This window comes from Micrasema longulum, unplaced genomic scaffold, assembly GCF_059751315.1.
Source record: "Micrasema longulum isolate JH-2025_06_02 unplaced genomic scaffold, ASM5975131v1 h1tg000517l, whole genome shotgun sequence".
NCBI lineage: Eukaryota > Metazoa > Arthropoda > Insecta > Trichoptera > Brachycentridae > Micrasema > Micrasema longulum.
Window position 1 is genome coordinate 38847 of NW_028277714.1, and position 64038 is coordinate 102884.

The window sequence follows — 64038 nt, forward strand, 5'->3', positions numbered from 1 at the left end:
TACATATTTATTTGGCTAATTATTATTATCTCACTTTCCAAAACTTCGTTAAATTCACTTATACAAATTAAGATACATTTTACTCAAGTGAAAGAGAAAGTTGCATTTAAAAAAATTGCATTAAAGTTGAAATGTTGTTACGTTTTCACTAAAATAGAAAATTACTCACAAAAAATTCACAGTTATTTAACTTAACTTTTGTTACTAACAGTTATCTGGCTGTTAGCAATATTCCTTACAAAATTGAAGCATTTTTCAACCGTATTTAAAATTACAAATTGACTGTCATTTATCGATCAAATACAAAGTTGAGTTCTCCCACAATAGATATTCGGAGATGTTAGATACACTTTTTCGGTATAGACTTCTCATATTCAGACTCCACTCTGTGCCGTCATTTCACTACAGTTTTGTAAGAGAGGTATGATATTGTTAACAATATCATTTCAAAGATGTAACTGGCAGCATTAGTTCTGCAATAGTCTCTCCTAGAGTCAACAGTTACACAACACAAAGTTCATTAATGACATTGGCGTAAATAAACTTAGTAATAGAATTCACATTCTGAAAGCGTCATTAAAACATTTAAAAAATGGGACAAGAAAGAAAAATACACAAAAAAGGGCTGATAGTTTCGTGATTTTAAATTTAAATATAGTAAAAATAAAATCTGATTACACCCTATTAAATAATTACCTATTCCCTACCTACTGACTAGGCTGTCCAACAAATGATTAAACATTCATTTCAAAATACTTACATCATTTTCCAGATATTTCGATACAAATTTTACTTACAAACTGTCGAGGTTTTTATGTACATACATATAATTATTTACATGGATAAATAAACGTACTTATATTGTTTTAAAATAAATCACTGCGTTTAGAATTTGGCTTCGTAAGCCGATTTGAAACTTGCGTTCCAATAATAAAAGTGACAGAATGCACAATCAAAGAATTAAACATTATTCATGCGCAAAATGAATCACAAATTAATATAAAACAAATGAAAAAATATTTGGAATGCATAATTTGAATATATTTTTCAGTACTCAACTAAAATGACACTAGAGCAACGGTGAGTTTTTAAAACAATTCAACATTTAGAATTTTAAAAAATAAAAATTGAAGCATTCATATTTTTAATTTTTATATAAAACAATCACAGATCCAATTTTGTCACTTTTATTCCCAGAGTGCAAAGTGTGAAATGTGTTTTACTAGAAAATGAGTTGTTTATAGAGAACAAAATCCACCCTATTTTTATGTTTTTTTATATAATAGGCATAGCAAAAGGAAGTCCTTGCCTGTTTTAACCAGACAGGATTTAAAGGGGTTTTACATTATAATATTAAATTAAAACATATTTAATTATCAATAACCAGACCATTTCTAAATTTAATATCAATCCATTTTTATATGTCAAAAAACGGATTCAATAAACTGTATATAACTGAAATTTACTAATAGCCAAGATAAATAATTTGCAATTTGGAATCAAAAGAGCTGAAATCTTAATTGCTGTAGGTAAAATTCTTAATATTTGGTAAGGTATCCAAAATAAAACACATTTATTGAATTTAATTCTACTTTTTTTTTTTTTTAATATATATGACGTGTTTAGTCTTATTAGGACATTATCAAACTGTTTATATTATTTGCAGTTTTCTGAATTTATAAAAACTCATTAGGGTGGGTTTTGATCCTCTATAATTAGAATACATTTATTTACAGTCATACGCTTGTGACCTCCGCGCAACACGACCTTACAATTAAATTAATAAGAAATTTAAATATCCAACAACATTAACGACGCAAAACAAAGTTAAAAGAATGAGATTCGAGAAAATGTAAATAGGTTTGACTAAAATAATAAAACTAATCTAAATTAAATCAGCTTAATGACACTCAAAACACTTGAAAGAATTTCAACATTACAGATGTTATTGAATAAATTAATGTCACATGTTTCGAATGTCCAATGCATATATATTATTATTTCATTTTTATTCCCTCAATTTTCTGAGACCTGCCTTTTGCAATTTGTCCTTATCAGACCTAGAGGTGCATAGGGTACACAGGGTACAAACTGGTTAACCATACACTTTGGTTAATTGTTACATGAATGCAAACTTAAGCTGTATGTCTAGGAACCATGTACATATTTATGTACTGACAGACTAATACCCGTATGCAGAGACAAAACTTAAGGTGAGGAAAGTACATTCTATTGTTTTCACCTTCGGGTTATTTTCCGCGTTTGAGATTAGAATGTACTTTCTTCGCCTTAAGTTTTGTCTCTGCATACGGGTATTAGTCCAATTAAAAAGGAGAAACATTTTATAATAGAAACCATAATTTATTTATCCGCACCTAATGGTGCAGAAGGCATTGCATTGGTAATCCACTGCGGCATATCTTGTTTAAATAAAAATAAAGGAACAAAACTAAATACAGGACAAAAAATACAATTTAATATCTGTGTCCGTCACGATAAAAAATACAGTTTTCCGTGTGAAACAGAAAAAAATCCTGGTCAGGAGTTTTTAACCAAACAGCCTACTCAGGTAAAAATCCTGAAAAAGAAAATCGTGTGAAGATAAGTCCACCTCGTTAGTGTTGTGGTTCGAGGACCTGGACATCGATTATAATGGGAAATTAACAGAGTTATCGAGTTATCCTATTGCCTGTAAAGTAAAATCGCATTTTCTGCACGAAAATGTGTACTTTTAAGATTCTTTTATTTAAAACATTTTACCAACAAAGATATTTAAAAAGATTATAAAAATATTCACATTTTTGCTTAAAAAAAACTATTTTACTTTGTAGACAATTGAAGATAACTCAGTGAACTTCGTAATCAGGGTCCTGGATTTGATTTCAGAGTGGACGTGAAATATTTGTTTTAAAGGTAGTTCTACGCTGCAACATTTCACTGCCCCCGGACTGGAACCTGAAGCGTAAGATTGATCACCTTACCTCCATATAATAGACGATTTAGTGTAAGAATGCAGTGCCACGTGCGCCTTTAAGTGCGGATGACGATCAATATATTTTTTTAATATTTAGCAGTGAAAAAAAATAGTTTTCTCAAAAATAATGAACATCTATATTGCTGATTTAATAACGTTCGAAACTTGACAAGACATTCGCGCTGTTTATATTAATAAATAAATTATAAGTCAAACACTAACATACCTTTGGTAAATGGAAAAATATGATTGTGCAATTTTACCCATTGCTGAGTTGACAAATCGTCTAATTTGTAGACTGACTTGCATCTTAAACTATCCGCTGTACAGTCGTTAGACCACATATTTTACATAGCGATGGCGGATATTGGAAACAGATGACTCAAATAGATGTCTGTACAACATTTTAAAATTGGAATATCAGACATCAGAAAAACCAATAACGATGGATCATACTTTTAGAGGTTAATGCCATTTTTATAATAAGTCCATTTCTTTCAAACTGCAGAATTTCTCAACAAAAACGTACATAGCAAATGGACCCACCGAGTTAAATCGTTTTCTTTGGCTGTTTAATCAGAATTTTATTTAACAAACATCCAAATTCGCTGACCCTGTTCAGAAATTTAATCAAACCTTCGTTAATTGGAGTATTTTTTAATGAACCCTGCTTTTACGGACTTTTACGTATAATTTCAATTACGTGTATAATTTATTCTTGAATCAATTTCCTTTCTCAATAAGAGTTGTTTTCAAACAACTTGAACATTGAAAACTACTCGCAAACTAAGTACTGGCCCTATTTACTTGCGCCTTTTGAAGAATTGATTCGGTGAATCTTTTCTGGCAGCACTATTTTTTTGGGTTCACTGCGAGCAAACTTTAAACTCTTTCGAAATTCTATCATCCGAGGGAGCTGTTTTACAAAACAGAAAAGGTATTTTTCATAATATTTTTTGTAAATGTGTTTAAATGCGATACTTGTTTATTTCTGATTTTTTTATGTATTATGTAAATACAAAATATATTTATATGGTTACAAAAATTTTTCATTTATCTTCGTACTAATTTTTCTTCAATAAGTTACTCATCGCAACCACAGCTGTTTTAAAACAAACAACGCTAAATAACTTCTAAATTATTTGTAAAAAATATTAGGAAAATTTATAAAATAATACCAGTACACATACATAATCAAAAGTTAGGTAAGTATTTTTTAAGTTAAAAGATAATAATAATTTGAATGAGAAAGGGTTAATATAAATTTACAGTCGATGAAGAAGTTCAGTGCTATGGGAAATTGGATATAAAAATGTTTTCTTACGCGCGGTAGAAATTGACGTATTGTATGGCTAAATTTCTCAAAAATGTATAAAAATTAACTAATTTGAACTACGTCACAAATTAAGTCTTAAGAATCAACCGACGATAAGAGAGTTGTGATAGATTGTTAGATAGTTTCCGGGAATCCAACTCACCAATCAGCAGAACTCACCGACGAGTACTTGTGACGTCACAGTAATTTAAAAATTACAAAGCTTTAAATAAATCATAGCGCTGATAATACGATACATAAAAATATTTTTTTTAAATCACTGAACTTCTCATTAGATCTTGAAATTACTGCATGCATTGAAAACCAAATTAATTGATTTTCTTACGAATTCGGACCTAATTTGCCGTACATACATATTATTTCAAAACATACACATTTTAAAACACAAAGTTTGACTTATTTACACTGCAATACAAAAATCAACAATAATCTCAAAAATTAGGTGAGAATTTAGAACACTTATCCCCACATTTATACAGATAAATAACTTAAATTTAAGGATATAAAATATTTTTACAATGCCTAATTTTAATTTAAATTGAATGACTTTGGTCGTGGTTAAACCACATTATGAATAGTATAAAACTGCAACATGTTTCCGGATTTTAAAAGAACACAAAAAATATTATTATTAAATTTCACACGGTGAATCAAAATATAATTAAAAATTACAACAAGGATTTTCATATCAAATTCAGACAGATTATACATTTTTACTTCTTATACAAACCCGCAGGGAACGAAATCATACATGTTATATTAAAATTGGTTTATAAAAATTCATTTAAAAACATCATTGACAATCTAGGTATTCAAAATATTGTACGCTTATCTTTTAAAATAAATATTTGCCTAGTTGTAATTACGCAGATGTTGAAATTTTGAGGCCATTTTAAACTAGTCACGTCGCAAATCTGTGTTTAAAAATGGGAATTCGGTTGTAGAACAGTGTTTGATCTACGGACTTCGGATGCGGGAGTCTGCGAGACTACCACGGAACCTCAACCCAATTCAGATTGCATTTTACGTTTCTTACCATAGATTGATGGATTTTCTGGTTTTATTTTAAGACCAAATTCATAATCAACAGTATACTGGAACCTCTTTACACAGGGGATACGTTCCACATAGCACCGTGTAAAAAATAATAAAAAAGAACAATTCTGTAAGGGTATTTCTGTATAAATTAATTCAGGATTTAAAAAAAATTTAATTGTTGATCATTCATTGTATTTTCATTTTTTTCATAAATACAACATGACATCAAAATTAAAATTTAAAAAAAAAGTTTGTTCAATTTCATTCTAATATATTATAAGCAAAGAGCGATGCGGGGCATTCCAGTAAAAAGTAGTATAATTATTATATTACTATTACGCATTGATAAATTAATGTTTAAAAATTTTTGGACCTTGTTATTTGGAATCCGTGTAAAACGAGGTTCCAGCGTATTCATTAAAATATAAGTATTTCTCTCTAATTGACGGTGGTTTTGTAGTTCCTCCGCTACAAAGTTCTAGGACTAAAATACGTACACGTGGTGAGCAGATCGAGACATCTATTAAATGCACTTGGATAGTTAGGAGATTTTTGTTTAGCTGTCGCCGTGCGGAGTGACGGCGGGTGCCGGGTAGAGCCTGCGAGGGCCGACAGTCGGACGGGAGGGCAGTATTCAACTGTTCGCCGACTGGTTCTGGCTGGACGCGGGGTCCGGTTGCTTGGTGGGTTGAGTGGCACCGGCTCCCGAAGAGCCGGGCTGCGGATCCTCGGGGTCTAAATAATTCAGAAATAAAACATATTTAGAAAATGAAAAATATTTCTCACGTCGTTTCAGACTTCATTGCAACATCGAACATCGGCAGTTCGATCTGATACATGAGAAAAGGCGCAAATGACACACGGCACAATAATCCAGAAAAAACTCAATGCACCTCAGAACGGCTTGATAATCTAGTGTGTACATGTTGGACCCTGACATAAAGAAGTCATGTCAGGTTCTATGCGATGGTGAGCAAGTGAAGGGGTGATCGAAGCGAGGTGATCTACATATCCGTTTGACAAAATTTGACACGAAGGCTCTACTTTTTAAGATAATTGAACATGAAAAAAAAAAGCATACGGGGATAAAGGGTGGATGCCAGTAAAATACGGGAAAAAAAGACACATTTCAATATGAATAAAATAATAAAACAACTTTGTTTTTAACCACTATTTTTTTTTTACAAATTACAACAGGGATGGAGAATACCTTAAATAAGGGAATATGGAAGTCTAGGCATTTACAGGGTTTATGACCTGTCATTGGCTGGTTTAAGTGTCCACTTTACACACTGTGTAACATTCACCATTTTGCCTATGTTTAACCATCCATATTTCATCAATTCTTCCATTTGTTGATTTTAGTGAAGTTAAAGAGCTGAAACCTTTATTGTTGTGAAGAGATTCATCTGACTGAATTATTTCACATACTAGGCAACGCCTGAAAACAATTTTTCAATTTTTAAACTTCTTCTTGGACCAGTTGGTTTCATTACAATATTTGAGTTTGTCCAAATGTTCATAATTTTTTTCCACTGGCCGGTTTCAAAGCGAACAAGCTTCTTTCTCAAGGTTTACGTTTACATTAGTTATGCTCGTAATAAAATGCAAATTCAATATAATATAATTAGAATATGAGTATCGGGGTAGTTCAAACTTATTTATTATTATTGCATCACTGCGTTTTTAATTTATAATGTATAGTAAATAAATAAATTTAATTATATCCATTGCTTTAACTTTTTCCCATATATACACATACATATTAAATACACAAGTAAATATTCAACTCTTCACATTCCTTAACGAGTTTAGTGAGGTCCTATCAGGAAATGCACAGTTGTAAGGGTGTATGATGTTGAATATATTTTTTTTTTGTGCGCTATTTACAAAGATATGATTTTTAAAAGTTACATTTATCAAATACCGCGCCAAATGACTGTAATCAGTGTGTCACTTTTCAGTAGTGACGTCATGAAACGGTTGACGTTCTTACTTTCACTGACCGCGGTAAGTTGTATTTCTCCAGCCAATAACAAAACTGACAAGAATCTATGGAATATTGCTTTGATTACTTCATTTAGTTGATCATAATTTGCTCATTTCTATGTTATGGTTGTTTTTATGAACGTTTCGATTTAGAAAAACCTAGAAAGTTGACATAATCTCTGGTTGAAATGTCAACAAAGTATTATTTGCCGGATTTCAGGTCGTAGATCGTAATCGAATTATTCGCCGCCAAATCACCAATCACAAATTATACTCTTTATTTTCTATGGTCAAATCATTCTTTACAAGGTGCGGGGGCTTTAAAGCGGAAACCGGAAATACTACACGTAGATATAAGGAGTGACGTCATTAGTTACGATTTAAAAATTAATACTATTTTTAACATTTTTTCTTTATTTTTGCGTGCGTTTTTGAGATATTTCATCCTACTCCAAAATTTTTAAATATTCACGTGTACACGAAAACATTAAAAAAAATTGATTCCGGGTCGGGCTGGAATTCCTCATTGTAAGTTTTTTTTTTTAATGTTAAGGCAACCCTTACAAGTATGATTTGTTCCATATTGAGAATAATATTATTTTATATAAAAAATTTACATAATTTAGAACAATAAATTTAGATAAGTGTAAAACCACTTTTGGGGATAATATTGACAGGATATGGGATGAATTTAGTGGAAGGGGAAGGTTTAGTTTCCAATACCAAGGATATGCATTCCGAATGGGGCATCCAAATAACGCGTGGTCTATGCGTTCCTCGTCAAGCCACCACTCACACCGAGGACTGTCCACAATCTTGATTTTAAACAAATGTTTATTTGCAGTACAGTGGCCAATCCTCAGTCTGATAATATTGGAGACGATTCTTTTTGACAATTTATAGGTATGATACCAGGGAGAGGTCGGATGGAATTTTGAATAACTTTATATCGAGTTCCCTTGTTTGAACTTAAATTTTGCCAAAACTGATTCCAACCGACAAAACTTTCTTTTTGATTTGACTCAGTTGATCACAATTTTGAATGTTGAAACTCAAGGGGGGTGGTGAATATGTTTCCCTGCATAAAAATCATTTCAGGATTTAAATAAAAAGAAATTGTTTTCCCTTTATTGTACCTTAATTTTATTAAAAATATATAACATAATAACCAATTGAACGTAGTTATACAGAAAGCAGCCAGCCATAGAAAAGTGAAACTGAGACGATAGCCATTTTGTGAAAAGAGTGAATCATAAAATCTACACAATAGTTTGAATGTTTTTGACTTTAACAAACGATAAACAATGAATACACAAGTTTTTTTATATATTACAAACAAGAATCTTATTGTGTATTTGACCAGTTTAAAAGATTTTTGAAGTACCATAAGATTTTTCTAGTTTTGTGGGTGTTTTCTGCAAATTGAGAAATGCCATTTTTGTGATCGACACCTTTTTCCGGAGGCGATTCATACAGTTTTTTTTGTATGAAAGCGGTCTGGCTGTTTTTAGCGGAACATAGAATCAACCTTACTGCACCCGATAACATCAATATCTAATTTTTCCAAAATTGTGGATTGGCTACTTTCTGCATAACTACGTTAAATTGTAAATTGTTGTCATGTTATATTTTTTATGCAGGAAAACATATTCACCATTGCTCTTTTTTAATATACCTTTTTACATGGTACTGTGTGGAACATATCCTCAATGTAAAAAGAGGTTTCAGTGTAGTTCAAAAACAAAACTCTTTCATTTACTAGGGTTGAAAAATTATTAATATTCGTAGATGTGTCACGGCACCCGGGTCAAGCCAGGTTTTTAAAGAATTTCAGCATGCGTAAAAAGGGATTACCCATTACTGGAAAGGAAGGAGTTGTTTTTAAATGTGGAGCATCGCCGCGAAGGGGCGGGTACCTGAGGTGGCCAGCTGCTGCAGCCTCTCCGGCAGGCCGGCAGTGGTGACCCCGGCGTGCGGCGTGTGCAGAATGTCCGGCATGGCGTTACGTCGCCCGGTGCGCCCCGTCACCAGGAACTCGGTGGGTAGCGCAGGTTCCTTGTTCTGCATCACTGCCATCATCTTCAGGGCTAGAAGGCACACTTATTTCTTAATCTCAATCACTACTTACAACACCGTACTTAAAATATTAAAGGTGTTAAATCCTAGCTCGCATCGTTCCGAGCTGAATAGGATATTTTCACGTATTAATTTTTTTAAAATTAGTTAAAAAATGTGATAATTACTTTTTTCATGCAACGTCAGATAAATTTTCTACAAAAGTGTAAAGTATGCGTATTTTTAATTATCTAAAAACCAGACGTTTGGCCCTATGGGACAGTAAATGTTACACTATGTTACGGCGCTAACTCCTATGTAATGTTTGCTGTGAGCACTTTCAGCGAGCATGACGCAAACTTTGAGCCGTTTTGTATGTACTCATTATAAACCCGAAAATTATGATTGAAAACTTTTTTTTATACATCGATAGTTATGTCATTAGAATGAGGAACTTCAGCCCTACGGGAAATTGGATACAAAAAATGTTTTCTTACGCGGGGTAAAAATTAGAGCATTTAATTGTACCGCAAAGTTTCTTGAAAATGTACAGAAAAAAGAATAAAAAATATTTTGATAAAAACGCACTACTTTAAATGACGTCACTGGTTCATGTGAATCAACCTATGATCTGAGAGCTATGGAAGATTTCCGGTCTGCTTGTCGCTTCTGGACCAATAGGAAGAACTGAATGAGAATAAGCGGAAATGAACCTCTGACGTCACACGCGGAGTTATTTCAGAAAAACAAAACTTTAAAAAATCGTAGCGCCGATAATACGATATGTAAAAATTAAAAAAAAAATTTTTTGACTTAGTTTAACAGTCTATTAACAAACAAAAAAATTGAAAAAAACCACTGAACTTCCTCATTGCAAAAAACTGCTCTAAATATTGAGTATATTTAAACGTTATTCCAGATTCGTGAAAATACCCTATTATTAGGAAAGGCTGACATAAAACATGTTATTTGTCCCTTGTCCGGATGAGATGTAGAGTTTTATGTAGACATTCTTGTGCATTACAGATAAAACCAGAACCCGGATGAGTGTTTTTGATTCAATGACTACTCGCAGGCAAAAATCATGAAAATCAAACAGTGTACTGGCATATCATCGGTATACCGATAAAACCCTCTGACAAAATTTGAGGAAACAAGTTAAAAATGTAGATATATGTAATTTTTCCGGCTTTATCTGACAAAATCTTCCTAATCCTCGGAGGTTTAGTTTCAAAGTTAGCATGTATAAAAACTAATAATGAAACGGATAGTGGTTTGATCGGATACCAAATACCGGATATCCGGCCCATTGTCTAAAGAAATAATAAAAACACCCCGGTACTCGAATTTCTCGCATAGTTAAAATCAAAAGTTCATCAAACAGAAAGCGGCAAAAATATTTTCACGTTATTTTTAATGGTCACTTATCGATTGATGAGTTGCTTATTTATATGGTTAATAAGATTAGCAATGAAATAATTCGTCGTTGCGCCTGCAAAATCCGTCAAACGTTTTTTTTGCAAATTTCGGTTTTTTCCGCCCTGCCATGTAACAAGAAGAGACGGATCGGCCTATGAAACCCTTTTTTTGATTTTAAAGCTAGTTTAGAAAAATGCAAAATAAGCTATGTGTTTTCACTTGAAAAATGGCTTTCAAAATACACTATGAAGACTCCGTTCACATATCGCATTTTTAACTAAAGGGGAAAACTTACTATTGCGCCCGTTAATGGCACATAACGGAGTTTGCACCTACTCTTCCCTCAGAACGCTCTTTTTGCCAGTCTTGTGACTCGCAACACATACAATAAAACATATTTAAGCTATTAAGAATAGTGTAATTAATTAGTTTTTACTTTAACAGCTCGGTAAGTAATATAACAGTTTTTTTTTTCGTTCAACTATCTCATATTAAAGACATTACAATAACCTTTTAGAACTTTTAAAAATGTATTTTATAATGTTTACCTAAGAATACTTGTGTTTTTATAGTATGATGTGCATTTATACATGAATAAATAACTTTTGCAGATATATTATGTGGTAATAATAACTTTAACTTTTGGCTTAAACCATGGATAGGTGCATATAAAATTGCGGATTTTATTTTTTATCATATAATTAGAAAATAATAATTGGCTGTTAGGTACAATATTTACCTTAAAAAACTGTGGAAGTTACGTTTATTGTTTGTAAATTTTGTTAAGCTATCGAATACAATTTTTCGTCTAGCTCAAACATTTTTTAAACATCAACTGAAATATTATGTACATACCAATCATTAAATGATTTTTAATAGTATTCTTAATTATTTTACATTTTCCTTGATTTTGTTTTAAATAATGTGCCTGATCATAAACTTATAAGTATTTTAATACTTTTTTGTATTTGGGGCATTTATAATTGACAATTATGTATCTATTAGTTTGAAGCTTATAAATGAACTAATAGTTTGTTGTTTTGGTTACAATAGGTAACATACCTGTCTGCACCTAAATTTAGATCCTCTAGAGCTCAGCGATTAGTGAACACGGTTCTGAACGATCATCATCATGCTGAACTCCAAGAAAATCAAGCAAACAGCATTAGTCACACCACAACTGTTGATACACAACAATCACTTATCGATATACCAATCCCCCTTAGCATTTATACTACCAATTTTACTGATTTCCATGATGTTGAAAATACGAATCCGAACGTGTCACATAATTAACACAATAATTAAATAGTTTTGGAGAAAAACTCGGAGAATTCATCTCCGATTGTACTCTCGTCTATGAATAATGATGTCGATGGTACAAAACTTATTCTCAACCCTGAAAAGGGACTGTTTAAAAGCTTCAAATTCAGATGAGAAAAGTAGTGCAGATAAACTGGGAACATGTAATTAAAGGTTTATATTGAACAACGAAACGGAACAGTTTGAATGCGCTGATTCTAACTGCAACTCCGACGATGATCTGTTGACTAAATGAACCAAACACAGAGGATAAGCGAAAAGTGAATAAAATATTAAGAGTCCTGGGAAAAAAATTAAACGGTATTAAAACAGTTAGTGGGCATACAATTTTCGTCAAAAGAGCGCAAAGAAAAATAAGAGAAACATCGTGCAATTATCATGGTTTGAATATAATATCTAATAGATATTTTCTATGCGGGTTAGTTACTGAGCAAGCTCGCCAAAATGTGTTCAAATATTTCTGGAGCTTGTCAACCTTGAGAAGCTAAAAAACCCATATTTTTGGGCTCGTGAATATCAGAAAAATAATCAAGAGGCGACAACAATCAAATGATATCAGTGCTTTGAAACGCCAAATTGGAGTCGGCTGCTTCTTACCCACGTTCAATGGTAAAAAAGTAAGAGTATGCGGAGATTTTTTTAACACTACTCTGAACATCACGAAAGATACATTTACCCAATAATATCATCTAAACAGATAGACAACGGTCTTTAGACTCAAACAGCTATAATACGAAATAGTCCCAGCACTTTTTAATCCGAGTCTGTGAAACAGTGGTTAGATCCACAGACTAAAGATATAATACTGAAAGTTAGATCTTTCAATTGCCTAAAGTTTTGAGCCATTATTGCCACTCAACTAGTTCGAGAACATAAATGGAGGATAAATTTAAATCGTAATCAGAAATGCATACAGTTTATACGTTCTGGTGTGCAGAGAAAGGCAAAACTCCCCTCCAAATCTTTTCGTGGTTTAAATATCAATATTTAAACCACGCAAAGATCAATGCGACATATTATGTGTATCCTACAAGAAAGAAGAATTAAGAAACGAAGGATATCAACTTCACTCAAGTAAGATAAATGAGGCAAGAGATGCAAAGAAGCTGGCTATTGCATCTTGCACTGACCATCATTTAGTTGCAACAATGGATCTTTAGAGCACACAGCTTTGTCCAAAACGTTTAGTTTCTGCTCAATATTATTACCTTACATAATTTTACAATGTATGAAAATAATACGAAATATGTTTTTCCGTACGTTTGGCGTGAAGGTAATAGAGGTGTTACAGCGAATGAGTTTATTTATTGCATCATAGACTTTATAGAAGGAGAAATTCATAAGGGATTTACAACAATCACTTATAGGACGGCTGCGCTCACCAAAACAAAAATAAAGTCCTCTGCAGTTCTCTGGCAGACGCAGTGCGTTGGTGCAACTTATTTTAGAAAAAGGGCACACGATGATTGAGGTAGATAGCGTCCATTCGACCTTAGAAAAACAGTGTACTCCTCTTCATATTACGTTGACCGCATAAAAGCCAGACCATCCAAACCGTACATTATTAAGCATAAAGATTATAACTTTTCATGGCTTACGACACACTCTCCACTAATTACAGTACAATTCGACCAGGCAAAAAAGTTGGAGATCCTACTGTAACACAGATTAGAGGGTTGCTGTACAACTACGAGGAAATTATTGATAACTGAACACTACTGCCCCAAAAAAGGAGGCAAGATTTATATGCAATACCGCTACCATTGTACACAGGGCCGAAAAAAATTGACAAGTCTATGTTTGAACAATTACAATCTTTAAAATTATATAGGTATGCATCGAGACTATCTATCACTTCTTTAACGATAATCTCAAATACTGATTTTTTAAATTATGGGTACTATCTTTGTATTTCAAAGATCTCAACAGTTTTAAGAAAAATTATGATTTTACTAGTAGGAAGTCGTAATTATTGTTTATTAAAATACTGCATTGAGAGGTTAATTTATTTTATCAAAATTTTAACATCATTATTACGGTATTAATTATTACGGATGTATAAGAATAATGTTTGATTTGTAGTTTCTATTTTGTTTTTTACTTTCAACATGTTCATGATTTTTTTTTTGTGGCTGCTTTTTTTTTTGGGTAATTAGTTACTTGAACATCATGTATAAAACATTTTGTTTGATTATTTATCTATCTATCTTATTCTGCAAATCTTTATTTCTCTTTTACTCTAGAACAATTTAGTTAGGTATATCATCTTCTGGCTGGTGAAGATAAAGGTTTGTTCAAAACAGACTATTGGCTTGGTTAAATATGTCTTACGCATAAGTTCAAAATATAATTTAACAATAAAAAACCAATCATTACCCATTTGTAAAACCCGCTATGTCGAAAATACGCGTTCATTAAAATCCGCTATGTGCTGCCTCTACTACAAAACGGATTTTAAGACTCAAATTAAACCAGCTATGTGCCTTTCAGCCACAAAAATGTTCACTAAGGCTTCAATATTAAAATATCATTTTATAAAACATCATTATGCTAAATCCGACGTAAGGCTCTAATTTTTTGTTTATTTGCTTTTTAAAAAATGCGAGACACCGTTGAGTAAATCAGTTTTTTCCTTCTCCTGAAAAGTTGTGTTTTTTTACATAGCGGATTTTGCAGGCGCAGCGACGAATTATAATAGTTTTGGGTAGTTTCGCCCCTTTCGATTTATTTATTCAGGCAAACATATTTAAAAAACAATAAAAAAAATTGATAAACATGATCTAGCTAGTTAAATAATTTTTCTAGGGTATACTGAACACGGTAATGTAAAAAGAAAATGTTTTAAATAATGATGGTTACTTCCTTTTTTTCAAAGCACGATCGATATCAATAAATTAATTAAGTGGCGTTGATTTTAAGAAATATTCCATCCGCTGGAGGATGTTACTCGGTCCACCGACAGGCACTAACACATTAGCACGGGCTTATTTAACATTTAAATGCTCTGTACATGTTTTTAATTATAATTGATATCAAAAGTTGATATTTTCGCACACCTTGATATTAATTCCCAAAAAATATATATATTATATACAACAGTGCTACAAATCATTTCCAGCATAGTACATCAATCGTTTCAAACATGCTTTTTATATTCAAATACATTTAATACTTCTGATCGCATGGCTATTATGTAAATATATTATATTTCTAGGTTACATACAAACTACTTCATGCTGACGTTAATTTTACTAAAAATAAACAATAATTAGTAATTCTAAATTATAATGATAAACATTTATTTTATAAGCTAGATTTGAGCAAACATTGTATCTAAATCTAAATTTATTATAATTATTATTCTACGGTAAAAAAAGCATTAGCGCTGAAAAGATAAACGGGCGACGGTTTCGGTATCCAAAAGTTCAAAAAAGTATCTATTCTGCGCTGTCCCTTGACCATTTGCTTGCTAAGCAATGAATTAATTTTCTTTCATGTTCAGTAGGCTCCTGGAAATTTGTTCACTGACAATTGTTCGCCAGACATTTGTTCCCTGACTTTTCTTTGTAATTACCATTCGATTAAATGGGTGCTCTCTTATGCAGGTTTTTCACCAAAAACGAACAAATCATCACTAGTCTGTTGTGGCGCATGACGATGCAGTCCCGATCCAACGATTTTTAAGCCTGCGCCAGAGTTATGGAGGGGGGTTATGGCGGGTCACAACATATCACAACAATGTGTTTCTAGAAATGTCTTCTTAACGCATTGAGCCACACTTCGAAGCTAAGCAAACGAGGTGAATGATCAATAAAAATAATAGAAGAGCCCTCAACACACCACTCCGCAACATGACACCATAATGCAAACATGTCTTGACTCGCCATCACAACAGATCAGACCTCAACACAACACACGAGAACAGTGTAGTCCTACCTTAAGGGCAGGCAGAGAGGATAGAATGCCATATCTCACATATCTTCTCATGCACGCGCGCCGATTATTCCGACTTTTGACATGTCCATCTTCAAGTATTTGTTGGATTTGGTAATGCAATGTCTTTCTCGGTCTTCCTTGATTTCTGCATCCGTCAACATTCGTACTGTAAATCTTTTTAGCCGTTCTTTCGCTGTCCATTCGCTCTACATGTCCAAACCAAGGCAGAGCTCCTTTCTTGATTTTGACGATAATACGTAGCCTTAAATAATGTACAGATCTCGACATTTGTGCACCTATCGTGTATAGTTTTACCACACATTCGCATGAGAGATCGCATTTTAACAGCATTCGGCCTGCTTATATCCTTATATTGGCACCAGGACCCCATTATAAACTGCTATTTTTGGCTCTTAAGACAAACATTTATTTTTCAAGGTTGATTTAAGTTCACCTATGTTACCAACGCTAATCATATCCCAATGTACAGAATTGAAGATTCTGTTACGGAATACTTAACCCAGACACATTATTAACATGACAATGAATAAATAATATTACTAAGGATTATGGAAGCGATGTATTGTGTTACTTTAAAAAACCAGCATAAATTAATTAATTTGATATTAGATCCACTACACTTGATTATATTTTTCAAGGACCTTATTATAATTAATGAAGTTTTACATTTATCAAACACAACTTCTGCAACTGTCCCATCGTCAAGACACTTATCTACTGACAAATTATACGCTTTACTTATTAATTATATAGGCGGAGAAAGAAACTAAAATTACTCGTAACGGGAAATATTCGAGGGAAGGGAATTTCATTTAAAAGAAGACAATTTTTTACCGTAATTTGTATATTGTGCGAATAGAGTTAATGAGGCAATTTACTTGTTAAATATGGCTTCTGAACAGAATATAAATGTTTTTTTTCTGTACAAAGACAATTATTACGACTTACATTTGGGAAGATGATTGTCAATAATTTGTTTTCATACTGTCTTCGGCATATTATAATGGAGCGGGGAGGAAACGCGATCTGACTTTTCTTCATACAAACATATTTCCTTCCTGGATTATGCATATAGAGCAGTGTTTTTTTTTTCCACACAACAGATATTTATTATCGACGTGTCCCTACCGTTTGATTTTTGGATAAATTGTTTATTTTATTTATTTATACTTTTACATTGTTTGTATTCTTTTTTTATACAGAATAATGTTCCCTCACTGGGGTGTCCCGTGCCGAGGGAAATATTTTACGAAATGTGAAACATGCCTAAGTTAGCTATTTAACAAAGTTAACATAATAATAACAATAAAAAGAAACGTAATTAATCCAATTAACCTAATTATAATTAGCATAATAAACAATAAAAAACAAAAATATTCATAAAAAACATAACCAATTAAAAAAAATTCATAAACAGTGCATACATTTTACCTATTTGGCTTGATCCACTCATCGATCCGTGCGCAACCCAGCTCCACTATCCATTTCTTAATAGCAATTTTATATTTTGAGAACTTACTAATTGTCCTTATGGATAATGGAAGTAGATTGTACACTTTAACCGAGTAGTAGGTCAATACTCTTTGACCGAAGGTTGTATTTATTTTTTTATTTTTTTGCAGCATTTGAGAGCTAGAACCATCCAAAAATCCTTAAAAGCGCCCAGTTTTATCTACCGTCTTCGGACGTGCGGTTTACAAATATAATAACTCATTTTGAACAGAAAAAAATAATTATTACTGAATTAACTACCTGGTAAAGGAAGAAGTAAAAAAAAAAAAATGAATTTTTTTTTTCAGACGTTGCCTAGTAGGTGATTTGGTTCAGCCGGATGAATCTCACCCGCATAATAAAGGTTTCAGCTCCTTTACTTCACAAAAGTCGACAGATGGAAGAGTTGAGGAAATGTGGATGTTTATAATGGGTAGAATGGTGAATGTTAGTGTGTAAAGTGGCCACTCAAACCAGCCAATTACAGGTCATATGCCCTGTAAATGCCTAGACTTCCATATTCCCTTCTTAATAATGTTTTCCCTCTCTGTTGCAATAAATTTAAAATTTAACAGAAAATTTTATTCCGATACTCTCTCGAAAACAAAATCAGACAATGGGACAATGGGACAATGAAACCTTGATTTTGTCGATTTTAGTTGGGCATAATCAGTCCGACGTGCAGTTGTATTTTTCGCACAGTATCGGGGAGACATCTGCGAGAGAGTGACAGAAAAACTATGCTCAAATATGTATTCATTAAATTTATCTGACGCAGCATATTCTCTTAAGACTATTATTGAAATATAAATAGATAGATGATGTGTGGTATTCATACTTGAAATTGCAAATTACAGATTTGAACAATGTAAGTCAATATTTTTATCATATAATAATGTAATTGGACACTGTTGATATGACATTACAATCCATGTCCGGGATTCAACCATGTGCAAATGTCAACTTGACGAGGATGATATAAACCACATGTTTTATTTTAGTACACGTCAATATTTAGGCAGTGCGGTTACCAAGTCGCTCGACCGAGGTATGAAGAGTAAATTCGGAATGGAATCAGCAAGTACTGCCTTCGACAAGATGAGATCATTCTTTTGTAACAATATCAATTTGAAACTACGCCGAAGAATGATCCAGTGGAATGTACGGTCGGTTCTTTTATAAACGTGGACTTCAAAAGTGAAAACCATGAATCGGTTAGAAGCATTTGAAATGTGGTTGCATCGCAGAATGCTTCGCATATCATGGACCGAGATGGTGATGGTGAAGAGCCAATACCGATGGAGAACTCCGGTTGAATGTGAAAATTCGGAACATTGCGTGGAGAGAAATACCGTCAAAAAAAACCGGTAGAAGGCAAACATCCTGGCCGCGCAATATAAGAGATTGGACTGGGATGTGTTTGAAATACTGGGCGGCTAAAGTTATTTTTTAAATCTCCTGGCAGTCATAATTATTATGACAATTCACCAATACCTAGACTACACCGGCTAGGTAAAGAGTATGGTGAAGTTGATGTATTTCGTCTGTTTTTATATAATAAGTATAGGTTAAGTATTCAAAAGGTTAAAAATTAATCTGTATAAAATTTCTTGATATTGTTCTTTATTTACTTTTTTTTTTCATGTATCTCTATAATAATGCATATACTTATGTGTATATACATGTACATATATGTTTGTGAGTGTGTGTATGTTTTTATGTGTAAATATATTAAATATCTTTCTATATACCCATATACCTATGTTGGTACATTTCCTTATTATTGTATCTTTTAGTTTTTCTAATGTTATCTTTTATTTTAACTAAATGTACATACTTATGTTTCACTGCTGCACTTGAATGTATTTCTAATAAATAAATAAATATTACGTTTAAAAGAACCGTTCTGTGATCGTGTGTGGATGAGGAAATGATGATGATAATTGGCAGAGTTTTAAAAATGCAAAATACCAAATCATTTTTATTTATCTGTTTGTACTTTAAATCAAATTAATTTCGTGTCCAAGAAAAAAACTTTAAAATAATTTCAGGAAGTAATAAATTACCTCATTGTATTTTAAAATTGAATGAGAGCTACTAGGAACTCTGCGGTTTATTAGAAAATACATTTCGCAAAGAGCAATAAAAGTGTGAGCAAATAAAAACATACCCATGTGATAGCCGTTATATTTGTGGTCCAATACAGAAAGAGAACAATGCAGCGAGACACTTGATCACCTATTGTTGATTCTAGGAAATGACGCCAAACTGGAATGCATTCTGATAACAATCCAATAAAAATGCAAAATAGAAGTAGATAAAAGTCAACTGTGCAACGAGGAAATGTGTCCAAGAAAACTTTGTCAGCTGAATAAAGTGCAGAATTACCGAGAATCGCTGACGTTAACTAGAAAATCGGGTCGAATCAATTGAAAAATAAGGATATTGAATAATAAAAACATTTTATTATTGCGAAATGCTAATTTTGGAAATTTTAGATCAAGGCCGCTACGATGATGAAGTTCAGTGCTCAGTGTTTTCTTACACGCGGTAAAACTTAAGAGCATTTAATTGTATAATCAACATAGACTAGACTACATAGAATAGACTATTTCCTAGTAACGAATTGTACATAGAGAGCGGACTCCTTAATTTTAAAAAGTTATATTTATTACAATGCTTAAAATATGTACACAAAAATAGGGAATTGTTTGGCAATAATTTAAATAGGACTAGTAGCAGATCAGAAAGTGTACTGTCGGTTGCAGGATGCAGAACTAAGTTCGCACAGAGACACTCTTTCCATGTTGGTCCAAGATCTTTTAATCTCCTACCCAAGGAAATACAAAATATAGAATCCCTTCCAAAGTTTAAAGCGGCTTTGAGGACTTGGATCAGCATGGAAAATACAGATATACACCTATTGTGAAAGAGTCGTACAACAGCATATTCTAAACTTTGATGTCTTAATTACATTGTTTATGTCATTTTCCTGTTATTTCTGTATGATTTTTAATGGCATTGTCATATTTGTGTTTGTATACCAAAAAATTCACCAAAATCAATAAAAAAGGAATGGCCCACGCTCAGACGTTTAAGTCTTTGTGGGCATTTTTTCCAAATTTAAGGCTATGTTTATTTTTAGAATATGTATTTTTTCTCTTTTTCTCTTCTAATGTTTAATAAATATAATGTATAAAATATGTAATTTAATACATGCATAATATGTAACAGTATGGAAAAATAAACAAAAAAAAAAAAATCATCATAATAATAAAAACACGCATATGATTTTATTTCACTTATTTATAATTTTTACCAGTGACTGGGTTTCGTCGTAATAGACATCGTCACAGATGAAAAAACAATATACGTAATTTTATAATTATAATGCAGTTCTATTTTGACATTAAAGAATTTTCATGACAATTTTCTCTGAAAAATAATTTCCAAAAATTTAGTCTGATTACTTATAGGGATAGAGATTCCGAATTCGAGAATTGTATGTTTTTTGAGAACACGACTATTTGACTTTTCGAAGAAGATAATTGAAGGCAATTAGAAGTAAACCAGGTATTGAGAGAAGTCAAGGCTGACGCAAGTTTATTTATAGCAGTTTTCATATCTTTATATAAAATATACAAGACCATACGTATACTGCAAGATTTTGCATTTTTCTGAGACTGTTGAATCAAGATCGAAAGTATAGATATTATACAGCAGTGGACTAAGTAAAGATCCTTGTGGAAGACTTCCAGATTTTTCCAGTAATTTTTTTTAAAACCCCATCTACAACAATAGTTCTTTCTTTTGCTATATTTAGAATCACCGGAATAATCTTAAAAGGGATGTCTAACGTGCATAGTTTGTCTTTGAGAACATTAAGATTCACATTATCGCAAGCTCCACATATATCGATAAAAGCTGCAGCGGTGCATTCGTTTTGGGAAAACGCTATTCGAATATCTGTTGCGAAAATAGAGAGATTATCGTTGGTCGATTTGTTTTTTGAAAACTAAATAGCGAAGCAGACAGTAAGGAATCGCTTTCCACAAACCATCTATTCAATTTTTAACATGTGTTCGAAAAGCTTAAGCTTACATGATGATAATGCTATTGGACGGTATGATTCTCCCTTCCGTAGATCTTTATAAAGTAGACAATGTCATACGGCGATTCTATATTTTTAATTATCTCCTTACGAGTCCACTCCAAAGGAAAACCTCTGATCAGACCCATGCGAGAGAAATGGAATAAACAATTTATACGCATGCGTTTCCAAACGATTACCATCCATAAAAGCGTTTGCCGCTAAAAAGTCAACAAATTGTACTGATACATGGTTTCGGCCAATAGATTTTATTCCCGCATGAGGAAATATTAAAGGAATGCAGGAGTTTGCCAAGTTCGGTGACATTTAATGAAAAATATGAGTTAGAAGAACATTTTTTGGACAAAAACACAGAAAGGTCCGCTGTCTCTCTCTATATGATAATATCTACTGAATCTAAAGATGAAGGCTGGTTTGATGTTGAAGGTAATTGAGAATTAGGGGTTAGGATGTTTGAGGCATTATTTTGAATATCTTTGACAGAATCATTTTTGCATAATTTTCTTACTTTATTTGGTAAAATTGGGGAAGAGGATAATGAAATGTTTGATGAAGATGTGGAGGGGATATCGGGAGGTTCCTTACCTCGCATTTTTAATCTCTTCATATTCCCACAAAATTTAATTATTTGAAGCTATAAAATTGTACAGCAAAGTGAAAAAATCAAAAAAAGTTATTGTTACAATTTACTATGAAACTAAATATTTTAGTAGTATGAAATTTAAAATACTTAAATTAAGATTAAAATAATAAAATAAATATAGATTTGGCTTATCTGGGAAGTACTCCTTTACCAGCAACCATTAAAAAACTAAAAAAAACTTTGGAAACGATCACAAAAACACACAAATATGGCAAAGTTACAGGAGCTAAACACTAAACAAACTGACAATTACAGCTGTCAAACCTCAAGTCCATATCTTTATGGTCTAATTATATTACATAGAGGATGAAGTTACTTTCTGAAGAGGGAATGTGCCAGTGTGAGGCATTCATAAGGCTTACAATCTGCCATTGGTTAGTTTAGGTGATTTATTTATTCATTCGAATGAAATGAATCCAGTAAAATCCTAAGTCACTAGTGCCATCTAGTTTTAAATATTTTCAGAAATAATAATGGCATAATGGCCATTGTGCCACTATTATTTCTTGAGTAAAAAAAATAGGGTGTAAGTAATATTGTGAGGTAATTAATTACTACAACTAGGTAACTACAAAATCTGCTGAAGTAGGTACCTACTTATCAATGAAAAGTCTTTTTCCTTTTATCCGGACAGTTTTTGCAAGTTTTCACGACAGTCGTTTTTTTTCTTTTGGTTTTGAATTAAATGTCAAGGTCACGTCAAAACCCGGTTGGCAGTTAAAGAATGACTGAATTCACATTGAGCATGAGTCGAGTGTCATAATTTTAGAACGCTCAGGGTAAAACGCGGTCTCACTTTTCTTCATTAACACATATTCCCATATTTTCTCCATGGATTATGGCACTAGAGTAGCGATTTTAGCACGATTTTGATTTGAGCACGACAAGGCCTCTTAGCCAGTCACAAAAGGAGATAAAACAAAAAACTAACCCTTATTATGAATATATAAATAGCCCAAAAAAGGCAAAAAAAAATAATATGTGTCCTTATTTACAAAGAAACGTTTGTTCAACCAGCTAATAGCAGGCAAGCCAACGTTCATGCAGGTACAACGTCACTCGGGTCCTCTAGTTCTATACATAAGGCAGCCTCTGTGGTGTAGGGGTTGAGACATTTATCTCACACACGGAAGGTTCCAGGTTCGATTCCCAGTGAGAACACAAAAATTAAATGTGAATTTTCTCAAGCCTGGGTGTTCTGTGCTGTTATTCACCACGGTAATTGGGCTTCCTGGCCTATTGTGGTGCAAAAAAAATGTATAAAGTCAAATGGTCAGCACGTTTGCCTACCATGAGAGAGGGCTCGGGTTAAATTCCTGACACGGTCGACATAAAATATTTATTTATAAAGGTGTTTTACACTGGAATATTTCATAGTCACAAGACTGGCGCCTGAAGTGTAAGACTGATCATCTTCCCTTCATGTAACAAAAATGATCATGAAACGATGCGGTTGGTGTCTTCACAGGGTGCGGAAAGGTAATAATAAAAAAGAAGAATAAAAAAAGTATCATTTAACATTCATTAACATTTTCTTGTATACCCACGAACAGGCCATGCCTTTGTGGGATTTTTTGTTTACTATTTTTACTATTAATATGTATTTCATTGCTATGTAATTATGCTTTATTTTTTTAATACTCTATTTTATCACTTATGTTTATTGTAAAAAAACAAAAAAAAAATATTTTTTTTTTTAGAAAAACAAAAAAACTACTGACAGGTCATAGACCCTATAAATGCCTAGACTTCAATATTCCCTTCTTAAAAACATTATCACTATGTGAGAGAAAAATTCCATACTTGTACTATGAAGATTTGGACACACTCGATTTAAAGTTATTTCCGTCGGACAAATTTTGTTTGAAAACAATTCTACAACACTATGACAACACAAGTTAATCTCGAGTATGGTAATTATAATTGCAAATGAACAGAGTAATAATTAAATTTAGAACAGGAAACAATATGTCAGGCACAATTTCACTCGACAAGTAAAGGCACAATGCTTATGATGACGCCATGTTGAGGAATAACAATTATTTCATACACACAAAGTAATTACTCACACCAACACAATCGTATATCAACCTAACCTCATGAGACTTACTTTTAATATTGTTTTCATTTTTTTTATTTGATTTATTATTTTATATCTTGCCTTAGTAACATTTGTGAGCATCTAGTACTTCTCTTTTGACTCTTGTGTGGCCGTGTAATTTGAGTCTACATAGGATAGGAGACTTGATATGTCTCTCTAATTTATTTAAATGATGTAGTTGTATTTTTTGTAATCTTCAAATGGACATCGGATTTGGAAAGTAAAATTTATCCTTACTATGCGAAGAATAATTATAGGAATTAAAGTGATGCTGATACATCTGATAAATCTGTTTTACCGTATATGAAAGAGCGCGAGATTACAAGACAGAAACACTGATCTGTGGCCGGTGTTTGTGTGAAAGAGACAAGAACATGAGGCGTATTTATGATTTTGAATTAATTTTGCTATAAGAGGCCTAAATTATATGGAATTATTTAACAGTATGTCTCGATGTTTTTCTTTTCAATGTCTGAACTTTAGAATATTTGTCTCTCGTCTTTTGTTTGAGGTAACACGATGTTACATCACCGCGTGCAAAGGAATTTTGTAACACAGCCTTTTAAGAGTTAAAAGCATTAACCATGATATATATTTATTTATTTTGTTCATTAACGCCCAAAAGGCATTTACAAAAAATAAAAATGAAATACATACTAAATAATAAACACAGAATATACAGAAAATATATGTGAAATTAGTTAAAAAGGATATAATAAAAAGTTTTACAAAGTAAAAAAAAAAACAATAATAATAATATGCCGCATTAGCTTGAATAAAACGTGACCTATGATCTAGATTTTGTTTACTTTTGTATATAAATTCCATGAATAAAAAATAAGAAAAAGATCCAGGACAAACATAATGAAAAAAGGAAAAAAATAAATAGTTTAAGCATGTGAAAAGTGGCTAGAAAATTCTATGGCATTTAACCTTTCCCTCACTGTCCTAAAAACATTCACACGTTGCGGTGCTGTTTAGTGCAAAAAAAATGAGATTTTATATCAGAAAAATGTAATGTTCATAGGCAATTAGTTGAATTATTTATAGTTGAAGTCAAAAGTGATAATATTTCAAATCTAATTGCTGAAAACATGAAAAAACCATTAGCTTATGCTCGCAGCTAGGGCAAAAGAACCACCCTCGACGAAAGCCGGATAGCTACTAACTGGCATCTGGGAGAAGTACTAGAAACATTGCTGTTTGCGCGTGTGACGCGTGAAATTGTCTTTCTCGCTCCCGAGTATACCTATATTATTGGGAGTGAGACGTAAAGAGCGTGTGACATAAAGAGTGTGTAATAATTATATTACAGTAGGATCTCATATATTTGATAAAATAAAATAAAATTGAGGAATAATGTTAGACCAGTTATTTTTATATATATTAATAAATAATAAAATTGATTCTCCTAACCTACTTGAAAGACTTCCATTCCGTGTGCCATCTAGACCGACAAGACAAAATCTTCTGTTTTACACAGAAAACGCGTCAGCTAACTATTTATAACAATCTACAATACCTAGAATATGCGACCAGTATAATAACAGATTTACCGAGGCTGATATTTTTTGTGACAATGTATGTAAATTTAGGTCAAAAATCATAGAAATTTTGAGAGAAGCAGATATTTAAATTTATTATTATTTACAAATTTTTTCATTTCCTATTTTTCATTGTATTAAGTGCAAACAATGTTTTTGGTGTGGACATGAGTGTCCTACACAAAGAAATTGACAATATTTGTGTACATACTGTTTGTTTACTCAATAAAATTAAATGATTTTTCTATTCCCAATAGCATTATTGAATAAAAAAAATATTTTATTTAATATGTAAATGTATGACGGAAGAATATTGAAATCATAATGTATAATATTTAAGGAGATATTAAAAAGTTATTAGATGCAATGTGTACTAACTACACATCACCGGGAAGAGAGAGTTAAAGAGGTACAAGTCACAACTCTATCATCGTCATCCCCCTTTCCACACTCAGCGGTGCATAGGGCACTGCATCAGTAAACAAAATGCAGTGTATTTCGATCATCTATTGATCAGTAATTCGCTTCAGGTACCAGCCCAAACATGCAATACTGCAGAGTAAAACCACCCTTTCATCATTTTTTAATATCGATCATCTTAGGAATCGAATCCGGGTTATTACGGCATTTTATACAAATTTATAATAAAAAACTTATAAATTGTAATACCACAAAGTGGAAAATGTTTGTGATATTAAAAATATAACATTATTATTATCGTATTTGCAAAATAGGGTATGAGCAGGTTACAAGACGTAAGCCATTGTTCGAAACAATTAGAGAAACGGAGACAGCAAAAATTAGAATAATGATTCTAAATTTCAATTAGACAAGTCTTACTTCTGTCTTAAATACATTAACATATTACGTATTCCTAACATACTAATTTATTTCTAAACACTCTTAGGCCCGTTGTTTGATGTTATAGTTAAAAATCGAAAGTGTTAGTACTAAATCTTTTTTGTATAAAAAAAAAGGGAAACACTTTCAAAACTTACTTTTACTAATGGTCAAACGACATAATCGAGGTATTTATGTAAATTTGTATCAACCCTTGCAATCCCAGCTTATTTTGTGTATATTATGGTATTTAATAGGGATGTATTGATATTATTTATTGTTTCAGCATTTACTTTGTGGAAAAAACATTTTGACTTTATTTAAAATGAAACACTTAGTAATTTTTACCACATAAGAGTTTAATATATATTATAACACAACTAGTTTCAGGTATTCTGAATTACCCATCATCAGGTGTAAATATAAACTGATTATATTTACTATTATTTATCACATTACTGTTTATATTTGCACCTGATGAAGGGTAATTCAGAATACCTGAAACTAGTTGTGTTGTAATATATTAAACTCTTATCTGGTAAAAATTACAAAGTGTTTCATTTAAATAAATTCAGAGAAGTATTGAAGCTTCGTAACAAGTAATATTCTGCGTGGTCTTTTGATCTGTGGTTCTGCCTATATTTCCACATCTCTACGATTTTTGGAAGTTCATAGTATAAATAACTGTTAAAACATAATACAGTAAAACTCCAATACCGGGTGTTATCCGGATAATTCGATTAACCATTAAATTAAGGCAATGTTTTGCAATGTTCTGCATGACCAAACCATCTCCCCTTTCTCAATCTTATCAATTATCTTGAATCTAGATTCCATCATTCATAATCCAGTCATATATAGATTTCCCCCACATTCGTCTAAGAGATCTATTATATTTATTTCGATATTTCGACCGTGTTCACTCTGCTTTCATCCTTCATCTGCCAGTTCCACGTTTCACTTCCATACATAAGTGGTGGGACTAAAACCCCGTTGTGCACTGCAAGTTTAGCTTTGCTAGCGCCTAGGGCAGATTTTTTTTTTTTTTTTACTGTGCTTTGTTCATTTTGTTGCCCACACTCTCCTTTCAACATCTTTTTCTACTCTTCCATCTCTTGAAAACATGCCTCCCAGATACACAAACACTTCTACTTGTTTAGGACATTCGTTGTTTACATTTATTAGGCAAATCACTTCCCCTTTTAAATACCATCACTTTTAACTTACTTTTGTTCATCACCAATTCACTCTCTAAGCATACATTATACATTCTAAAGACTATTTGCTGCAAATCCTCCAGGCTGCTTGCTAAAATAACTGCATCATCAACGTACAACAAACAGTTTACTGCAAAATTATCAATTGTTGTTCCAATACGCATGCATGCTATCCCTTTTATACAATTGTATATGTGTAGATAAACAAAAATGTCGAAATTACACATACTTGTTTCACGCCTTTAAACCACGATGTGGATCACCCATTAACTCTCACACACGCTGAACTCTCCTCATAGAGAGATGATACTCACTGTACAATCATTTATACACAATCCCAGACAAATACACACAAACACACCTCTACACTTACTAACATACAAATACACATAAACACACCCTTTTATTGTACCAATTTTTTTTATTTTTTTTGAGTTTGTCAAAATTTTTGTAGACAAGGACTGGATTCAACTCCCTGGGGAGCTGTTTATATTAACATATTACAACAGAGATGAAGAACATTTAAGTGAAGGTAATATGGAAGTCTAGGCACTTACAGGGCTTATGCTCTGTGATAGGCTGGTTTAAGTAGGCACTTTACACACTGTAACATTCACCATTCTGCCCATATTTGAACATCTATATTCCTTCAATTCTTTCGTCTGTTGACGTTTGTGAAAATAATGTTGATAAATCTACCTGGTCAATGAAGAAGTTTAGAAATTGAAAAAATATCATCAATTAGATAAATCTCACTCGCGTAAATAAAGGCTTCAGCTCTTTAACTTCACAAACATCAACAGATGAAAGAATTGAAGGAATATAGATGTTCAAATATGGTCAGAATGGTGAATGTTACACAGTGTGTAAAGTGGCCACTTAAACCAGCCATTGACAGGTCATAAGCCCTGTAGATGCCAAGACTTCTATATTACCTTCACTTAAATGTTCTTCATCTCTGTTGTAATATGTTAAAAGAATTTAATGTTTACTTTTTATTTAGAAACTTCGCTGGTCTGTCTTTAAACCGTATCTTTTTTATGTTGATATATCATTGTCGACTATTTGTTTCTGTAAAATAAATAAATTTATTGTTTACTCCAACACGCCCTACAATTTCATTCTATCAACTTTGTCATACGCTTTTAGAAAATTTTAACTAATGTGCAGAATAGTTTCCGACTTTTTGCCAAAAACTTCTTCGTTAGCATTCGTAGCGGAAAAATTTGATGTTCACTCATAAAGGATCCTTTTTATTTTCTGACAACGATCCTGATATTTGGCAATCCGGATGACTGGGAGTTCGGATAAATAAAGTTCTACCGTACTTGAGTTTCACAAAGTCGTCTTTTCACTACTAATGTCTTTAGGATTAATGAATCCTAAATTAGAGACACGATTTTGATGACCATAGCCATAGCCTCTTTCCAATATAACACCCACACACCCACCCTCTCACTCACTTACACTCACACAAACACACTAGTATGTATTGTACGTGTATTTAATGTATTTCTGTGGATATCTGTCATTGGTTTTATTCTCTGTATATGTTATTTGTTATATTTTTATTACATGTATTACTGTTGATATCCCCAATAAATAAAATAAAAAAATAAATAAAGTTCTACCGTACTTGAGTTTCACAAAGTCGTCTTTTCACTTCTAATGTCTTTAGGATTAATGAATCCTAAATTACGGACACGATTTTGATGACCATAGCCGGTATAACCGCAAAACTAGAAATTTTCACTAAATACACAAATTGGTTGTGAATGCTAAATTGTATGTGAATGCTAAATTTTAAAGGAAGTCATAATATTTATAAACAACATGTGAAAATTTGCTAAAAGGCAGCCTTGACACTGTTTAAAATGACAGATTCTCATTGGAATCCATTCCATTTCTGCCACAATAATCAATTCATGTTTTTATTTCAAAACTGCGGATGTGTATTGTGGGCCTAATCCATATTCATATTCATTGCGCATGCCCATAGATTAATTTCAAAAATAGAAAATTGTACAGTTTAATATAGCTAGTCAAATTTAAAGTTTTTAAAATATTTTCTTAAGGATTTATGCCATAAAGGAAAAATTATAAATTACAAAAAGAAAATATAGTGTGGAAAAATAAAGTTATAAAAACAGCTAAGCACTAAATTCAGATCATTTTGCCGCTCCCTGTACAAGTTTTTTTTTTTAATATTATAAATATACAATAAATGCACAAATACTATTTGGCATAGTAAAAAGCGCTGTTGCCAATAGACTAAATAATTGTTACAACTTTTTCATTTTGTTTCAAAAGAGAGGGAAAACATTTTTGAGAAGGGAATATGGAAGTCTACGCATTTACAGGGCTTATGACCTGGCTGGTTTATGTGGCCACTTTACACACTTATGACAGGTCATAAGCCCTGTAAATGCCTAGAACGTCATATTCCCTTCTCAAAAATGTTTTCCCTCTCTGTTGAAATAAATTTAAATATGAATAACTCCCTTGGGAGGAAATCCAGCCAGTTACAACTTTCAACTGGGTAATCTTAATGTATCTTTAACATTAACCCATTAAGAGTTTTTTTTTTAATGAATATGTATTCAAGACCATTATTTTTTACACGGCATTATTTTTTGCCTATTAAAAGGAGGAAAGAAAACATTTATGGAATTTATTAGATAGATATAGAAAACTCATAGATATTGAATGTAAAACCCTTTTGCAGAATGTTCATAAAATCGACAGATTTATTTCATAAAAAATTGGGCTTAGTTTTACGAATAATCTGTTAACAAACATTGAAATCTGTTTTTTGTATTTATTCTACATAGCCCTAAAGGTCGAACAGCACAGCACTACAGCATCGCTGCACTTCAGCGGCTCTGCAGGACAAAATTTTAAATGGAGTGTCATGCTGCGATTGGTGTACCAATTAGTTGCGGAAAGGGGATGATGATGATGATGTCGCGCTTGTAGCTCTAGCGCTGTTTAACCTTAACAGTTTTACATAATATCAAGCCCCGATTGCAATGGGAAGTTAAGAGTTATCTTCAACTGTCTATAAAGAAAAATTGATATTTATGTACGAAAATGAAAATATTTGCATGAACATATAAAGTATCTTCGTCGGTAACCTATGATTGAACATATTTAGAAGAAAAAAATGTATGCATATTCTGCTTTTTATACAAGAAACCTAATTTTACTTTGTAGATAAATGTTAACTTCCCATTGGATGCTCATTTTTCATTGATTGACTTCTGCAAAATTCAGTATATGGCGCATCACTCATTTAGATTTTCTACTGCCGATTACGACTGTACAACTTTTGTTAATTTGATTTTACGCATCCATAATACGACAAAAAACAATCACACTGGAACCTCTTTTGCATGGTGATTACGTTCAACACAGTACTGCGTAAAAAACAAAAAAGTATACTAAAGAGATAAATGGTACACACGTTGAATAGGATTTCACGGACACTGTTATCAATACGTAGTTGGATTTGTTTCGGCTACCATTGCAGGAGCCATCTTTAGGGTAAACTTACACACAGGATCACCCAAAAAAGATACATATTGGTAGACAGGTTTCCTTGCAAAAAAATCCACTCAGAATTTTTTTTTACTGTTTTTTTAAACTTTTTATTGGAGCTTAATTTTATTTTAAAAATATAAAATGACAATCAAATACAGTACCCGTTTACAGTAATTTTTACAGTAATTACAGTAATTTTTTCTTTTAAAAATGTTCAATTATAGGTTATGAACGAAGACACTTTAAATGTTCATGCAAATATACTCATTTTTGTACACAAATATCAATTAATCTTTATGGACAGTCGAAGATAACTCTGTTAACTTCCCATTGTAATCGGGGCCCAGAGCTTATGTGGCATTTCAGTCCAAATAAATAAAAAAAACCAGCATAATTAAATTAATATCACACATTGTTAAATTCATATTAAAAATTATTTAAAATATTTAATTTTTTTAATGTGTTTTCTCGAAAAAATGAGGTTCAGGTTAATGAGGAAGTTCAGTGCTAAGGAAAATTTGACATAAAAAATATTTTCTTACAAGCAGTAAAAATTAGAGCGGCGTACAGCGAAGTTTCTCTAAAATGTATGAAAAAATTCATAAAAACCAACTACTTTGAACGACGTCACTAATTCTCGTGAATCAGCCAATGATAGAGTGTTGTTATAGATTTCTGGTTTACAGGAAGCCAATTCACCAATCAGCAGAACTCACCGTAGAGAATTTGGGACATCACAGGCGGAGTAATTAAAAAAATATACCCTTACATAGGGCACTGCATTGGTACACCAATCGCAGCGTATCTTGATCATTTTTTGATACATGAAGGTAAGATGATCAGTCTTACGCTTTAGGTACCAGCCCAGGGACTATGAAATATTCTAAAGTGAAAACACCATTTTAAATCAATATTTCATATCTATGTCGGGAATCGAACTCATGACCTCATGTATGCTAGGCAAACGCGCTGACCATTACACTACGAGGCCGACAATTAAAAAAAAATTTACAAAACTTTAAAAAAATCACAGGGCTGATAATGTGATAAAGCTATTCTTAAATGTTTTTTTAATTTTTTTAAACACCACTGAACTTCCTCATTGTTATACTGTGAATAGATGAGATGCGACACTTACACAATTTTTTTTAAAAATAAAAACAACATTTTAGTGACATTAGTTTGTGAGAGGTTTACAATATTATCCCAAATGCAAATGATGCGTCATTAGCACAAATTTATATTATTTTCTAAAATATAAAGAATTCAAATCAGGAGTTGCGTACTAAGCGACATCTATAAATAAACTAATGGGTCAAAACGTAAACCTACTCATTTATGAGTAGTTGAGTCGCCTTCTGTTTGATGTGCGTATGTGGTTTCTGGACTATTCTTAATTCTATGGTTGCCATCAATTTAAAATAAAGAGATTTCAAATCACGATTTTTGATGCAGTGCAATGAAAACATTTTTTATCACACATGACGGTATATTTCTGCGGAGCATCACGTCTGATCATCATGAGAGCCCGTTATAAAATGAAGGTACGGAAGGTAATTATGAACGAAGGCGCTTGTAACGAGTCTGTTTAATTATATGTCATTGGAGAGTGGCGATATACGGGAAAAGGAGCCGGGTATGTTATAAAAACTGAGATTTTGGTTTTAACAATATGGGTGCAAAAAATAATAAAAAATGCAAACATACTAATAATTTCTAGAAGCCCTCACTATTAATATTATGAATATCCAACAACGTGCAGCGATACTAGATTACATCCGAGCCAATGTTTCAGCCACAACCACTACCTGTCAAATTGTTAGGAAAACAAGTGAATGGCACTTGAATGAGGCGGGAAAATAATCGTTCCTTAAGGCATGCCGCCCTACCTGATCGCTGCTTCAGTCGTTTGCGCGAATCCGTCGACTTGTGGATCCTGCCCGCCTTTATTTCGGAAGCTTTGGAAGACATTTTACCCTTAGACCTGCGCTAATTGGGCCAACAAGAGACAATTCACGTTTTATCAAAAACATTAAAAATAATAACAAAAAAAAAACTAAAGTAATTGACTAATTTACCATGCTGTCTGACTGGACATCGTAAAAAGGCGTGCAGTCGAAAATAAATAATATGAGAAGATTGTATAAATACAAAGTAAAACAAATATAACTTACAACACGGAAGATGAGAATTTCAGTAGCTGCGAGGCTGAAATAACCCGATATTCAACGGGGGTCTGGACATTTATCGAAAGTTTTTCGTTTAATCCACAGTATCTTGGAATAATTCACACCTCCCAAAATTCAAGCCTGCCGGCTCACATGTTAGTCACTCACTAAGTAAACATGAGCGGCGGACACAAAGAACCGTCTGGTACCTAGTGCGGTTAATTAATTTTCAGATAAAATTCTGATTCAATGCAAGAATACTATTAAAATCCAATTTGATACCGAACCTGTCACAACGCCACAAACAACGAAAAACGAAATCGCTAAGACTCGACAAATAGACCAATAGACTCGAGTCTCAAGTGAGACTCGAGATTTTACCAGAAACAAAAATCCAACAAGAAATTATAGAGCGTACCAAAGAGTCGCGGAAACATTTTGTAGATAAAATAAAAGAAACAATCGCAAGAGATCAAAACCACCTCTACAAACAGGGTTTTGAAGAGATGCGGCGAGAATCAAATTTTATATTTATTCTCAGTTTGTTTTTGCAACCGTTTATGATAAACATCACTGCGGTCTGATTCTGAGTCCGTGCTACCGCAAGGTAACGCTGAAATTAACACGGCCGCGTTTTACTATATTTACGGTATTATCTTTTGTTTTTACACACAAAATATACGAGAAAAACTGTTTTCTCGTGTCACGAGAGTGGTTTAGAATAGCACTCCCGTAAACACGAGCTCGCGTTAGATTATCGTGAACTAAGAATCACTAAAAGAGTATTTAAAAAAATAGTTATATTTTGTTTGACTAATCAAAGGATAAATTTTTAAAAAATAGTCAAGAAATAATATTTAGGCACGCTTTATTTAAACAAAATTAAGATTTTTAAATACTAGAGTTCACAATGTTATATTTTGAAATTAAAATATCTATGCTATTTTTTTATTGTCATCTTTATTATAACGAATTAATTGTTAATAAAAAAACTGTGTTGGCGTTATTACTTATTGTCCTCATTGAAGATATACAATTATTCATCTAATTATGGTTTTATGATAGAATCGTGGAGTCATAATCACACTTTCGAATTTCAAGATTTGAATCCCACTTAATCTTAATTTGATTCTAGCATAGATTTGCAAGTTTCAAAGTCGAATCCTTTGGTAAATCAGAAGTCATATATTTTTTCTTTTGACATTTTTGTAATACATATAAATCGCTGACATCATCAATAATACAAGTAATTTGTTTTTTTATTAAGACGTAGCATATCATCTTTTAACTTATAACTTCTAGCTACTGAAACGTGAAACATAATTATTGAAATGACAAATTATAATGCTTCGTAATGCACGAGTGGATTTTTTTATAATTTTTAACATAATACATATAATAACGACATTAAGATCTACAAGGAAATAACAGATGAAATCAGGTTGTGGTCCTGTGGCTAGTGTCTTGGACTCAAGGATCAAAGATCTGTGATTTGAATTCTACTCTATCCCAACTTGATTCCATTGTCTAATAGTGTTATTTATAATTCGTTGAAAATGGCTCTCAAAATTAAATGTTTTGGTAAATCTTAATAACGCAAATATTTCTTTTTACAAAAAAAAATACTGCTTTTAATCAATCAAATTTAAATAGATTCAATAACTTGTATATCACTTAAAAATTTGATTTTTAAATGTTGACAAATGTAAACTATTATCTTTTTGTAGAAATAAATCTCCAATTATATTTCGGTATTCAAAAAACAACAGTCAATTATGAAAAAATCACAGAGATTTGAGATCTTGATGCCATGATAAAAAACTTCAAAAGCCACATCAACTACATAACTTCTAAAAGTATGAAAACTTTGGGTTTCATTCTTCGAACCAATTAGAATACAATTCTACTATATGATCCCCTTATTACAAAATTTGTATAAATAATGTTGAAAGAGTGCAATGAAAATTTTTAAGATTCATTAATTTCAAACTTTCTTTTCCTATGGAATTAATTATTTACATGTCTGTTAAACTTTTTGAATTAACCTACTCTGGAGGATCACAGGAAAATAACTGACCCAATATTTTTATATAAAATCATGAATTCCAAATTCGATTTTTTCGAACTCCTGGATTTCATAAATATGAATATACCAATACGTCGAACTAGACAACATACTATATATTATTGTCACCTTTCTCAAACCAACTATCTTTGTCACTCACCTATCCGCGTATAAACAGCTAGGAAACAAATGTACCTCTCATACCGACATTTCTAACTCGAGTTTTTGTGAATTCAAATCATCTCTTTGTAAATATTTTATGATGTTCTATCAGAACGATTAACGAATTATTCGCAAAAACTACTTATGCTAATGATCTGATATTTATTCATTTTATATTTTTTATATCTTTTGTATGCTGACATACATACATATATATATGTTTATATTTTTCTTGTTATTTATTTTTTCTTTTTATAACTATGTTTTAAAATTGTTTTTTAGTTTTTAATTTTTGTGTATCTAACTAACTTATAATATTTTATATTGTAAAAGGCACTCGTGCTGAATAATAATAATAATAAAAAATAGTGCATGGGTTCTTAATCATCATTATTCTATGAAAATCTACTTGTCAGATGTCAAGCATAGACAATACGATCTTCTTAAGTTGTGCTAAGTTTTGACAGATCCGTTTAGTCACTGGTGTCGTAATAAATGTATATTTGTTTTCCGCTATTTAGTTAAATCATTAATTATTTTTAATATTATCGTGAGTTCAAATGCAAAAATTAAAATCTTAAATTTTGTTACTAAATACTGTATAAAATAAATATAGCGCAAATTGTTGATTTTTGCAGGTATTCCCAGGAAAAAAATATGATGAAATTCAAAACGAACTGATCGAAATAAAATGTGAAAATCGCGGATTGCACGAAACCCGTACTTATCCACCTTTTCCTGAATGAAAACGCTTACCTGGTTTACCACAAAAGAAAATAAATCAATCCTTAACATAAAATAACCTCGCAAAAAAGCGCATTGAACTATTTTCGAAACATAAATGTTAAGTGTATATTTATTAATAGTGTAAAATGGCACATCGAATTCTCGGCTCGGTGCACAGATTAGATCGTTTATTAAAAAACAGATTGATATTCAGTTTGTTAGATGGTAAAATCAACACAGGCCCCCCTGGAGTTCTGACTGTCGATTCGATTTTGAAACAATGGACGTGGCTGTGCGAGAAACCGCCCAAGGGATTCGAAAAGTATTTCAATCCGAAACCGAGTAAGGAAGGACAGAAGGAGGGAGAGAGTAAAGAAGCCAAAAGCGCCCCCCGCCCCCCGCCAGCGGCACCATCACCGGCCGGCAGGGGGGGCGCGCAGCGGCCCGAGGGCTGGAACCTCGGCATGTTTGGGTCGGACGCCGGCAAAGGCCGCGGTCGGCAGTTCGGAGAGGGGGGGGACAAGGAGCGCTGGATGTTCTTGGGGGCCCTCACCGCCATCGGGCTTATCGGTTCCGTGGCCTTCATGCAGATGAAATACAAAGAAATAACTTGGAAGGACTTCGCCCACTCCTACCTCCAGAAAAACGTAGTCGAAAAGCTAGAAGTAGTGAATAAGAAATGGGTTCGCGTGAAGCTGGTCCCGGGGAGCTCCATGGAACCGCAGACTCTCTGGTTCAATATCGGAAGTGTCGATTCCTTCGAAAGAAATTTAGAAAATACACAAATGGACATGAACATCGATCCTCCCAACTTTGTCCCCGTCGTCTACAGGAGCGAGATCGAGGTTTCCAGTGTCAGTGGCATCCTGCCCACTCTTCTCATAATTGGATTCCTCATCTATATGATGCGACGCTCCGCCGAGATGATGGGTGGCCGAGGGGGGCGCAAGGGGGGCGGCCTGTTTGGGGGTGTCATGGAGTCTACCGCTAAACTGATTAACTCCAGCGATATAGGAGTCAGATTCAAAGACGTCGCTGGCTGTGAAGAGGCTAAGATAGAAATAATGGAGTTTGTAAATTTTCTAAAAAATCCACAGCAGTACATAGACCTTGGTGCCAAAATTCCCAAAGGAGCCATGCTCACCGGGCCGCCAGGAACGGGTAAGACTTTACTGGCTAAAGCCACAGCGGGGGAAGCCAATGTTCCTTTCCTCACTGTATCCGGATCTGAGTTTCTGGAGATGTTTGTCGGTGTCGGTCCATCTCGTGTGCGCGACATGTTCGCTCAAGCGCGCAAGCACGCGCCGTGCATCCTGTTCATAGACGAAATAGATGCTGTGGGTAGAAAGCGAGGCGGCAGGAGCTTCGGAGGACATTCGGAACAAGAGAACACTCTTAATCAATTGCTTGTAGAAATGGACGGGTTCAACACAACCACCAACGTCGTTGTACTCGCCGCTACCAACAGAGTGGACATCTTAGACAAAGCCCTTATGCGTCCCGGACGCTTCGACAGACAAATCTTCGTATCCGCTCCTGATATCAAAGGAAGAGCTTCCATATTCAAAGTACATCTTGGACCCCTAAAAACGTCTCTCGATAAAAATGATTTGTCTAGGAAAATGGCTTCCCTTACTCCAGGGTTTACCGGAGCTGATATCGCTAATGTTTGTAATGAAGCCGCCCTCATAGCCGCTCGCGATATGCACACCGAAATTGGCCTTAAGAGTTTTGAACAAGCTATTGAAAGAGTCGTTGCTGGAATGGAGAAGAAGTCTAATGTTCTGCAGCCGGAAGAGAGACGCACTGTCGCATACCACGAGGCCGGCCACGCCGTCGCCGGGTGGTTCCTCCAACATGCTGATCCCCTATTAAAGGTTTCTATCATTCCCCGTGGAAAGGGTTTGGGGTATGCGCAATATCTCCCTAAAGAACAATATCTCTACAGTAAAGAGCAGCTGTTTGACAGGATGTGTATGACGCTCGGCGGCAGAGTGAGCGAGGAATTATTCTTCCAGCGTATAACGACCGGCGCCCAGGATGATCTTCAAAAAGTAACCAAGAGTGCATACGCGCAAATCGTGCATTATGGAATGAACGAAAAAGTAGGAAATGTGTCATTCGACATGCCTCAACCGGGGGAAATGGTCTTAGATAAACCGTACTCTGAAAAAACAGCCGAACTCATAGACTTTGAAGTGCGCGAATTAATAAAGAAAGCGCATGATGATACGAGTACTCTACTTACATCACATAAAGATGATATTGTCAAAGTAGCGGAGAGGCTACTGAAGCAAGAAGTTCTCAGTAGAGATGATATGATTGAACTGCTCGGACCGAGACCTTTCCCAGAAAAATCAACTTATGAAGAATTTGTCGAGGGCACCGGATCATTTGAAGAAGATACTTCTTTACCCGAAGGATTAAAAGATTGGAATAAAGAAAAGCCTTCTGAAAAGTCAGATACTGTCACTAAATAATTGTATTTATGGTCTTCGGCAACATCGTTTTCTATAGTCAATGCTGTCATCTGTTATGTCACATGTGCATTGTTTTGGTTTATATGTTTGCAAAAAATATAATCGAGCATTTATAAGTTTCAAATAACAAAATGTTTGTCAGTTGTGATTTGTAGCGGCATTTTCTAATTTATAAATTGTACAGAGATTTTAATAAAGTCATAATATAGAAATGAATGATTAGTGAAAGGTGCCTTTTTACTTTACTCAATAATTATTTTATACTTACTGCCATTAAATTTAAAATATCTGACGGTAAATTTAACATATTTAGGGGTTTAGGAAAAATGATTAGATAAAAAGAAAGGGCTTGGATTATTAAAAAATCTGTAGTATGGTTTCTGAAATATGTCAATTTCAATAAAACAAGGAAAATTGAGTTATATATGTATATGTTTATTGTTATAGATTGGATTATGATATACTGAAAGGTTTACATTTAAGGTATTGACATAATACTGAGCCAGATTAAAAAATATGTACTGAGAATCTAATATAATTTGAAGTTGACATAACTGGACTATAGGAAGATAAATATAATTATGTATTACTGCCATAGAATTAAGAATAGTCCAGAAGGAGCGTAGAATCATATTCGAATACATCGGACTGTGTCCAAAAATCCCCCCGCTATGCCCTACTTTCGCCGCGCGCATTCGTGAAGTCGCCAGGTAATGTTGCACGATGGGAAAAAAATATAATCATAACAAAAATGTAAGATATAAAAAAGGAATCTGTTAATTTCTCTAAAATTTTATTGTGCACGCGGAAATATTGATTTGACACAACAGAGTAGATAAGTAAAGGGTCATTTAATAAGAGTAATTGAATTAATAAACTTTGAACTTAAAATATAAAACAAATAATATTTGACAAAAAATGGATATTTTTACATCATATCAAATAATATTTGATGTTTTAAGGATAATGTCGGTCAAATGTCTACCATGGCAAACTGAAGTTCAATTTTCATCAGTTATCTCATTAGATAAGAAAAGTAGGGTAAAAAAATTTACTACTCTGGCAACACTAATGAAATGTCCATTTTGTTTTCTTTGACAATCTGACAGATGGAAAAACAATTGGATTTTTAAGTAATGCATTTGCTTCTTACTCATACATTTGCTAATTACACATGAAATGTCATCCCATCCTGTTTCTTTAAGATCCCAGCAGTATTTCTACTCTTTAAAACGACACAACACGGCATAGTTGAATTCAAATCAGGAGTTGTGTATTGAGCGACGTCTACAAAGAAACTAATGGGCCAAAACGTAAACCTACTCATTTATGAGTAGTTTAGTCGCCTTCTGTTTGATGTCCGTATGCGGTTTCTGGACTATTTTTAATTCTATGATTACTGCATTAGGTCTGTTTAATGAGCTGTCAATGTTTTATATTAAATTAATATGAAACATTTCAAATGCCTTTCTGTATTACTTCCAAGCTTAGAGGCAAATAAACATTAGAAGGAAGAACAATATTTTTGATAGAACTAATTGCAATTTTAAAATTATTAGTCTTTAAGAATCAGGTATTCGAAGAGAGGTAACTTTTAACGATTTTAAATATCTAAAACTGTATGTCAACACAATATTAAAAATACAGAATCCATCTTTCACTTTCAATTCCTGTGAATGGCTTTTTTTCTTAATTAAGAAAAAAACTATCCAAATTGATAATTGGGATATAAGGTAGTAAAAATTGGCAAAATTATTTCAGTTTAGTTTTGGGACACATTTAATTAAACGAAAAGTTAAAGAAGTATAGAATAAAGACCATTATTTTTGTTAAAACTTACTAATTTCAGTATTTTCCTGTATTTTTTTGCTAGAATTTCATTTTGAACTACAGTATAATAGTTATTTAGGTACTACAAAGGGAAATGGTTCGTAATATTACAGTTTTTTATAAGTGAAATGTCACTCTAAAATAGAATTAAAATAATAATAAATTTATTAAGATATCGAGAAAATATTATCACAATTTTGACATCACATGCAATACTTATATTATGAATCGAAAACATGGCACAACACACAGTCCGGGCCCTTTGACTGCTAACCAGGTATAACAATTTCAAAACAACTTTCATCGATAAATCTCAACAAACAATTCCAAATATTACAGACATGCTACATAACAAGATAATAAAATGATTTTTAAAGCTAAAAAATAAATTATTTCTTTCTATTTGTGGACTTCATTTTTGATAAAACTAATTTCATCTTAAATAATATTGGCACAACTTAGGATTTGGAAAGATACAGTAAAACTCCAACTATCCCGATTAATGAATGCCAGATTATATTGCTTTTGAAATAAAACAGCGAATTGGAATCACATTAAAAACTTGCTTGAATATGCCCAGCAAAATTACTTGCATAATTAAATTTAAATTGAAAACCTCTCCTTTATTTCTTTTTTTTATTTCCTAATAACGATTTGCATATTTGGCAATCTGGATGACTGGAGTTCGGATAAACGGAGTTCTACTGTACCTGTCTTTATATCTCATATTGGATCTTAAAAATTCACAATTCTTTTATTTACGATGCAAAGAACAAAACTGATAAAAGGATTTTCTTCTTAAATATAAAAGGACCTTACAGTTAGTGTTTTAATGATACCATAAAAAATATATTTATTTTAAATAAATGTAAATATATTCTTATATATGAAAACTGCTATTGCGTTTGCCTACCATGTCAGAGGTTTTGGGTTCGGCTCCCGACATGAGTGACATGAATATATATTTTGGAAAGCTGTTATTATACCTACTTAAATATTTCAGCCTCTAGACTGGCACTTGAATCAAAAGACTGAACATCGTACGTTGATCTAACAAAAGTTAACAATTTAGCGCCATAAATAATATGAGATATTATAATATTTACAAAATGAAGGTCATAAAATCGATTCCATAAAACAAATGTCAGAGTACTGGGAGTAGGTAATTAATTACCAATAATAAAGATAATTATTTAATCATTACCAAAAACATTCCAAAATTAAATTTCTCATTCTAAACAAAAGAAACAAAGCTAACCATCTTACATTTGCTTATATTTAGTGACATTTTGTTGGCTGGAAGCAGAACTATTTTAACTGCATTTTATTATAATTTTCACAAGAGCAATTTAAAGTTAAATACCATTTCTTTTTCACAAATGATGGGTACAGGATAATGTTTAAAAAGGATGTTCTGAAATATAACGTTTTTAAGTTTTCAACCTCTTGGACATTAAAATAAACCTGTAAAGGAACCTGCTTAATGTAATTAGCCTATAATGTTTTATACCATCTAAAATGGTTTTCATTCATGTTCAATTATCACTTTATTTTCTGTATTTAACCCTGGACATCTAACGTTAAACCTAACCATTCATCGATTGAACAAATGATTTTTGTGGTGGATATTTCTAATTAAAAACATAGGTTTTTGTTGTTTATTATACACATATATAAAACAAACATCGCTGGACATAACTGTCTCTTGAGAGACTGTGATAAGCGACCACATGATCATCAGCGTGCGCGGCAAAAAGATGCAGCATATTTGCTATCGCGTATTTGTCAATGCGACGAACGTTAGGTGTCTAGGGTTAACTGCCATACATCCTTTATCCCCTATATGCATTTTTTTTCTCGTTCAATTATCTTGGAAAGTAGAGCCTTTATGTCAAGTTGTATTAAACAGAAATGTAGATCATGCAAACTGCCGTCAGGTGCCTTTAAAATACATATACAATTATATCCATTCTTTATATCCTGTAACCTTCAAATAAGAATTGTTAATAAAGTGTTGTGAAGACTTCTACATAGCGTAAATGATGATGAATGAATGAAATGAATGATGGCAGACATAAATACATCAGAAACAGATTTTTCTTAAAAATGCGAGTTTTAGCTCTGCATCCTACCAATGATTTTACAATATTACCAGTCGAGTGTTTTACTAATTCAAATATTTTAGTAAATAATATTTACATTAGCAGTCTCGGGCCTTACAATAAACCACTACAACCTGATTTAAGGAACAAATTCCATGTTCACACTTTACTTTTAATTTACAATTTCCTATTTACAAAAATAATCTGTGCCGGAGAACATAAAATTGCACCCCTCGCAAAAGACTTCAAACAGATATGCTAAACATTCCACTTTTAAAGCAAGTAAAGTTAATTCACACCTATTTATTTATATTATTCTAAATTTTACACATTTCTTTGTAGTTTTAAGGGGTGCAATGCGTAGAAAACACAAGGACTCAGAAAATGTGCATAATTTGACCACACAAGTGTGTTCAGTTTTGAGCAGCAAAAACACCAACATAAAATAAATAGACACGTCATTTCCTTACAAGTCGCATCTCATATTCAGCAAATGTTGCTTTGCCCTTAACAAATCAATCAACGAAGAGATAACAAATCACGATACATTGACTGGTTACATTATGTATTGGAACACTCCCCGCTTGCTAATAATTAGTGCAACCAAACTTTTTACTTATCTATGGCACGCACACATCTAGCGTAGACCTTTGTCTAAGCTCTTTATACATATTTCTTTAGTTCTTTATCTGCGTAACTCGTTGCCATAGCTACGACACTGGTTGTCAGTGTTATTATTTTTGTGCTTTAAAAATGTACTAAATTATCAACTCATGTTTTAATTAAATTTTTTATATGAATGAAACGGTATATCTGTTTTATTTTTCACAGTTGTAGTATAATTAAAGCCTTTTCTCATCAGACACGATGGGATTCTTCTGCGTAGCGTCTTTTCTGATCATGACAAAAATCCGTCAGCAAATGAAGGCAAGGTAGACAATGACCCTCTAATTGTAACACTATCGACTTTGCGGTTGTAACGTGTCCATTTAATTATACGTCATTGAGCAAAAATAATTTAATTCGTGTGAGATTCAAAATTTACATTTCACATGTGATATTAGGCCTTAAACGTATACAATAAAGTCCTTTGACTTTGATAATGTAACGGGTACGCACAAGAGATACCCAGTCGTTGAGTCTTAGCTCGGGCTGCCCTCAAAATGAACTCAAATTGGATTGGAAATATCTAACTTTAAACAAATATTTTATTTGAAAAATCTCAGCACTTAAAAAACATCTCTCGAGACATTTCAACAGCACTAGAACCTCTTTGATATAGGAATATGAAATGATTGGCTAGTTTAAGTGAGCTGGTCCAAATGTTTTACAATTAATTTTGATAAAATCTCTAGAAAATTGAATACGAATTTGGATATAGTTACTAAAAATATTTTTGAAAAATTTATTCCAACGTCAATCGGTTAAAAATATCATTCCTATGAATTGTTGAATGAGGCTGTGGTCCAGTGGTAGTTTGAACCCCACTCCACCACAACTTGATTTCCAATTTCTAGCACAATTATTTAGGATATTTGGGTAAATAACGAATGCAAATATTTCTGTTTTAAAACAATATCCGATTATAAAATATTCCATAGTCCTTCATGTTTTATAAATCACTAACTTAAGCTCATTGTTTTTATTTGTGTGGACCATCCATACCGCTTTTGTGCGCCCTTGGTAGAATTTTGAATCTTAAAAGTAGGTCAGTGACAATTATCTCAAATGGGGCACAAGATGATTGCAAATTTGCTAAAGACTGTTAAAGTTAAGTGACTGATGAGCCGTAAATCGGAATTTGCAGAAGTTTAAAAAAATATGTATTTAAAGAGAAAAACGACCAACTTCTTTTATTTTGAACCGATTCTTAAAAAATACAGGTAAGACGGAAGTTATGTAAAAGTATTTACAAAAAACATGTTTTAATTTAAACCAAAAGAACAATCATAAAAATAGTTCTAATTTTGTGTGATATAATATTGTTCAAATTATGAACGGAGCATGAGAGGTTTTTTTGATGTAAATGCCAAAATTTACATTCGGTGTCTATTGGTGTCGGCTCATACGACGTAACTTAAAATTCGGGAAAAAGTGGTATAAATAACTTAATTTCTATGGTGGCGCGTCAGTCACTTACACTTTTTACCGTCGATGTGGTTTTTATTCTCATCTCGTTGATTGCTAGTCACACGGGGTTAGTAAAATTAGTAAGATTAGGTTGAGACACAAGTGTTCTACAACTTGGCCGAAAAAAAGACATAAAAATCAATCAAAAGACAAACCCTCGAAAATAAGAAAAATAAATGCATTAGAATAATATTATTAATTACAACATTGAAATGTAAACTAATTTGACACAATGACTTAATAACTCGTATATTACATGACACAGCCTCGTGATGACTGGTTGTGGTGACTTCGCACCATATTATAAAAACATCAATATTTGAGCTTTCAGTAAAAATCAAGGAATTCCAAAGATATTTGGAATTAAACAAGTATTCGGCACCGCACAATGCATATATTTTTTTAAAATCCAATCAGCAGGTATTTTTGTTTGTTTCTTTGGCACTTCGTTTCCGTCAAAGGAACTTTAAAATTCACATATTTACAATAGTTTTGATACATTTTACTACTAGCACATTCAGACAATATTCACCGATGATAATAATGACAATAATCATTAAATTCAAAAGAGTTTGACAAACATGAATCGGTATACTTATTAATTATTATAAATGGAGAAAATATTACATTTACCCACAGTAGGTTTTTACATATTCACATTTAAGAATTAATACACTCCGACCTATAGGTCGATGCAATACACTAATGTATTCTAAAACACTGGAATTTATAGGAAGATTGATTTAAAATGTTAATACTGACAGATATGTTATTATTTTGAAGTAAAATACACCAATCTACTAATAAAAGTATGTAAATACAACATTCTAGTTTGAAAAGTATTATGGATTTATTTTATCACACGAGTTTACTATATTTTCACAAATATATTAAATGCATTCTATTTGTTACAAGCATATCTAGTAGGTACTCTGTTATTGTAAAACTTGAACTGCTATAATAATTAATATTATATTGATTTAAAGACTTTTTGAATCGAAGAAATCTAAAAGCAATATTGTAATTCATTGAGATTCTAAGGCATCTAATTAACTAACAAATTCAACTGTAAGCTGTCTCAATTGAAAAATAAAATAATGAGTTTGATCATAATCAATTATCTAATAAAAGAGGGTTTTATTTTGATTTTAAAGGAACCATGATTTGTCGACAATTATTGATTTTATTTACTAACATCAGACAGAGAAAATACGGTAAGTACCATGCATATCCTGTTAACATGTTCTAAAGCGATATTGTATGCAGTTTGTTTACGGAATGTCTTCTTTAACTGTGTACCCATACTACAATTCATCATATTTTTCTTTTCCCTAAGACCACAGAGTTATATTCGACGTTTGCAATGCCTTCAAATTAATAAAACTAATATTGTGGCCATTGTGGCAAACATCCTTAAATGTTGATTTCACACAAATAAGACATTGATATGCCTTTGTCTAAAAGTTGTTTTATTGGGTCAAGATTTAGAGAAGGCAATACAAGCATAAAAATATGAAAGTATATCAGATTTAGTTCGGCAGTTATATTGACAACAATATTAATAAATGAAGATACTAATGTTTCCACTCGTTGGTTTAATAATTTTGTCTCTAGACTACAGAATTATTAATCACCCTTTTCTTGGTGTATGACACCTATTATTGCCACACCGGATATGGCTAACATGTAGAGATGCCATGGAAGTATTTGATGAAAATGTCGCCCTGTATATGTGCAGCTGGTTAAGCCAGGGACGAGATGGGGTTCATATTTTCATTCATGCATGTTTGTTCCTTCAACTCTTTGTCTCAGTCTAGCCATTAGTGAGGGCAGACCTCCTAGAGTAGCCTTTCCTAGTGCCCCCCGCAGCGCCCCCCGAGGCTTCGCACTCCCGCCGGACTCGCGCGATGATGTCGGCCACAAGACGCTCCTCCCTTCTCCTCTGTTTCTCCCATTCCACACCGCCAACATCACCACCGGACTCGCTACTTCCTGCTAACAACATGAACATTGTGTACTGATTGTGGTTAAACCATCGACTAATTAATACATAGACGCGCCTAAATATTTTAAAAAATAGTAACATTAAAATGTACTCATAATAACCAAGTTTGTTTATTTTACCAGGGCTGCATTCAACAATCTTGTATATGCAACCAAAACTTTTAGGATACTCATTTTTGGAATATAAACAAGTTTGTATTTTAACGTTAACAATCAACATTCATTTTTGGTGGATCCCAATCAGATTCTTTGCTTAAATTCCTTATAATTTAGACCCATTTATTTCTTTTCACAGGATTTTGGGGGATGAAAAAATAATATTAACCCACATTTATTATATTTAAAAAATGTATTCCTATCAGTGCATCATTGTAAGTAAGAAGAGCTTCGCTTTTGAGCCACTAGGCGTAGTTTGACATATAAAACAATCAGTATTTATATATGAACATTAATTATTATAAGCTTTGTTAATCACTAGTAAACAAATACTCCCGATGAAAAGTTACACCATTATTTTTAGAATGTAAGTGTAATGATACAAGCAGGCATTTTGGTTTCGATTCTAAACGTTAAGCTCACGTCACACCTGGCTGGCGGTCAAAGAACGACTAAATAAATATACATTGGTCATCACTGAGCATTTGGGCATCAGTTAAGTGTCATAATTTTATAGGGCTCAAGGAGCGTCTATATCTATTAATAGGTTGACGGGTTAAAGGTCAAACCATATATTATTTGTGAATTGAATCCTTTAGTTAAAATTACATTCTTTAGAAAGTAATCAACCATGTATAAAATAAATTAAAATTCAATTTTTGAATCCTAGAATTATTGAATTATAGATCTGAAAATTGCTGAATCTGAAAGTGTTGTTGAATTGTTCATCTGTATTTTATTTTGAATTACGTGTAAATTTTTTGTATTTTATGTGTATTTGTCAGTATAATATTATATAAATGTATCTTTATACATTACTTGAATGTTTATGTCTATAGTCCCAACTTACACGGATCTTTCTAGCAAGTCAGGACATAAACATAACGAATTATTGTGTCAGTGTAATTTTGTATACATAATAATAAAATAAACAATAAAATATCAATTACAGCAATCAATGTACCAATTCAGTTTCCTACAGACCATAGATGGGCGTTTATTTATATTCATGGTCAACCTCATTGAATACCCATACTTTAAATAGTAAAATTAAACTAAAAAGTTTAAAAAAACCTTTATAATATCTCATAATTTTGTATTGGTGATCCCCTTGGTATAACTAATGACTAAGGTGCTTGCCTCACACATGATGGTTCCAGGTTCAATTCCAATGAGATCACAATAGTATAAATGTGATTGGGTATTCCGTATTGTAATTAGGACTCTTGGTCTGTTATGGTGCAAAAAATATGAATAAATAAATTTAAAAATATATTAATATTTTGGTAATTGGTAGATTCTTCCTTGAAGGTGATGATGTTTTTAAACAATGTTTATCCAATTGACCTGATATAAATTAATAAAGTGTGTTAAAAATGGAAATACGAGTACATATTTTTAAAGTTTGATAATCTTTTTATCATAATTTGTAAAAATAAAAATATAATTTAGTCTTTTACATTATTTTAAAAAATAAGAGAGATATGGCTCGTGTGATATCATACAAGGGTTAAATAAAATAACAATGACTATACCTCTTCCCGATCTCATAGATTTCTTTCCTTCCGCCCGGATGACTCCTGCTGGGTTGACAACGATATTTGGCATGGCAGGGTTAGCTGGCATCGGGGCTCCCGTATAGTTGATATTGGCTAGCTCACAGTGTGGTAAGGTCAACTCGGCATCCAATGGTTCCCGCTTTATAGAAATGGTTGTGCCCATGTTGGATGCCTCTGTTATCACTCCAACTGGCTCTGTATCGCCATCTGGATGCCTGCTTGCTATATGACCAATATAACCTGAAAAAAAAATTAATTTACTTTATGTAGATATATATATACGGCACCGATAAGGTTGGGTTAGGATAAGTTAGGTAAGGTTGGATGTAATAAACCCAGGTAGTTTTTAACCACAATGTTTGTTTGCGATTGCTCCAACAGAAAGCACTATAGGAGCGAGTAGATGATCATAAGGATTGAATAAACAATAATAGTTATTTATTATAGTTTATTTCTGTATGTTGTTTGATGCTGGCCATGCAAGTGGGCAATTGGGTGTGTTACACCTTGCTTACCATTGGTGAAATAATATTATTGATTGGAATTTTTTATTTGTTAATAGACTATCAAACTAAGTCAAAACTTTTCGAACATATTTTTATGTATCGTATTATCATCACTGTGATTTTTTAAAATTTTGTAATTTTGCTCTGCTCGTGACATCACAAATTCTCATCGGTGAGTTCTGCCGACATTTTAAAGTAGAGCCCCAAAGCATTAAAATACACTAAATGTTGAAAAAAATATTGGCTACCTAGAAACCGGAAATCTACCTATCACATAACACAATAATTTACTGGTTATTGTTCATAAGAATTTTTTAGTTCATTTTGTAAATTTTTTTCATACATTTTTGAGAAACTTTGCCTAAATTTTTACCATCTGTAAGAAGATATTTTTCAAATCCATTTTCTCATAGCACTGAGCTTCCTCATTACAACAGCATTTTTCATAATTTTTTCGTGAGTGGGAAGTATTAGACCCATTTCACAATAAAGCAAGAATCCATAAATACATTTTCAAGAAACTTCGCTTTACAATAGGGACATACCCATCACTTTTTTTTTACCATTTTAAAGTAATAAGAGTGGGTCTATGAAATAGTGTCGAGGAAAAAAAAGATTTTTTTACTACTTATTAGTACGATAAAAAATATATTTAAATTTACAATTTTGAATTCCCGCAAAAACGGTCATTGCATTGGCCACACTTCCCATTAGGGGGACATATTAATTTCACGATTCATATTAATTTTGAACTTTGTAACCGTTTCATTTTTTAAAGAACATTGTCACAAATCTTGATGTCACAATTATCAATGCCAAACATGTCGCGTTTTTCTAGGGACATATTAAAAAAATATAAATTTTTTAAAGTTATGTATGAAAACATTTCTCCGCAGAATCCATATTGATTTTGAAAATACAATTAATTTTTCTAAATCCATTTCATATATTTTTATCGGTATTCGTAGTATGTGATTTTTTCCTTTTGAATGCTCAAAAGCAAAAGTGCAAAATATTTTGTACAAACCTTTCCTGCTTTTGAAGAAAACACTGCACTGTTCACATTTGAAAAGGGGCGCGGGATTAGAAGTAGGAGCTACGTGGAACTTGTATTTATGTCGGTACCAGTGTGTTCTACTTTGTAAAATCTCTCCACACAACTTACAGACCACACTACCATCACTCCTTGTCAGATATTCCAACAGCTCCTGTTTAGATCTCGCTGGAGATAGTGTCACATCTTCCATCTCATCACCGTCCATATTTGACGGTTCTAGTTTTGGAGAAAACAAAGAATTGGCTTGGTCTTCCGTCAGAAAGTGGACTCCGGAAGTGCTATCTAGTATTAAGGTAGGCCGGGCTGTTTCAGAATCTGGATACGGTCTTTCATCAGAAGTTTCTGGATTGTTTTCATTTTCACTTCTCGATAAAAGTTCCAAGGTAATGACAGGAGTAGCATTCGGGTGATCTTCATCGTGAAAGAAGCGGTGAAAACCTGGCAATGTAAGAAATAAAAAAATAATCAGAAAATATATAATATAGCTTTTTGGATAGGTTACTTTATTTGAAAACTCGATACCTTTGTATATTGCTGAATATATACTTGTAGATGTAAAGGTGTGTTAAATCTTTAATGCAGGTAATTAAAAAAATTAAATATGTATGTCTTCCAAATCTCGAAGATAGAACATGCATGTTTGATTCCATGACTGAATAGTTAAATGCGAATTTGGCTCAAGGAGCGGTTCTTATTGTCAAGATTTTCCACTTTTCTATTTTGCAAATTTAGAAACAATAATTTTAGTAGTTGCATATTCTCTGGTTGATATTTTCAATAAATGGTAAAGGTCACAATAAAGAAAAAAGTTTTATGACCATCACATCATTTCTTTGTAGGTGTAAGCAAAGGGGATGAACGAGTTTGCATTTTTTTTATAACAGGGAGATAAATTAATATAAAATATGATTTTGTAATACAGTCCAGTATTAATAGCTCAAGGGACACGACATACACATCACTGATATTTATTTCAGAACTTTTAAAGACTTAAGTTTGCATTTGACGGAAAAAAATATTTACTCTGTTCATTCCATACAAATTTATATGAAAATCGCGCACGGCAAAATCAATGAAAATTAAGAATGTATGACGAACACATTAATAATGTTAACTTTAGTATTGACATACTTTATGTGGGGAAGATAGTTTTACCCGCGCGCACAACTGGTACTTATCCAAGGGAAGGGTAGAAATAGCCGTTATGTCGACTCCACTTTACAGGCGGGAAAGGTAGATCTACTTGATTATTTTATCAGAGCATTTTATGGCAATGCTTTAAGATTCTTTGAATTACACACACATCTATAAAAAAGTATGATAAGCTGTCATTTTATGCACAGTTCATATAAGAAACATAACCTTGTGCGTTAGAAAATGTGTTTAGTCAGTGAGTTGATGATTACACATTTTTATTAGATGATTGGTGAGCAGAATAGTGACATTTTCGTATCGTATTTTTTATAATATGGATTGTTGTTTGTTCATCATTCTGCGAATGTGAATAAAGACAAATACCTATATATTTTTTATAACATTGTTGCTGACGCGCGCGCCTAGGCCGGAAGGCTCGTGGGTGGCCACAAGGTTAATAAAAAAAAATTAGCCACAAGGCTAATGCTAAATGCGGTTCCGTATTGTAAATCCAGAACCGCGATGGGGCGTTGCTAGCAACAGCAGGACCCTGTAATCTGTCGCGAGATGAATACAGGGACCATGCACCTGGTTCGCCCTGCGAGAGGGGTACTAGCGTTGTCGAGAGACAGGTCGCGGTCAGGGGCCGCTGCGCAGACACCGCTGTCGCTGTGAAAGTCGATCACCCGAACCCTACTGCTCGGAGCCCTGCAGTGCAGAACCTTGTTGCTCAGTCCACAGGATAACCCGTCCAGAGCCTGAAAGAATCTTCGGCCAGGCTCTAGACGTGGTTAGCTGCGACTGCAGGGCATAGCGCTTGACGATCTTCGGAGCTTGGAACGCACACCAATCTCTCAATCACCAGTACAGCTCATTTGAAATGTATGGAAAATTAAAGGTTCGAAAAGTATACAAACCGCCAACCTTCATGGATTTGAGTACTTTACCAGATTTTACACAAAAAACTTCAAAAATAGGAAAATATTTTTTTGTACAAAATACTTAAATACCGAATACCTTCCCGCGGGAAGATTCAAATGACGGGTGAATATTGAAAGTTTGGCAGAAAGTTCTGAAATAATTTACATGTGCAACAGATACTGATTCTAAAATAACCAAATTAAAATTAATAGTTGCGGAGTGCATCGGACTTTCAAATATCAAGATTAAATTCAAATATACTTTATAAAATATAGTAAAATTATGAATTTAAATAGCAATTAGATTCTAATTGAATTATATCCCAAATATAAATGGTGTTCGACACAGATGTGTTATAATTATATTTGGCTTCTACTCTTATCTCTTATTAGATTATCATAAGCAGTATATATGGTGACAGTACATAAAAAAATTTACTAAAAAATAACTGATGTTTTGTGAGATATAAAGATTTTTATAAAAGGAATAATTATTACATTTTTTACTGATTTTTGCCTGCTGCCTTAACCTGTTACATTAGCGAAGAGCGCATAATATGTGTTTATACTGCCTCAAGAAAACAATACTTTGAAGTTATACTTGGAATACTTTTAATTTATTGTGTACAGATAAGGACTTTTTGGCATTTTTGTCCATATTTATTTAGGATTGTCTGTGTCCATGTATTACATAATACACAAAGGAATAGTTTATAGTAAACTTTACTTCTTTTTCTTAGCATACACATTTTAAAACTTTATTATAGTACGCCCACAGAATACTTTGTTTACCTTTTTTGTGCCCTTTAGTCTATTGGGAAAAGTACAGAATTAACTTCGCACCTTAATAAAATATAATGATTTAATTGGTCGGGGCTTTAAGAACGAAGCCTACGCACCGTATTTAAGAATTGATTAGGCTTCGTAACATTTACGCCATATCTATAAATTTAAGCATTTTTTTATTGAATACATTGTAGAGTAATACCCTGCAGCTACTAGAAAGGTTTTTTCTAGCTAATCAGCTGACGAATCTGTTATGTCTACTCTTCCCGAATTTATATCAAAATTGAAATTATTTTCACATCCGGTGTATTCATAGCTGTGGATAAACATACTTACATAAAGTGAAAAGCTGCATTCTTTGGCCACATATATTCCGTGGGGAAAAAATATGCCCCTCTAGCCTTCTACGGCTCAAAGTGTAAGGGAAGATAGAGGGTAGACAGGGTGTGGAACGTAAAATAGTATCATGGCTCAGGAATCTTCGGCAGTGGCTTGGAATACCGGATGCAGCAATGCTCATCAGAGTGACGCAGGATCGAGACGAGTTTCGAGTGATGGTCGCCGATCTCCGATAGGAGCGGCACGAGAAGAAGAGATAAAGCTTCAAATGTTTCTTCCAGTGAAGGGTTCACAATAAAACAATGATGATATTCACTTTGATAATGGTTTTATTTTTTTAATTAACTTTATCAATACAACACTAAAATAGAAATATTCTGTGTAATAATATAAATCATTTTAGTAATTAGTTATAAACTTTATATATCTATTTTTGCATGTGCAATACATATTAAATCTACGTTCCAAATCACATTCAAGTGACACTGAATTGCTTTTAATAAAAACTAAATATAAATCTATTTCATAAAAAAAGTATCTAATTACAAGATTTTAATATATTTCACCATAACTACATCAGTAAGTAAACTAGTTTTGATAGAAATCAATATTACAACAGTTAAATATTATATATCCCGCAATAACAACATGAGGATTAATTCAGTATTTAAAGTACTCGAGATCTCTGACTTAAGCAATTTGCATCAGTCTCATCAGAGTATTTGCGATTCCGCAGAATGCAGAAAGTATGTCAATATATGAAATACTTCTTTAGGCATTTTCTGCGTAAACTTACAAATCTCCGAGCCTAAATTCTTGACGTTCATACCAACCAACCTCTAGAGAGAATAAAAAGGTCTCGTAGGAGCCGTGTACTTCATTTTGAAAATCGATTGAATTAACGACAACAATTATCGTGAATATCGATTAATAATGAGGATTAAAAATAGCGGTCATATTTTCATTCACTCAGAGGTTGAAATATTTAGGTAGAAGTCCATCATATACTGAATTCATAATTGTAATAATAGCGGAAACACTCTTTTTGTCAGACTTTTATTAATGTACCACTATAAGTAGAAAAATCTAGGAAACAGATACAAATGAAAATGAGATAAAAGATTTGCAATAAAATAATTAGAAGTCTAGATTAATTAAAATCTGTTTTTCTCAGTTGTTTATACAAACAAGGTAACTAATAAAACAAAGGAAATGCAAAACGATTGAAACACAATACGCCAATAACAAAATAGAAAAACATAAGGCACTTTTTTTCTTTTGTAAAAGTGAAACCACAGTAGGTAATATATTTTATATTACAATTACATTCATATAAGACACTCAGAGAAAATCAACAGATGAAGTGTGTAACATTTCAAATATTTTTTATAAAATAAAATACTCTCTTAAGTAATATAAAATTTATATTCATCTATTGCCAACGCTGTATTGCATATATTTTTCAGATAAAATATGTTATGTTGAAAAAAAATACATCCAATTTCTCCATTTGGAAGAACAGTTGTATTGAGAAAAAAAACATAATTTCCGCCATTTTAAATACCTATCCCCGTAACGTGCAGAATTCACGCAACTTTTGTCTATGAATTTGGAATAAAGTGAAAATGAAGAAGTTGTGAATATGAATCATATTTTTTTCGTCATTCCCTTTCCGCACCTAATGATGGGTAGGGCACTGCATCGGTACACCAATTGCAGCATATCTTGATCATTTTTGTTACATGAATTTAAGATGATCAGTCTTACGCTTCAAGTACCAGCGGAGGGACTATGAAATATTCTAGCGCAAAAACACATTTTAAAATAAATATTTCATATCAACCATGTCGGGAATCGAACCCGAGACCTCTTGCATGCGCTTTAACCGTTGCACCACGAGGCAGACTATGTATAGAAAATAATAATCCGAAATATTAATTCAAGAAATCTTGAAGTCAAACATTTGGAGAGGATCTTGTTTAAATTAATTTGAAATAAATCAGAAATTGTAAATCATAAGTTTAATTAAAAGTGTTGATACGATAAAACATATTTTTCAAATTGTCGAAGGTAACGTGATATATAAATATCTGTTATATTTATTATTGTAGAATAATATTTTCATAATTTAAAATTTTAAATGCTGAAGAACCTATATCAGAAAAAAAACTGAAAATGGGACTATTCAGGTGTCATTATTATTGAAATGCGAAATAACATTAACTTTTATTAAGAATTTGAAATGTGCATCATTTCAAATTTTCGCTGATGATATAAGATTTTTGAAATTCGGATGGTTATCTCGTGATTAAAAAAAATAAAAAAATACCCTGGGTGATTTTCTTCGTAGAAGAAAATTGTCTCATTGTAAATAAAATAAACACAACCATATCAAAAACAAAAAAAGTGAAATAACTAAACTTTTATGTAACTTGTGATTTTTTGAATACTTTGTGAGTTTTCTTATTAAACATTTTATATATTTAAGTTTGTTTTGATTATGTAAATTTGTGTAAATTTAACTCCAAAGTGTAAATTTATAAATTGTTTAATAAAATAATACACATTTCACTTTTGGTAATAATTTAATAGTTTGTCAAGTGTAATTCCTAGTATTTCTAGGTGTAGAAGTTAATAAAATGGGGATTAAAAATACTGTTTCAATAATAGTTGATATTATCAGTAGGTAAACAAAAAAAATTTTAAAGGCGATTTTTTGAATCAACTAAAAAACAATTACAAATTTAAATCTACAGAAAGGCAGATTGCACGTAATTTCAATAAACTCCGAAATAAAAATTAAACCAAATAATATTTATAAAAACATATGAAGTGCAAAAATATAAAAAATTAAGAGAACATCCATGTAGAAAAATATTAATCAGTTAACATTAATTTTAAGCTTATTAATTTAGGTGGTGTAATATTTTTTTTTGAAGAGTGTTTTTTTTATTTATGTATTACTAAAATAAAATTTTAAATAAAACAAATAAAACATGCGAATCTTCTAATTTCAACACCCTCTACCTGAAACTTGAGTTTTTCAAAATGGCAGATGAAGGGTGTAGAATTTAAAGCACTCGCATATTAGCAACAAGAAATAAGACGATACCTACCATAAATATTTATTACATAATATAAATATATTTTAGTAGAAGCCAGTTCGTAAGAGATAAAAAAAATGTGCGCCTCTTGAAGAGCTAATTCTAATAAAGTACGGGAAATTTGACTTGTGCAAATCATAGACTAAAATAATATTAACAAAAACATCCAACTAAAAATACATTTCACATGGAAACGAAGATAATTCGAGAGAAAAATAAAATAAAAATACATTGCAACCTGGTTGCGATCGTGTATTTATCACAATAACTAAAAACAAAAGTTTAGAACTAAAAACAAACGAACGTAACGCCTTAAAATAGAAGTAAAAAAAAATAGAAATAAATTGTCATCTTTCATTATCTCACCTCTATCAGCTAAATGCTAAGGAGAGATTGTGTGCCAGACAGATTATAATTTAATAAATGAAAGATTTTTAAGATGAAAAGGCCATTAGCTATATTTATTTTGATGAATTAAACATCCAAAAAATACTGTTCCAAGGGTTGAAAAAATATGAAAACAAAAATTAATAAAAAGAGAAATAAAAACTCTGTATTACACATATGTTATATCGTTTTATCAAAAATGTTTTTAATAAAATAATTAGTTTAGTTGTCAATTTAAAATGTTACGTATAATTTTTAAAAGAAAAATTTATCATTAGTGTTTTTTTCGCTTTTTTAATTGTAAAAAAAAGTGTCATTGTACTAAAAGCAATAAAATAGTTACTCTTTAAGCATATTGAAATGAATTCAATATATATATGCTACAGTAAGGCTGGCACTTGGCCAAACAACTATTTAGCCTTTACAAAGAATACGGAAGACTTTTGATTTCATTGATTTGCAAAAGTGCTTAAACTATTCTGCCACAAACAATCTTATCACTCCAGTCATTCGATAACCTACGATTTTTGAACTTTCTTATATAATTTTAGAATATAAACATTTGAAGATAACTTTACTCTGTATGGTAAAGTTTAAACGTTAAAGTAAATATGTAACTTCTTTATAGAAATAAAATATACGCTTTGTGCATTTTCCCAGCGGCTGTTGTCGCGTTTCCAAACGTAAACTATTAAATCAAGGAAAACTGTTTTAACCCGTCGCTTAAAATATGTGCAGAGATAAAATAATATTATATTTAACAAATCTAGACAGTAAAAACATCGCATTAAATGCAAGAACACTATAAAATATAACTATGTTGTTATAAAGTGAAATATTTAAACTTAAACGTAGACGCCAATAAAAACTATGTTTTAATAGTATTATTTATATATATATAACTTTATATGTTTATCTTGTACTCTACGAATCTTACGTTAGTTATAATATTATTCCTTCTAAACAATACAAACTGTTAGGGATAAATATAATTCCAACGTGAACTTACAGCTACTACTGGTATCGGCTCAACAAACTATTCACCTCAAACGAAACAATCTAATATATTTATATATAATATATACGTAGAGGTGCATTTATGTTAAACGTAAAAAAATATAAGTGGACTCGTGCAAAACAAGTTAATCTATTCCCCACTAACAATCCACTCTGCGGAAATCTCCGATTAAGTCTAAACCATAATATAAAACAATCCTCTTATTATGTTACACTCTATCTATCGTGGACACTGGCCGATGCGTCAGACGTGGTAATATTGTTACCTAAATAATAACCCCCGCACCCCATCAGCCGACCATTCTGTAAATGCCGCTATCGCGATGTAAACTACGCAGTGCAATGGTAATACATATTCAATAATAGCGTATTCGATTCGCCGATCCGGAATGGTGAGAGGTTAAATATTCCGGCGAATCAAAGTGACGCATGCAGAACCTGTTTTGGAAGCGATGGCAATTTTGTCAGGGCGTGATGGGTGGTGGGACTACTTAGGATTTCTCTTTCATCAGATGCCCGCCTGGTCGGGCGAGGAGTCCGGCCCTCCCGGAGACTCCATCTTGAGCCCCATGGGGACGGGGGAATCCATCTTCATGCCTGCGGGGATGGGCGACTCGGCGCCCCCCATCATGAAGTATCCCGGAGGGAATACGCAGTCCTTGGGCATGTAGCATTCGTGCGTCGTCTTCATGTGGTTCTTCATCTTGTCCGGTCTAGAGAACTCTTTAGAGCAAACAGGACAGGGGAAGACCTTTCTCTGCTTGCCTTCGTGGTACAGAAACGCGTGCCTTTGAAATGAATACTTGTTTTTGAAGGTCTTTTGTATGTTTTCTTTTGCGCATTCTGTGCATTGGTAGATGCCTTCGTTTACTGAGGCGTATCGAAATAAATTTAGCCCTCTGACGGACATTTCTGTGAGTTGCTCGGCGGGATCGTTGGACGCGGAGTTGGCTCGCCGGCGCACACGGCGCCTGACTGGCTGTCTGGGCGAGCCCTGCTGACTGTGTGGCAGGTTGTTGTTGTTCAGTGTGTCAGTGTGGAAGTTCGGAAGGGAGTCCAAGGCATTGGCATTTGAAGTTGTGGCAGTTTGCGTCAGCGGGTTCACTCTGATCTTTCCGGAGTGGTCGACCGACTGTTTGGATTCGCTGCAGGGTTCCGATTTGGGTGTCAGGAGGCCAGGAGGTGTTTTCCCTGAAAGATCCGAGAAATCAATTATAAAAACTGTCATTTACCCCGAAGAAAAGCCACGATAAAAGATTAAAACAGTGTACATGAAGCATAAACATCAATCATACTAAATTAACATTATTCACTACAAAAATAAACAAAAAAGTGGGGCAAGGAAAACTAATTTTTGCATCAATAAAAAAAATACTCAAAAATTTGCATACATATTATTTAAGAATAGTTACAGACTGAAGTGAACTATCTGCGCTATTTAATCGATAAAAAAAAAAATGGATACTATTGAAGGAAGTAATGTTTTTTTGAGCATTAAAATATTTTTTAAAAGATGACAGGAAAACAGACTTAGCTGTTTACTGTAGTCGATTATTATCTTTAAAAAAAAATAAAATGAGAATTCATGAATCTTTAAAGACATTTGGATTGAGTGTATGGATTTATAAATATTTTGAAATCTGAGCATTGTTAAAAAAAACAACATATTTTTTAATAAAAGTGTATGACACCTTTCTTAATATTTTTTTTCCTAAATATTTTTTTTTTGTGATCAAATAAAAAATTGAAGAACCCTACAAAACGATAACATTGACTACAGTACAATAATAAATAGGTAGATATTATTTAAACATGCAAATCTTACTTTTCTATTTGGTTGTATCCCAGATCGTTAGGCATGGTAAAAATAAATGGTTAGAAATCATATATCCATAAAGAAATAAAACGCTAAATAATAGAACACCCATTCTTTTAATGTCCGATCAAAAATAAAGTTTAAAAAGGTTAGATTTTTTTTTTATTCAGTGAAATATGTTCTTGTTGATTAATTATTGTTTTAATATTTACCATTGTCACTAATAAAACATGAGAAGAATAGGTAACATGGTCTATTTAAAATTAAATAATATATAATGAATTTAAAAAAAAAAGTTTTTTATGTTTTTTTGCTTGGCGCATGAGATGAGGTAACATTGTAAGTCTGGTGGTGTGTGGTATGTGTTTGGCTATTATGTAGGAGGGTGGGTTGTATTTCCAATTGAAAAAAATAATACATGTACTTGAGATAATTTCTAAGAGCATTTGGTTTCATGCATATTTAATATTTTGACAATCAATTGTACATAATTACTATCAAGATAATAAAATACTGTGGATAACTTCTACCCAGAGTGTGTTGTGTTAGTTTCTTTTCTCCCTTTTTTCTTTATGGCAATATGCTGTATCTTAAAAAAGGTGGTTTTGAGATGAATTACTTTAAAGTTTTAAAGACATTTTATTACGTTCCTCGCAAACTAGAAATAATTGTAAATTTGGTAAGTAGTTAGATCAACTCATTGAAAACATATTTTTAAAAATAAAGAAATAAAAAAATGTATTTTGTATTTTCAATAAAATTTATAAAAGAATGTTCTGGCAGATTGTTTTTTAAAAATGTTTTTGACAATTCCTCGGAAATAAAGAAAAAAAAAATGAGTTAGTTAATATGATTTAAGTCAACGAATGGAATTGATTGAGTGTTGTGAAGTCAAAATGCTGTATCTACAGATACAGCGTATGGCCATAACACGGGCGTTTTGTTAAATGTTTCTGTGGTTTTTGGTTCAAACTAACATTATTTAAGTATTTTGTAGATTTAAAATGAAATTTATAAAATTACTCAAATAAATTTAATAAAAAAGAATCCTAAAAAGAATTAATACTCGGTAAGTCTTGGAATTCCATAGCAATAAAAAAAATTGAGCGTTTTTTAATATTTATAAAATGTTCATAAAAACATGCTTTTAAATAATATTGTTTTTATGAAAACATGATCAATTTTGAATTACTAACAAAATTTACATTCAGATAAATGGCAATATTCAAAAAAATAATTTGATACATATGGGACAAAAAAAACAACAATTATTTTTGTGACGAGATGAAACCAATGTGGTTTGTCATTTTTTGTTTTATACTTCGAGTAAATATTTTTAGTAGGTTAGTGGCATATTTTATCTCGGCTTTGTAGTTTCCCTCTGGAATCGTGATTTTGATTAAAGTGTGTTAGTTCTAAAACTACAATTAAATCATAAATAAAAACAAAATTCTGAAAATAAATCCTTTATTTTAAAATTAAATTATAATTTTATAAATAATACATCTAAAAAACAAATCATAACAGGAAAAATGTAAATATAACTAAAGAAAACATAACAGGAAAAATAAACATTCAGTTGAAGGATTACTTTTGATATATTCTGAAAATGCACATTCAAAAGTGCATTTGTACTTTGATTAGAAAATAATTAATATTCTTACATCGATAAGTGACGCAAATAGAGTTGAAAACAGTGATCTATAATAAATAATTATGTAATATAAGCATTTGGCAATTGAATAAATTAATTATTTGTAATTCAATAAAACAAAAAAACAATTGTAACAATTAATTCAATAAAATAACCCATCCAGTAAAATCTGATCGCAGATGGCGATATTATATTAGCAGGAAAATCTTAAGTATACAAAATAAAACTTAAATTATAACAAAATCATCGCTTAATAGCAGTGATAAAAAAATAAATTATTCTTTTAAATAAGGATTTGAACCATCTTGGCAAGTAGTGCATTTTCTCGATGCCGAGTATTTGCCATTTTATGAGGACACGCTTGTGTCGTTGGCATGGAAAATCTCAGACCAAAATTATAACTATACCTGTTCATTTCAAAATAATGATATTTTAATTCAACTAATAAGTAATAAGTTATGTAAGTTTCTAAGTATTGCCATCGGAACACGATTATAATATTAAGACTTATTGTAATAGGAATCCTCTACTGGAGGTTGTAAGGGCAAGCGACGTTTCAAGTCTTGTCAAGTGCATCGGGACTAATTGTTATCGAAAGATGTAAAAAATCATCACACAATTTCCAATCCCAAAAAGAGACATAAGAAAATTACTTGAGAATATTGTTTTAGTTAAGTACTTTATTTAAGTCGCATGTTTTAAGCATAAAATTTTACTTAAAAATAATTGCAATATTAAGAAAAAAAAAAGTGATTGGACGCAACATACTATGAAACATGATTATTGGCTACCGTTGAAAGAAAACAATATAAATACGATGTTTTGTATAAATTTTTGATAATTTTTAAAAACATATAAAAATGAACCATGTTGTTTAGGCTAACTGAAATTTTAAAGTGAATTACTGTATCTATTACAAAGTTAAATGATTTTTTGAATTAAAATATAAAAATTTGGGGCCATTTTAGACTAGCTGTAATAAATTTAATGAAAATTTTGTTCTCGCCGGGAATCGAATCTGGAACCTTCCGCGCGCGAGTTAAGCGACTTAGGCATTACACCATCGAGGCCACCAAATATGTTAATGCTACGGTGAAAGAAATTAGAATGTTAAATATGACAGCGATTCAATTAAGACTGATTTAATAATCCATGTAAAATTATGTTGAATCCAGCAGGCACCATAATATTTATTATTTAAAAATCGTTTATCCAATAAAAAAAAACTCATTGATCCAGGAACTTCATGAAAAGTTCCGTGTTTAATTAATTAAGTATTTTTTCTGTAATTATTTCTAAATAAAACAATATTCTCAAGTCATGTCCCGCGAGAGAATTAACATAAGACTGACCACTATTTTGAAGTGACATTGAGAATCGATCTTCCACAAGCATTCCCTTAGAGTATCGACACTAATAAAATTATTAAAAAACAACTATTAATAATCTTGTACACAGTTAAGCTAGTTCTTAATTCACTAAATAATGATATAGCCTCAAAAATTGCAACAAAATAATATTATAATATGCATAGATAATTTTGAATTATGCTGTCAGAGATAAAATGAAAAATTTGATGTTAAACATACGCTGGAAGCTCATGAACCGTTTTTTCTTTACACAGTTTCGAAATAGCACGGTACAAAATAAAATTAATTAATAATACACGATTTATAGTAAATTATACTATTTGTTTTTGGAATTCTCTACATTGCTCTTTTGCTTACGAGGCATAGAGAGGTATACGCAAGTGATAGTGAATTATCTTTGTTATGATTTTAATGTGGCATGCTATATTTTAAAATAAATTTATGGTACCTTCAATAAATAGTAGTTTGTTTTTTTTTTATCGCGAAATGATTTCTATACAAGGAAATCAATCCAACTGCGTGAATCATATACCTGGTGTAAAGAGGTTCAGGTGTAATATATATATATTATAGATGTGTTGTCTACGACATGTCTGCCTCGTGGTCTTCTGTTTAGTGCGTTTTCCTGCCGTGCACGAGGTCTCCGGTTCGATTCCGGACAAGTTTGATATGAAATATTAATTTTAAAAAGGTGTTTTTACGCTGCAATACTTCACCGTCCCTGGAGTGGCATTGCAACTACTCATCTCGCCCTTTTATTTAGTAAAATTATATAATTAATAAATAATTAGGGAAGTTCAGCGGTTTTTTTCATTTATTTTATTTAATTTTTTTTTTGCACTACAACAGGCCAGGAGGCCCAATTACAGTGGTGAAGTACATCACAGAACACCCAGGCTTGAGAAAAATCACATTTTTAATTTTTGTGTTCTCACCGGGAATCGAACCCGGAACCTTTCGTGTGTGAGTCAAGCATCTTGACCGGGGT

The 64038-nt window shown here is 32.3% G+C and overlaps 3 protein-coding genes and 1 pseudogene across 6 annotated transcripts; 1 reads left to right on the forward strand and 3 right to left on the reverse strand.

Annotated features, from left to right (window-relative positions):
* Window positions 1–4019: 4019 nt before the first annotated feature.
* LOC148280885 (uncharacterized) lies at window positions 4020–34096 on the reverse strand. 2 transcript variants are annotated; one of them, XM_088227632.1, is made up of 3 exons: window positions 33753–34096; window positions 9254–9424; window positions 4020–6083 (listed from the first exon to the last, which is right to left on the reverse strand). In XM_088227632.1, the coding sequence occupies exons 2-3, from the start codon at window positions 9414–9416 to the stop codon at window positions 5983–5985; spliced, it is 264 nt and encodes an 87-aa protein (XP_088083758.1). In that variant the 5' UTR covers window positions 9417–9424; window positions 33753–34096; the 3' UTR covers window positions 4020–5982. The 2 variants fall into 2 exon arrangements, with proteins under 2 accessions (XP_088083758.1, XP_088083757.1); XM_088227631.1 differs by lacking the exon at window positions 33753–34096 and adding an exon at window positions 33468–33629.
* Window positions 34097–36435: 2339 nt separating this feature from the next.
* On the forward strand, window positions 36436–39407 carry Afg3l2 (AFG3 like matrix AAA peptidase subunit 2). The gene is made up of 2 exons (XM_088227633.1): window positions 36436–36523; window positions 36612–39407. The coding sequence occupies exon 2, from the start codon at window positions 36846–36848 to the stop codon at window positions 39177–39179; it is 2334 nt and encodes a 777-aa protein (XP_088083759.1). The 5' UTR covers window positions 36436–36523; window positions 36612–36845; the 3' UTR covers window positions 39180–39407.
* LOC148280887 (uncharacterized) lies at window positions 37403–50959 on the reverse strand. 2 transcript variants are annotated; one of them, XM_088227636.1, is made up of 3 exons: window positions 50494–50959; window positions 48937–49200; window positions 37403–47233 (listed from the first exon to the last, which is right to left on the reverse strand). In XM_088227636.1, the coding sequence occupies exons 1-3, from the start codon at window positions 50726–50728 to the stop codon at window positions 47055–47057; spliced, it is 678 nt and encodes a 225-aa protein (XP_088083762.1). In that variant the 5' UTR covers window positions 50729–50959; the 3' UTR covers window positions 37403–47054. The 2 variants fall into 2 exon arrangements, with proteins under 2 accessions (XP_088083762.1, XP_088083760.1); XM_088227634.1 differs by having other exon boundaries at window positions 37403–47236.
* A 3054-nt stretch (window positions 50960–54013) lies between these two features.
* LOC148280888 (protein tramtrack, alpha isoform pseudogene) lies at window positions 54014–59453 on the reverse strand (annotated as a pseudogene). The gene has a single exon (XR_015822480.1). The product of XR_015822480.1 is annotated as a protein tramtrack, alpha isoform pseudogene (transcript).
* Between the last annotated feature and the right edge of the window lie 4585 nt (window positions 59454–64038).

Excerpts from the sequence above, each read along its gene's own strand:
- Afg3l2 (XM_088227633.1), top strand. The coding sequence starts at position 36,846 with ATGGCACATCGAATTCTCGGCTCGGTGCACAGATTAGATCGTTTATTA.
- LOC148280885 (XM_088227631.1), bottom strand. The coding sequence starts at position 33,549 with ATGTCTTCCAAAGCTTCCGAAATAAAGGCGGGCAGGATCCACAAGTCG. Across the intron at positions 9,425-33,467 it reads ACGACTGAAGCAGCGATCAG|CCCTGAAGATGATGGCAGTG; the intron begins GTAGGGCGGCAT and ends TGTGCCTTCTAG. Across the intron at positions 6,084-9,253 it reads GCAGCAGCTGGCCACCTCAG|ACCCCGAGGATCCGCAGCCC; the intron begins GTACCCGCCCCT and ends TGAATTATTTAG.
- LOC148280887 (XM_088227634.1), bottom strand. The coding sequence starts at position 50,728 with ATGGACGGTGATGAGATGGAAGATGTGACACTATCTCCAGCGAGATCT. Across the intron at positions 49,201-50,493 it reads TTTCTTCAAAAGCAGGAAAG|GTTATATTGGTCATATAGCA; the intron begins GTTTGTACAAAA and ends TTTTTTTTTCAG. Across the intron at positions 47,237-48,936 it reads ATCTATGAGATCGGGAAGAG|CAGGAAGTAGCGAGTCCGGT; the intron begins GTATAGTCATTG and ends TCATGTTGTTAG.